Here is a 72,089-nt window from a genome sequence, read left to right on the forward strand (position 1 = left end):
GATTTCAAGATTGTGGTCCAGGATTTGTCTAGTAATTTTATTTTTTTGTTTCTCTATCATGTGATGCGCCAGTTTGTACGTGCATCGTGAGTCTTCTCGATAACCTGATCGTCGTCATACCAATATATTCGGAATTATGGTGCCCACACTCACCAACATTACATTTAAACAAATATATTAGATGGCTATGATCCATTATCGATTCTGGCTTACTAGTGCAGTTGTTTTTCATCACAAGAGATGACGTTCTTTGGTTGGAGAAGTATATTCGTAGTTTAATACTATCGTTCTCGTTGATTGCTTGGACGTCATTTTATTTTTATGATTCTTTTCATAATTTTTTCATCCTGTTCGACAGCGGTTAACACGTGGTTCTTATAATATATTACTATCTTATTTTTGTTACTATTGTTGGTTGCATGGTTGTTGCAGTTGCTACTTTTTTGTTCTCTGCGTTCTATTATTTTCTGGATCATGGAGTTTTTATATCCATTATTGGTGATTATTTTCATCCCATGTAACAAATATGTCATCAACGTATCGGCAGTATATATGAGGCTTCAACTTTTGTTCCTCTTTAAAAAACTTTTCGATATGTCCAATATAGAAGTTTGCAAAGAGTACTCTGTACCATCAAAATAACAAAGAAATAATTTACTTTAAACAAACAAACAATCAACATTGTAAAGACGCAATCATACTTGATCAATTAGCCACATACACAACGTATCAATGCGAACACGATTGTATAGGAACACCGAAAGAAGCTTTCTTGTTCCGTTATGCTTGAAATAAATAATGAAAATTTTGGTTTTGAACTCAAGAAACTTGACAATGATTGACGATCTACCTTGGTAGAAAAATTAAACAGGAGGTTAACTAAGGCGAACATGCTTTGATTTTCATCAATAATTGCACATATATAAGTATATATACATATAAATTTATATATAATATATGTATATACACTGTATATCATGCAGAAAACAATGCAGCGTATCATGCAGTTGAAGATGCTTGCACGCATCCATCGACAGATGATGTGAACACCTCAATGACTCCTGCCATATTATATAAGCACATCACTCTCACACTTCACCTCTACCAGTTTTATTTGCAACTCTTTAAATTTACCGGCTTGAGAAGAAATCGTTTCGTCACTATATTTGTATAATCGAGCAATTTATTTAAGCATCGCGAGCCTTGTTTTGCGTCCTCTACAGAGGTTAGTTCCTTCTTTCTTATTTGTGTTATTCGCGATGATGTCGTGTTTGCTCTTTATATGTCAATGTTCTTAAGCAAACAAAAGTCAATGACTTCTGAATGAATGGTGGTTTGCGAAGCAAGCAAATAACTTAGCAGGACATTATTTATTTAACGAGTTGTGTGTATGTACTCAGGCGAATTAATTAAACCGTGTTCAAATATAGTCTACATCTCGTTACTTCAAAGAACTATCTGCATAGGTTTTACGTTTTCAAAGTATGATAAGTTTAAATCTACGAACATACATCATGTAATTTCAAAGACTCAACTTGTTAAAAATTTGAAGGGTATTTTATTTTATTTTAAACATTTTCATGTCTATGTACATGAACAACTTTAACGACTTTTTATTATTTTACTTAATTGAACAAATAATAAATGCAACATTCGATTACAGAAGCAGTTTTACTATTTGATGTTTTAATGTGAACATTGATTATTTCAGATGAGACTTTATATGTTTTGAAGGTTCATCATTGTTATAATGCTCACACACAAAGCCCACAAATGATTTTACGACGATGAACAAAAGAACAGTAACATCCTAACAATACCAAACGACCGATAGACCTACTGAGTTTTTTCAAAATTATAGTAATATTATACCAATGAAATAAAAATAACATGCTCAAACAAATATTTTTTTCAGTGGCTGAAATGTTTCGACTTCAATTGATATTTATTTTAAATATTCATTCCTTTCCTTAAACAATCCACAAAGGTGCTCATTTATTAGCATCAGTTGAATCCACTCTTAATATTTCCTCGAGTTGATTTGTTTTCATTTTGTGAAATCTGTGTTTTAAAATTCAATCTGAGGTTAAATTAATGATTGAGTTATTTAGTTCGATGGTTCACCATCGCATCAACACTCGCCACACTCGCATCAACATGAAACTCATACTGAAACATGTTCATACAAATTGCTTCAATAACTATGTACTGCCATTGTAAGAAAATTAAAGTTTTTTATTATGTTGATGGTTATAAAACCATTGATTCGTAATGTAATTTTGTGAACATGTTTTTGTTGTTTATAAATTTTCACAGTTTAACGAACAACAGTAGGTACGGCATGTTTGTTTGGTTTTTTACTGCATGCCAAAATGTTGTTGCAGTTACAACATGTACATCCGCAGATATCGCAATTCTTCATTTCAAGTGCTCAGGAAAAATTATTTATTATTTCTCGGCGTGGCTCACATCCTCTGCAGCTTGAAATGTGGTAAGAGCAGATGACTTCGATGCATAAAACTCTTTTGACATTTCCTAATTTTGCTTAATATGAAAAAATTCAGGAAATTATTTAGGAGTAGTTTCAAATTTTCGAAATTGTTCAAATGATTCAGAAATGATTGAGCAGCAAGAAGAGTGAATTTGATATGAAGCATGTGCATCAATGAAAAAATATAAGAGTGGAAAAATTGAAAAATAACAGGATGAAGCGTACGAGACAAGTGCGAATATATAATGAAGCTCTGTGTGGCACCACTCGTTGAATTTTTCATGCTTCTACTGCTCAAAAAATTGTTTCAACTTTTAGTTTTTCTAAATAAATTCAACACCATGTTTCATGAGTGTGTTAGACCAAAAAATCAAACACAAGTCAAAAGGAATATTTCTCGTGTTATAAAAAATGCAAACAAATAATTTTTCACCTCTATCTTTTAATATTTCAATTTTTTATTATTTGAATTTTAATCTAATTTTTCAAAACTCTGGCTGTATGCAAATAAATTTTTATTAATTTCATTTAATAATTTAATGACGAGTACCTCCCTTCACATCATAACAATTTCATCTCAAGCATATTTGAAGACAGCGATTTAAATATAAAAATATGCAACAAATCGTGGGTTCAAAAAATATTTGCCATGAAAGAACATAGGTAGGTGGAAGTTCCGCAGTGAAAATGGATCAAGTTTGCGACGTAATGTGCGCATGCAAGCCGAGTTAGGATCTAATCCTATTTTGAATTTTTTGCATCAAATAAAAAAAAATAGGTACTGATGTAAAGACGAAAAAGCCAATTTTATTTAGGCTTTTCAATTATTTTCTTTTTTCACGCGTGTTTTGAAACTCTTTGTAAGGCATTTAATAAAAAATGTTTATATTTTGTTAAATTTCTTCATTTTTATTGTTTTACTCAAACTATATCGCATGTTTTGTGACCAGAAAAACTTGAAAAGTTTAGAAAATTTAAAAACGTTTATTTTTATTAAAATATTTTTGCAAGCTCTTCAAACTTTTACACAAAACGCAAAAATTAACGCTAAAATTTTATGAGTCGGAACTGACATAACGAGTATGAACACGTTCACAGCAAATACATTTTATACGGTAAGAACCCTTCAAGATTCAGGTCAAGATTTTAGAATTTGAAAATGGTAAATTATGATAACTTCCCAATAAAACGTGTTCATTATTAAAAGAGGATGTGTTTCATTTTGTGGACTGTGACTTATTTTTACGAAAGAACATACTGCTTCAACTTCAACGTTAAAAAGGTCAGTGTCGTTATCAGAAAACTTCTTTCTGGGCTTCAATGTTGCCGAAATATTCTCTGATCGGCCAGGACTAAAACATTTATAAAAACAAATTTATTAGTAATTTTTTGAATGTTCGTCCTAACTGAAACAAAAATATCTGCTAGTGGTGGGCGTCGCAATGCCTACACGCCCAAGCCTCTCGTTCACGTATTTGTTCTGAATAATGAGATTATAATAAGAAATTGGTGCTAATTTTGTAATCAGACTCGATCGTGAGAAATATATCATACAACTATATCTGGTTCTTATTATTTAAAAAAAATTTGAATGTGAACATGATGTAAATATTTGACTCTAACAAAAACTTGATCTGTAAAATGAGAAACCTAACGGCAAGCTTACACTAACACTGCAGAACAGCAGGGAACGGTTTCCAAAGACAGCAAATGCATGAGCTGCTAAATTTTTTTATAACAGCGCTACATGAAAGTTGTTTCTGATGAATGAGCATGCAAAGTTTATGCAAATTTAGTATAAATGAAGCAAGAGAAATTAAATTAAATTTATATAACTAGCAAAGTATTGGTTAAGTATGTAAAATTATATGGCCATCACTGAAATGTGGTCAAATGAATGCGCGAAGATGTTCCTGCACCTGTATCTTATTAGCTGATCTTTGAGAAAAGAATTTAAATTAATAATAAATCATCTTATTCGACTCAAAACATATGACAACATTTGTTTATTATTTATTGGACCTGTATAAGAAAGGGCAATAGTTTTTTCATGCTTTGTATAATTTTATTGATAATAAAATTAAGAAAACAATTAACAATAATAACGAATAACATTAGCAACTAACAAGTCATTTCTACAACGCATTATATAAAGCATCAGGAGTGCAAGAATTTAAAATTTAGATAACGTAAAAATAATGAAGCACCCAGCATTCGAACGTTACTTCGGTCCGACTGATGTCATGTTGCGAGATTATATTTCAAAGAATCCTGGCTGCGACACGCCGAGAAGAGAAAATATTTAAAATGATGAAACACTTGAAGAGAGAGAGAGAGAGAATACAAAATGATCAGCCTTCAAATGGAACTTAAGCTCTTTTCTAACAAGTTTTATGTTTTCGCCTGCCTTTAAGATTTTTTTACTTTTTGTTTTTCTCTTTTCATTTAAACGTCTTAAAGGTATTTAAATCGAAAAGTTAAATAATAAATCAAAAGATGCATCGTTGTATGTAGGCAAGCTTAACTGTCTGTCTGCTTCACATATTTTAAAATAAATAATTTTAAGTTATTATTTAAAATTGTGTCCTTTGTTCAAAGCAACTTTCAAAGTGATAAATAATTAATGGGTAAAGTTTTCGACTTTGTATGATCTGTTTTATTTTCACCATTCTTAATTTCTTTCTGAAAAACCTCCTTTGTCGGCTGGGATATGTAGCCTGTTACAAAATGACATAAAAATAGCCTGGCTGTCTGTGAAGATTGATTCTCTTACGAAGATGGACGCGTCACATTTCAGATGGACCACTTGAACGTTCTGCAAAGAATGTGTTTTGTAGACTGTTTCATTGAAAACTCTCAAGATTCTTTCTTCTTACAGATTCTTTCTTCTTCACCCGTTTCTGGGGACAGTTTCAACAATATTGAAATGTTGAAAAAATCTTTTTAGCGTTATTCTTTTCTTGTCACTATTTTGAATTCTGTAATATAAAAAATTTTATAACAAGAAAAAATACCTAAATAATAAATTTTAATAAACTAAATTTTTATATGTTATGTTACCAAAAGATCGGATAAGAAGTTCTGACAGAAAGTTTGTTTGAAGCGAGTGGTGATGCAATATTTTGTTGTTGCGGATGGTCCGGTGAACCGGCATCCACTGCATCAAATTAATGAACCCTAACATTTAACGTAAACGTAACTTGTAAGACATCTTTCTAATTAATACAAACATTTACTGTAGTTTCTATTTTTCAATAAAAAAAAATTTTTTAAATATTTTTGAAGAGAAATCAATAGAATCACTTAGGTCGAAAAAATTGAATGTGTGGTTTAAATTGGTTCGTTTCATAGGAAATAAATTTGGTTTGAAATTTTTAAGTAAATTTTTAAATATAAAAATTTGAATTTGTTTTGCTAGGGTACGTACTACTGAATGAAAACTTCAATTAGCCGCAATTTAGTTTAAGTGAATCACTACGTAACAATGTTTGAATTAAATTTAAATTTTTTTGATATTTCTGATGTGGTCTTTGAGATTTCTGTCGATACCGTACATTTTTATCTTAAATTAAATAATTTCTGAACGTTTGTTGACTGACGACATTGTCAAATAACTTTATAATTGCAATGATATCAATATCAACCATACAGGAATCAAGACTTTTACACGTAGGAATTCCGTGAATAAAATTTGTGAATCTCGCAATATTTAGAAAGTTAACAAAAAATAATATATGAACAACACACTTTTGAAGTTGAATCATTGTTAAAATTCCATGGAATATTATTTAGTTTTGTTGTTAGCACTGGATGCATGGTAATGAATTAATTCACTGTTATAATTTAAATGTTTTTTTGCATAATTCACGCAAACGTTACACGTGCGGTGCAAAGCATTTGCTCAGCGGCTTCAAAGACCTCCTTTTATGGTGCTAATTAAATTATGCTCTCATTAAAATTTAATATTGGATCATATTTAAAACAGAACACAGAAGCAAGACAAACTATGTGCGTGTCTACAAAACATAACACAACATGACAACAAAATACAAGTTCAGATAGACAGGATAAACAATTTCACATGTTTATTACTAAAGTGTTTTCATATTGTTTCAATTTTTGTTCACATATAATTTATAAATAAGCCTTAAACTATTTACAGAACCGTCAACATTCTTGTCACTAATAACTTTCAGTCTGCTTTTAATAATATTTCAAAGAAATTGGTGCAACAAATTAATGAGGTGTTTATTTTTGAAATTTACTAATAAAAGCGACTTATGCATATTTGCACAAGCAGTTCATTCATGATATGCACCATTATTAGCAGTTCCAAACCAGGCTTGAAACTTTTGTCCTAGGCTTCTATTGAAATTCAATTTAATCATTTTCATTTTTTGGGCAAATTTTTCATTATAAAATACAAAAACCAAAGTAATTTCAGGACAATTCCTATGTTTATGAAAATATATTTGAACAACAATCGTTTTTGTCGGCAATTTTACACCGCACGCAAAATTCAAAACAACCTTACAAAAGCAAAGAAAATTATACCTTGAAGTTTATGGAACAGCGCTTAGGAAGTGTGCATTTATACGCACTGAAACATGTATTGAACACTGTGGAACAACGTGTTCTTATTATGAAATAATTGATGTTATACCTGCAAATTTGCACTTGCATATTAGTCATGTCACACGATCTAAGTAGAAACTGCAGTGCTGTATCGCTCAGACTTGCAAAAAATTAGACAACATCAAAATAATGTCAGGCAAAAAGTTTTATGTATGCATGTGTGTATGTGTGTGTGTATATGTGTGTGTGTATGTGTGTATGTATATATGTACGTACGTATGTATGTATGTACGTACGTATGTATGTATGTATGTATGTATGTATGTATGTATGTATGTATGTATGTATGTATGTATGTATGTATGTATGTATGTATGTATGTATGTATGTATTTATTTATTTATTTATTTTTATTTAGGACAAATAGCGCCCATTCAATGTTCTCACAGGCGCTTTCAAAAAATCAAACTTAAATATATACGTGCAAACAAAATAAATACAAAATAAAATTCAATGCAATTTCAACGAAAATAAAAATGACTTCAAATTCTTTTTAAATGATTGAAGATGAAGTGATGCAGGGAGACTGTTCCACACAGTGGGACCGGCAATTGCAATATCACGTGATCCAATCTGTAACTTTGCCACTGGCACCCTTAAGAGATTCATATCATCTGACCGAAGGCAGAAACTAGATGCCGTTCCTTTTCTGGTAAATTTATTGGTCATGTAATCTGGTGACATTCCGTTTAAAGTCTTGAACATGATCACACCAACTTCAAAAATTATCCTTTTATCAATCGTCAACCAGTGCAAATCATTCAAAATTGGCGTAATGTGGTCAAACTTCAATTTACCAGCAACCAACTTTGCAGCTCTATTCTGAACCTACAGCAGAATAGCAATAGATTTATCAGGTATTTTATACAACAAGCTGTTGCAGTAATCTAACCGAGATGTATGTATGTATGTATGTATGTATGTATGTATGTATGTATGTATGTATGTATGTATGTATGTATGTATGTATGTATGTATGTATGTATGTATGTATGTATGTATGTATGTATGTATGTATGTATGTATGTATGTATGTATGTATGTATGTATGTATGTATGTATGTATGTATGTATGTATGTATGTATGTATGTATGTATGTATGTATATATGTATGTAAGTATTGCCTCTTTGTTGATGGAAGCTAGGAGGGAGATACTTAAAATCAATCTCAGGTTTCAGTGTTTATTTATGTTCGGGGTTCCTGCGCAAAAGGTACTTCATTTCTCCATACAAAATACAAAAAGCATAAACGTTTGTAATAATTTTGATATGTATTGTTTTATATAACGTTTGGCCTCCGGATTGCCGATAACTCGATCCTCGATAACTTTTGCTATTAACAGATTGATGAACGTTTTTGTTTGCCCGTTAGTTGGACCAAACGCTTCAATGACATTCAAAGACATTCTAAGACATACAAGACATTCTAAGGCAACCCAGCAGTTTTTGCTTTTGAACCACACTTGCAATCATATCCCGTAATCACAGACAACCCAAATCTCAATCCTAAACTAGCACGAACGCCAGTATCATCCATTCTGGTACCATAGGCGGTGTTTGGAATCTTTCTCAACCATTCGAAGCCAAACTCTAAATGGTTGAGAGCAAACTGCTATAATCCTAGTTTTATCATGTATTGAGTTGGTAAACGGGGATAATCGATCGATCAAGCGATTCAAGGATGACGTGTCACTCTTTTTCGACACGGTATTTATGTCAACGTCCCCACAAAAGCTGCCTTCCACCCCATAAATATCTTCATTCTAACGTTATCAACATATGCTTCATCAGTTGGCAACAGCATCTCTTGTATGGATACCGTGGCAGCGGCTGAAGCCAAAAATACAAAAGATGCCAGCTTAGCCACGGATCCTAAACCTAGACCGACTGCAGACAGGAGCAAAATTGTTTGTAGTATTGTATGAATACTTCCGAATTGTTGGAATTAATCAATTTAAAGTTTATCTTTTCAATTTTCCATTTTTCATTTTTTTGGAAAGTGTTCAATTTACTAAAAATAAAATTATTCTCCAAGTTTTTCAAGAAAATTTAATTGTTGTTATCCAAATTCATCAAACATATATGCCTGAATTCGATTTTTTATAAATCATCTTCAGTTCAGGTTTGGCTTACATGGTTTCTTTGAATAAAGCAAAGTTAGTTTTTTAGCATAATGAGTTACTTAGTTGTTGTCGTATTCTTTATCTTTGTTGTTGTCATTTTGTTGTCATTTCTTTGTTCATCATTGTTATTGAAGTTAGTATTAAGGCGTCGAGTTGGTAATGATGTTATCCTTCTTTGTTGGATAAATGTTTGCTTCTTTCTATTAGGACAGTTTCTGCAATTTTTAGATGTTTCTGCAATTTTTTAGAGTTTCTGCAATTTTTAAATGTATTGTGTTGGTGTTTTAATAAATTGTTTTTGTGTTGTTGTCAAGAATTTGTCGGGTTATTGGAGTTGCATGTGTTGATTGCAAGTGAGATTTGATGGCTTCTCTTAGTGTATGCATTGTAAGACGTCTTGATAGTGAAGTGGTCGTAACACCAATATGCGAATGTTGTTGACGCGCACAGTCGTCCATAGGGCATTTAAATTCATATAGTACATGATTAGTTGATCTCTAGGACCAATTGTGATGTCTCACAATAACTGTAGTACATCCTGAGTATTATTTTATTAGTATAATTGATTGGTGTAACATTTTATTTTATGATTTGTTTGAGGACGACTTCGTCTATTTTATGTGCCGTTGGCATATGATTTCTGAAATATAGAGTTATGTCGTTGTCGTTGTTGTTTTTGAATATATTAAAAAATGCAAAATATTTATTAAAATTGAAATAAAAATTAATTTAATGAAACTCTTTTAATCTATTGACTTGATGATTTGATGCGCTCATATTTTATTAATCATTGAATTAAAGTTACAAATATTTCAATCATTAAATTGCTTCTGCCTTTGCAGCAAGAAATTATACCTGGCAAATAATAAATATTCTTAAATAATGGATTGGTTTTTGATCTTTGCGGCGTTTGATGATTGATGTAGATGCTCTGAAAACTTTGAATAATTGAAAATTAAGTTTGAAAACAGAGACACTAAAAACGTTAAAACATTTATTACTTTAAAAATCCAACTGCAAATCTATTATATACTAAATCTTGCAAGATGCCGAAACGTCGGAAATAAAGAAATAATTTAATAAAAAATTTTTGTTAAAAGTGGAAAAATTAAAATAGCAAACCAATTTAACACACCCACACCCACCCACACACACACACACACATACACACAAACACACACACACACATTTATTAATAATGCTTATATATATTTATTTAGATTTAGTTAAATATTTATTTATTTAATTATTCAGATATTTGCAGATATGACTTAATTTAGTAATTAAAGATTAAATGAAAAGGTAGTCCATGCGATAAGAGTGCAATACATAACTCAGTTGTCTGAATTCGTTGGGCGTTCGTAGGGTTTGAAAGCTTTAAAAAATAGTGCAACTGCGTGAAGTTTGAACGTAAAAATGCCCTGCTTGCTTGCGTCGCATACATTTTTTAGACTCAACATGTCTTTGTTTTGTAGGAAGGAAGATAACTTCTTCTCTCGCCCCAAAAAAATCACATACAAACACCATAACTATATATATATATATATATATATATATATATATATATATATACAGTATTGTTGTATGAATTCTACCGAATTGTTTGCATTAATCAATATAAAATTTGCATTTTCATTTTCCTTACTAAAATTTTTTCTGGAAATTATTTAATTTATTGAAAATAGAATTATTACCCAAGTTCATCATGAAAATTTAATAAAACTGTTGTTATCCAAATTCATCATGCCGATAGGCCTTATTTTGATTTTTCACAAATCATCTTCAGTGCAGGTTTAGTTTAAATAGTTTCTTCAAACATATTTTCAACACTTTAGCAAAGTGACAAAAACAACAAAAATAATTTATTAAAATACCAACACAGTACATCAAAAAATTGCAGAAGCTGTCCTAATGGATATCAATAAACCTCAAATAAACATCCAACAAAGAATGATAACATCATTACCAACTCAACGCCTTAATACTAACTTCAATAACAATGAAGAACAAAGAAATGACAACAACAAAGATGAACAATACGACACCAACTAAGTAATTTATTTTGCTGAAGAACTAACTTAGCTTTGTTTAAAGAAACTATATAAACCAAACCTGCACTGAAGATGATTTTTGAATAGGTCTTATCTGCATGATGAATTTGGATAACAACAGTTTCATTAAATTTTCATGATGAACTTGGATAATAATTCTATTTTCAACAAATTGAACAATTTCCATTAAGTTCTAGTTAGGAAAATTGAAAAAACAACTTTCAACAGACACACACACACACACACACACACACACACACACACACATACACACATACACACACACGCGAGCGCATATATATTCATATATACATATATATAATATATAATTATATTATATATATATATATATATATATATATACATACATACATACTTGCTGAAAATAAATATTGAACACTTGCAGTTAAATTGTGAACGTTCCTCGGATGCAAAATGTTTTGCATATGTCAGAGCAGTCCAATGAGTTACAAAATTTGATTAGGTTGCGGAGGAAGTAATATTCATGAAGGAGTTAATGCATTGCACCACAAAACAAACCGCTGCTATCAAATGTTTTATTTCCACGAAGATTATAAGTAAGGAAGTGTGAGTTATCTGGATAGAGAGCCATCATTATTCATCACGTCAGGCCGGCACGAAAACTGTAATCAATGTTTCTCTCATTGTGTCTGCCTGCCTGGACTGTGCATTGTTGGCTGGCTGGCTGGCATGTGTGCGAAGATGGTCAAGATTATATTGATGTTGCTGTTTTTTATTGCTTGGGTGGAAAATGTAATTGATTGAATAAATAGTTCGTTAAATATATATTGAGTATTCAGATTTGAAAGTGATATATATATATATATATATATATATATATATATATATAAGTATATAAAGAGGCAAAACTATATATATATATATATATATATATATTATATATATATTAAGATTTAGATAGCGCTTTTTAAATTGTAATCTCAAAAGCGTTCTTAATAATGATTAAAGCAATATTGTAAAAGAAAAGGTTTCATTGATCGAAAAGATAAATTTTTATTAGCTTTTGAATTTTTTGATGGAGAGTCCAAATAGTCTAAAGTAGCTTGGTAGATGACTATTCCACACTTCCTAACGAGCAATAGAAAACTTTTTTAACCAATTTTTATCGTGATGCTAGATGGTCACATCGTAATTTGTATGGTTTAAAAAACTTCGCTTTAGAAACCGACCAAATAATTCGCAGCGAGTCTATTTATGACCTTGAAAATCAGGAGCGAGATTTGAAATGCAACTTTTTTATCAACCTTTAGCCAATGTAGTTCTCGAAATATTGGAGTCACATGGTCATATTTTGCAGCTCCAACGACAAGCTTTCCAGAACGATATTTATATATATTTAGACAAGATATTTTCTTATAAACATTTCTTATTTTTATCATCTGTTATTCGCGGCTCATGATTTTTTGTTGCACAAATAGATTTATTGTTGGGAGCAGAGGCTGATAAATTAAATTTTCAAACTCATTCGTTTGACTGTTGTTGATTTAATTTCTACAAAACGCATTGGTGTAAAAGGTTAGTATACTTTAAAACAAGCTTTTTACTAGCAATTAATATTAGTTAAATGACAAGCAGACCTCTAAATAGGTGTTGAAATAAGAGAGCTGAGACCAACATCATTTTATTCAGTTATAGAATAAATTATACGCGTAAAAGTTCATGTTTCAAATATTATGTTTTAAAATTAATAGTAATAAATGCACTTTTCATCTTTAAAGATCGCGATGATATTTGTATGTTTTTACTTGTTTTTAAATCTGGAAGAGCTATCAACTTGTCGTTAATTATCTAGCGTTTTTGTACATTTTAGAATAGATGTCTTTATATTAAAATAAATTTTGTTTAAATTATTATTCGAGTTAGGACTAAATATAATAGTGTAAACATTTATAAGTCATACAATCAAAAAGTTAGTTTAAATTAATTAGTTCCACTCGATCAAAATGACCAAGGTCCCGCAATAAATAAAAAAAATTATTGACATGTCATTACATTAGAAATAAATGGACAAATTAACACCCACTTGTCAGAGGCTCAATCAAGCTCCTCCCGGCACGCCACACGTTCTTCTCGTCTTTCAACAGTAAAAAAAAAACAATTTTTATCTTTGAAATCAACAAAATTAAAAATCTACTGAAACACTCGATCATAATAACAGAACTTCAAACTTACTCATCGTGTCGTAGCATAAAGTTCTGTGATTTACGTTGCAAACATGCTTGTGATGATGATGAAGATAATTAAAAAAGTTAAAAACAACTATGTGACAAGCATGACAACAATCGAACCAACTGAACAAAACAAACAAAATATTATAACCATCGGTAATGATGGTTTTGTTGCATAGGACTGTTTGAAACAGGATAGAACAAAATTAAATTGATAATTGTTATCCTTAGTTTCATTTATTCGTTAATATTTTAGAAGAATACGATGAAATACTGACATGGTCTTGGTGGTGCTGGTAGAAAGTAATTAAACGTTCTTGTAATTGCGTCACCTGCCAGTGAGTTATAATACTTTTATTAGAGCTAATAATAATAAAGAGCAATAAAGTATGAGCACCATGTTTGGAAGTTATCTGCCTGCAACATGAAATACATTTAAACCGTTACAAAACAACTTCAACCGCACAACAACAGCAGCTACTACAACAACTTCAAAACGACTAACTGAATTAATTTAATATTTTATTGTTCACACATCACTGTTGAGTTTTACTTGAAAGACAAGATACGAAAAAAGAACAGACACGCGTGTGTAACAGTTATTCAACAGAACATCCCGTGCACCAGGTTGGAGTGTGTAGTTGTAGTTTGGGACGATTCGTTATATAAAAATATAATTTGTAAACTATATCATTCAGTTACGTTGATTAAGTGGATAATTAATATTGAAAACTAATTTAAGGACAAGTTTGTTTACAGAAATTAATTATGTATATATATATATATATATATATATATAGAGAGAGAGAGAGAGAGAGAGAGAGAGAGAGAGAGAAGACGACAAACTGTTAACGGATAGGTTCGTCTGGTTCTGCGTTGCAGTGACTGAGTTCGACTGCAGATCATCCCGCCTGTGATGCAGTGGTCCATGATGCGCTGTGTGTGTTTGTGTGTGTGTGTGCTGTTGAGTTCTTTGGGTGGTGGTGCATGAGACTAAAGAAACATTTCACTGTGTATAAAAGTCAACCGAGACAACAGTATGCAAGCAAAAAGCATTTGCAACTGAACACAGCACGTGAAGTGATTTAAAATGTGAATTACTAATAAAATAGAGAAAAAATAAAGATATTAAAAAACGAATACACTATAAAAGTTATTAAAAAAGGAAAATCAAATACTCCCGCTATTCTCTATAAAAGTTCATGCGTTGACGTAAAAGAAGCATTGTGGAGCTTATATTTGTAAGAACAGAAAAATATGCAGGATCTTTTCGCCTGGGATGCTTGCTTATTATATGAACCGCTGATTCGTGATTTAGGAATTTCGAAGGAAGCTTTTCGAAAAATTTATTTGCAGCCTAATCAACCATTAACAAAAACTCGAGAAGCAGTCGTATGTTATGAAGGGACAAGTTTTCGATCGCTTCTATGAGACCAGCCGACCTCCTTAGGCAAACCCAGCCATGAATTTACGATGAAAGACTGGACTTAGCTTGAAATATCTGGCACACCAAACTTATGATAAACTTTAATTTGCAATCTTAAAAAGACGTATATGTATTAACAAATGTTAATATCTCAAATGAAAATGTTTTAATGGTTTAGAGTTACTTTAATAAAACGTGACTCAATTTAAACGCTCTGAAAAATGTAACTATAATTGAACTCCCCTTAATACACACACACACACACACACACACACACACACACACACACACACACACACACACACACACACACACACATATATATATATATATATATATATATATTTATATAAATATACTTATTATTTTTATATACATATATAAATATATAATTTCAGAAGAAAAGAATAGCAAAGAAATAGGAACAATGAATGTTTTTCATCATTTGAATCACGTATCAAAGCACAATGAACTGTCCTAATGCGAGTTTACGTTATGTGTTTACCGATCCTATCTTGCATTTTATCCTGCTAATAATCTGCAATATATCACACACACACACAACACACACACACACACACACATATATATATATATATATATATATATATATATACAACTCTATGTGATGTGTGTTTGCTCTGGTGCGTGAACACATCTCGTGATGAATGTGATACAACATTAAAATGAATCAAATCATCCCCACTCATAGATAGGCACAGGCATTAAAAAATCTTATTGAAAAAGATTATTTTACAGTACTCAAAACACATATTTCAAAATAAATGTGATAGTTTTAAAATTCAAATTACTCATTTAATACCTAGTTCATTGATGCCAACCGTTACACTTGGTCCTGTGTTTTCTGTGGGTGTTTTTTGCTTGTCGCTTTTGATTGTCTGACCATTGATATTTTTCTGTGAAATACCGTAAGCATTTTAAAAACTATAAAAAGTTTCTAAGTGGAAACATTTTCGACTACCACACAGTCCTTTTTCACCATCAACATTTTTCTGATAAACAGCTCCTTTAAACTCTGTTCTTACCATACGTTCGTTCGATGATAATTTTTATTTGTTGTTGACTTCATTGTTAGTTTTTCATGAAAGAATAAGATGTTCAATATACGTCACACTTCGTCGTTCTGTGTTCATTTGTTCAGTCTCCATTCCATGCTCTTTCAAAAGAATTAAAATAGCCCAGTAATAAGAATATTGTGTTTTTTAATGAAATTTCATTAGTAAATTTGATTGAAAATGTTCTTTAGACTGGCCAGAACTTGCAACCAGATGTTGTTTTTTTGATGCTTTTGACGGGTGAAATTATTTCATGGTGATTTTGAAGATGGATCTCTGATTTTATTTCTATAAAACTTTTAAATTGTAAAAAAAATTAAAGAATAAGATGCAAACAGAGGTACATAATAAGCAGAAGGCTGCAGAGATGGAAGTCGTGATGTACTTGGTTGTCGGACCGGCACACGAGAGCCAACTTATTTCCTCAGATGTATTGGTTTTTCATTCATTCTGCTGGACAGTCAACTGCCGTCCAATGCACGCCAGGCTCGCTGAGCTTTCGACGTTTTCTGCAATTGAGTTAAGATGGTCGCAGAGAATAAACAACACGTAAACACGAAAACGCGTGCCAACGGTGAAAAGTATGTAAATTAGTAAAAAAAAATATGTAAATAAGTAAAAAATATGTAAATAAGTAAAAAATATGTAAATTAGAAAATAGTATGTAAATAAGTAAAAATTATGTAAACTAGAAAAAAATATGTAAATAAGTAAAAAGTATGTAAATTAGTAAAAAGTATGTAAATAAGTAAAAAATATGAAAATTAGTAAAAAATATGTAAATAAGTAAAAAATATGCAATATGTACCGGTTACGTAATTTGTTTGATTGGAAAATTGTATGCATTAATATGAGATTTCAAATAATTTTAAATGGTTTTTTGTGTGACATGATAACAAGTTCAATAATTTATCAATTTTTGTTTTGAAAAAATATATAAAAATATTGAAAATGGTATGAGCAAAGTTTTAAAATTTGAAGTGCGATACATTTGAGCGCTTTGTTTACTTTCTGCTCGGAAAAGTTTCTAACATTTATTTTTTTATTTACAATTTTGATTTAAAAAAACCAATTAAAGTTAAAATTTGTAAATTGCAGGTCATAAAAGTTTGTAAATAGCAACCTGACCTACAAAATTAATAGTTCTTATTATTCATTCAGTTCTAATAAAAGAATAATTTTAGCAGAGGATCTGTTAAAAAGCTATGCAAATTTTGAATTTGTCACAAGATTACGAGTTTCTCTAAAAAAAAGTTATCAAGTGGAAAGATGGAATAACAAAATAACAATGAATTAAAAATTAACTGAATGCCTAACGACGAACTCGTTTATTTGTTACAAGTTAGTGATAGTCCAGGGGGAAGATGATTGGGCAAGAACGAAGCATAAATAAAACAAAGGTTCTTATAATTGTAATGTTATTATAAGTAATATTTGCATAAACATATTTCAACGAGCACAACAGCAGAGAAATGAAGCAAGGATAGAAATATGATGAGGTGTCCCATAAAATCACTAAATATGACGCTTGAATGGCATCATAAAATTGAAGTCCCGCATCTTTTGACCCTACTCTGCCTGCATCTGCACGCCGCACGAAAATATTATAAGAACACATCACATCACATAGGCCTTTGCTTTCAAGTCATTTTTATATGGAAACATATTCTATAGGAAAAAATTTCATAATAATCAAACGTCAACACTTGTTTTGTTTAAATATATTGCAACGAACTTCGTAGCAGTTAAAAAACATTGAATACAACGTTGTGAAATGTATAAAAGTTATCATCCAACATTTTTTAAAACTACATTGATTTTATTACATAAAAACTCATCATCGTAATTGGAAATAATTAACAATGGCTCTTTGAAATATGTAATGAGTAGAAGTCTAATAAGTGTTTGAATCGTAAAGAATATTTTTTTACGATGGATTATTTCGTTACCGATATACCGATACTTTTTATCAGTGATGACATTTTGGTTGGATCGTTTCTGGGCTCTTTTATTTTTCAATTACTAACCTATCTTCACTCTGGTTCTACACAGTTGAAACAAATTACCATGAGCAAACAAAAGTTTAATGAGCGAAGTTTCATTGCAACAATCACTTTTTAAAAGCTTTTCAAAGTGTTTTGCTTTTCTGGCCACCGTCATATCACATGGGTTGGGTTAACCCATGGCTTGGGTTGGGTCCCAATTTTTTGAATTTGCTTGGGTTGAGTTGATTAACATTTTCATTTTTTTATTATTATAATTAAATTATTTTTGCATTTTTTTTTTATTTTTAAACAAACATTTTACCTAGTTTATATTTGGTGTATTTTGTATCGCAGTTATATTTTTGTGTCATTGGTTCCTCTTTCTTTTCGGGCTGGGTAAAAGTTAACTTCTTTCCGATCGAAAAAATTATTTTTTTACAAGTATGGCAGATTCAGAAAAAATAATATATAATATAATATATAATATAACAAAGTTTAAAGTGGTTCAGTTGACTAGCATCTGTGTAAAAACCACTACAAAATAAATGTTCTAGTATCCTAATATATCGTAATATAAGCTTCTATTTTTAAGTTCTTCGTTTTAAATATTATTTGTAAAAGTTTGACTGCTGGTTAAAATTACGACTCATGGAGATGGTGGGTTGTGAGTTGGGTCGGATTAAGATTTTGCGTTTTCAGGCGGGTTGGGATAGGATGGGTTGGGTTTTTAGAAATGCTGACAAACGAACTATGTAAGAAAGAGTCAATGATATATTTATGCCTCAAATTGCTTCAGTCAACATTTATGAATCAATCATTAATTGGAAATATTTTGCGAGGTTTTTTTTATATCCAAACTTTGAAGCAGACAACGTTTAAAAGGGTGAAATGGTTAATAAGAAAGAAGTAAATAAATAAGAAGTATGCCTAACCAATCAACAACAAATAAAAATTATACCTAATCAATCAACAACAAATAAAAATATGCCTAGCCAATCAACTTTAGATAACAACGGAAAAATCACTTGTTCAATGAAAATAATAAATTTGAGACCACCGCATCATCTAAGTTGCGTCTCAAAACAATTCGGCGAAATAAAATTTTATCACGCACGGCGACACAGTTGAATGTGGAAAAATTCATTGAACAAAAACCACGTCGTACAAACATATCTAATACAAACGTTTTAATGTTCCAACATACAAATTTTTTTAAATAAAGACAATTTCTGAATAAAATAAGCAGCCAATTTAAATTCTTCGTCTCCATCAATCCATAGCCATAATTTTGTAGCATAAAAATTTGTTGTGAACTTTTTAAATCACTCTAAATATTTTTATTTCAATGTTTCTGGTGATTTGGTGGGCTTCTCAGCATTTATTGTTCTACATTTGATTCCTCAAAATTATACTGCTACGTCAGATTAATTTATTTTCTTCAATTATTTTCATCAGCTGTTAAACATTTGTATCACAGATATCTCAATATTAAAGTTAATGTATGTTATTTGCAACCTACGTGAATATTATATATGAATACAAATCAGGTCTCATAATGTTAATGATTTGTTTTTTATATTTGTTTCTATGAAATTGACTGCATATTTTATTAATCAAATCCACATTATTTCAATTTAAATGTTAATAAAAACATTTGACGTTTGAGGTTCACCAACAAGGTTAAATGATATTTCATTTAATATAAAGCAATTAAAAAAATCATATTGGAAAATGAATCGCTCAACAGAGTTTAGTTTGTATACATTTTATAGTTCTTTTTATACAACTTGTCAAATCTGACAACTACTACATGGAATGGGCATTCCCAAAGTAGGAAAATTTTGAAACATTTATTGAAGTCAACTTTGTTCAGTCATTCGGTATCTTGATATGATAAGGTGTCAAATTAGCACTTAAACAACCATTGTAACATCGCAAAGTTCACGCCAAATGTACCAGAAAATCAAAGTTACCAAATTTATTTGTCAACCCAATCAAAAAAGCAACATTTTTAAAGAAACTTTTCAAAGTTGTTGGCTATTATTAAAACGTGAAAAGCGTGAAAACGACATTTGCTCAAAAGCCTGAAAAGTTTGAACCACACTGCGGTCAGTGAGAACTGTACTTGTACATTTTTACGTCCAAGTAAAATTACATGATTTCAAACTTTTATTGCATTTTAATTTTGATTCAAACATGGGATTGAAAAGCAAAATTTTTTTTAACTTTAACGGCATTTCAGCTCCCACAATGGTGCTATGATGTGCCTTGTTGACATTGACCTTTATTTAATAATTTATTTCAGTAAATGTTTTTTATTTTTATTTTATTGGTAAATTTTGTTTTAAATTTTGTTTATATAACTCAAAACCGCTACCACCAGTCAGAAAAATCCCAGACCAGGCACCCCGACGCACCAGCCTAGTTCATCCATTTCACAGCATTAAGTATAAGTAATGTATAACATTTTCATTTGTAGATCAACTTTATCCCGGTCGACGTATCCAAAAAGTAAAAACTTGCACCCTGTCAGCCATATCTAACCTGTCAGCCACTCGACGTCACATCCCGCACATGCACCCGACAACGCAATTACTGCTTATGTTACCCTACTTATTTCACCTCAGAAAATTGAGCCCCAGCCCCAGGGATCAACCACGGCATCCGCTCGGCATGCTTCTGAGGATTCTGTTACTTATTCCTATTTCGGCAAGTGAGCTCCCACCATGGGGTTCGTTATAAGAAAATGCAAGTTTTTTAAACTTTTAGTTAAATTGTATTAAACCAGATATATTAAATATAAAACTTTTTTAATTGTAAGATGAAATTCTACTATGGAAGTTGTTCTCTAACGCCGGCAACATCAAAAGAAACAAAGTTACACAACAAACTTCGACTATTTTTAACAGATTTTGTTGCTTTACGCTGAACCAATTTTGGATCGGTATTCCCTTATAAACCTACCGTTCAAAAAGTTGTAATTCAATTGAAGATTTTCTTTTTGAGTAATTTATTTTTCCTATAAATATCTCTGTATGAAAAATCAAATCACTAAATCTAAAATTTTACTATTTTACAAATTACATACTTCACAATTAACCAATGAAATTTTACATTTAAAAATATATTTATACTAGGATATTAATATTTTTTAAGAGTATTCACAAACTTGTTAATTTGTGTAGCCTTGATTGAACATTCTAAGTAAGATAACAATGTGTATCAAAACGCGTCCTGGCTTCTACATGTTCACAATTTAAATTCACACAGAAAGATATTTCGATATATAATTGGCAAACGTACTGAAAATCATGGAGTGATAGTAGAGTAAGTAAGATAGTAAGTAAGATAACAATGTGTATCAAAACGCGTCCTGGCTTCTACATGTTCACAATTTAAATTCACACAGAAAGATATTTCGATATATAATTGGCAAACGTACTGAAAATCATGGAGTGATAGTAGAGAGATATGACACATGCAATTGTCGTAAGGTGTGTGCATAAAAGTCGCTGGCGCGTAAAATTAAGGCTGCATGAATTATGTCAGTTAAGTTATGCTGCATTGTTTCCACTAGATTTTTATATCTGCCAGTGCGGCTGTATGTAAACAAACTTTGAATATGTGTTTAACAAATACGGCATATATATATTTCAGTACCTCTTTCTATGTAACAGTTTACCAGTTAACTAGAAATTTTTCACAAATATTTTTGGTCGGAAAAAAGTGTGACATCAACACTTTGTTCGTTCGTTTGTTCGTTCGTTCGTCCAGTCGTTCGTTCGTTCGTAACTGGTGTAAAAAAAATTTAATTTTGTTGTCAGTGCATTGCAGTTTCTTATCATAATTCTGCTGTCTACCGGCCAATAATCCTTACATTTTAATGATTATATTAGTTTTTGATCTTCTACGTAACTATGTCTTGTTATGTAACTATGTCTTATTATTTTTGTTACATGCTTTCTAATGCTTCAATCCTAATCTTTAGATATAATTAATGTTACAAAATTTGGTTAAACTGGTAGAATATTCTATTTTTATTGAAGTAATAAAGACATTTTTTTATAATATGTGTGTGTTTTTTATATTTATGTATTAATATGTATGTATTTATTTGTGCGTATGCAAAGTTAGAGACAGGAAAAAATGAAGACATTTCCAGAGCCATGATGCTAATGTTTTCATCTACGTTCAGTTTTGTGTGATTATTTTATTATTAACTTTTATTAAAAAAATAAACAGAAATAAATATTTTTTCATTTCAAGTTTTACCTAATGTCAAAAGTGGGTCTAAATTATGTTTGTTCAAAATTATTTAAAAATTATTTTTCAAAATTATTTTTTCTTACTCTCATTTATATTTTTGCATATCTTGAACTAATAATTTGTTTACATTGACAAACCATGTTGAATAGCATTTTTTTCTCTTCCTCGAAGCATTCGGACAATACAAGACAATATCGTTTGTTTCACGAGTGCCAATTATGAAGCAAACGTTTTTGGTCCCTCATTAAGTTTAGAAAAAGACAATATATGTATGAGAATGGTTAGGACACATTGAAAATTTTTAGATTTCAAAAAATTGTAATTTAAGTATTTATTTATTTGTTTATATATTTAAAAAACAGTCTGAGTAAGCTGAGTAAGCTGTCTCAGTTTATATATTTAAAAAACAGTCTGAGTAAGCTAACTCTGATTATGCCAACAAGAGTAAGCTGGTAAATGACATTAACGTTTTGACAAACGGGAGAAAACTTTGATAAGTTGAAAATAGTTTGTTAATATTTCAAAACTTCTTACACCCACATGACAATGAAGGATTTTTACTATTATTCTTTTTAAAAAATTTATCGATCCATGATAAAACCTATCCACGGTCACACATCCATCCTAAATTGAAATTGATTGAAACAATGCCAACAAACTTCAACATCTCATCGATTTTGATTCTGAAGCCATATTTACTTTTTTTCGTTTGTGAAAATTATAAAACACGAGAATAAATCAATTCATATTTTATATGTTTTCTTGTTTCAAGTTTCATTTCGAATCTGGTTTTTTGATGTCTCAAAAATTAAGCTGATTAAATTTACAAATTTGCAAAGTGAAAATATTGAAATTTTTTCAATGCAAATTTCAGAAAAAAATATGTCGTCTCATCAACAATGACATAATATGATAATATTTCAAAATCCAGTCTAATATTAAATCACTGTTTTTTTATTTATACTATAACAAATAGCTTGCAAATAATTGTTTAAAATTTTTTATATAAGTATGCTTCGCAGGGCAGATAGATTAATAAAAAGGAAAATAAAGCGCCATGGTGATTCAATTGTTAAGACTGATTCAAAAAATTCTTCAAAATTGAAAGCGTTCAAACATAAAAATAAAATTGACTCATTGTTGAAAACAATTTATATTCAAATGGATAGAAAGAATAGTGGATGAATATGAAAATAATTAATTGTATAAATAATTTAATAAATTAATGATGTTTAATAAACCAACGACGGTGGCTAATTTTTCAACATGTTTATAAAGACATTTTAATTGGCACAAATGTATAAATTTTAAGGGATCGGATATCAATAGTTTCTGGAAAATGTAATAAAAAAAGAGAAAAATAAAAATATCTATAGATAATAAAGTAACGTTTTATTGAAATTAAATTTAATTGTTAAAAACTTCGGCATTCATCAATAAATATCGGCGATAATATGCATTAACATTACACTGCTTGTAACAAACATTATATTGCTTGTAACAAACAATACATTGCTCGTAACAAGCGAAGGTTGTAACAAACATTACATTAGTTGTAACAAACATTACATTGCTCGTAACAAACATTACAATGTTTGTAACAAACTTTACATTGCTCGTAAAAAACATTACATTGCTTGTAACAAAAGTTACATTGCTCGTAACAAATATTACATTGCTCGTAACAAACATTACACTGCTCGTAACAAACATTACATTGCTAGTAACAAACATTACATTGCTCGTAACGAACATTACATTGCTCGTAACAAACGTTACATTGCTTGTAACAAACAAAGGTTGTAACAAACATTACATTAGTTGTAACAAACATTACATTGCTCGTAACAAACATTACATTGCTCGTAACAAACCTTACAATGTTTGTAACAAACATTACATTGCTCGTAAAAAACCTTACAATGTTTGTAACAAACGTTACATTGCTCATAACAAACATTACATTGCTTGTAACAAACGTTACATTGCTTTTAACAAACATTACATTGCTTGTAACAAACATTACATTGCTCGTAACAAACATTACATTGCTCGTAACAAACATTATTACATTGCTCGTAACAAAAATTACATTGCTCGTAACAAACATTACATTGCTCGTAACAAATATTATTACATTGCTCGTAACAAAAATTACATTGCTCGTAACAAACATTACATTGCTCGTAACAAACATTACATAGCTCGTAACAAACATTACATTGCTTGTAACAAACATTATATTAGTTGTAACAAACATTACATTGCTCGTAACAAACATTACATAGCTCGTAACAAACATTACATTAGTTCTAACAAACATTACCTTGCTCGTAACAAACATTACATTGCTCGTAACAAACCTTACAATGTTTGTAACAAACATTACATGGCTCGTAACAAACCTTACAATGTTACATTGCTTGTAACAAACATTACATTGCTCGTAACAAACATTATTACATTGCTCTTAACAAAAATTACATTGCTCGTAACAAACATTACATAGCTCGTAACAAACATTACATTGCTTGTAACAAACATTACATTGCTTGTAACGAACATTACATCGCTTGTAACAAACCTTTACACATCGTGGATAAGCGTCTTTTTTTGCATCAATAAAAATGAAAATTTAATTGTCAAAAACTTTTTGAAAAATTATCTGTAAAACCATTTAAAAATTAAGAAAAAATGATTTATAACCAAAAACAATCAATTTCAAAATATTTTAAATTTTCAACAAACATCTAATTTAAAAAAATATTATAAATATTTACTAAATAAATTCATAAGCATTTAGACTAATTTGATTTTTTGTATAACTTTGCTGCTTATAATTGAAAACGTTAAAAAATTATTCCTACATAATAAAATTAAATCTCTGTCAACAATCGAAAATTATTTTGAAAGACTGTAAATGAAAATTTTCTGCATGAAAAGTTTACTAATTATAAACGTTTGCGATTCTTTGCAAGGCTTACCGCGAAAATTAAACTTAGCATTAATTTACTTTTTGAAAATACACTCAACGAAATGGAATTGTAAATTGTATTTATTGAGAACTAGTGACGTAATTTGGCTAACAACGTTGTTTAGGTGTAAACACCATCTTCAGAGCCTTGTGTGAGATACAAATATTGCCAATATTGTTAATTTTTACATTCATCATTCATCAAAGTTCATCTTGACAAAGTCAAAATTTCCCTATATATACAGCAAGGAGCACTGATGATGATTCATTCGGAATCGAAATATGGCCTTATTTGCAGCATGAATTCGGAAAATAAGTTTATTTTGAATTTTAATAAACTAAACGTTAACCAAAAAACTTTAGTGAGAAAAATCGAAAAAACGAACTACAAACATATTAACGCCAAACATTCGGTAGAATTTATAGAATATTGTTAAAATTATGGTCTATTACCAACAATATATATATATATATATATATATATATATATATATATATATATATATATATATATGAATAAATGAAATAAATGAATAAAATAATTTATTATATTAAAAAATTATTTTTATTTATCATAATATATACTTAGTCTGAAAAAATGTCCGTTCACTCTGATGAAGCATCTATCTACACTCCTTGTCATTCATGCCATCAACTTAGGAACATTTTTGCTAAGACTACGTTGTACATGTACAGAGCAATTCACAATATGATTTAGTTTTAATTTTTACAAATACAGCTCTAAACACTTGTTTCCTTGTACTGTAGAATAAGAATTTTGTTGTTGTGTGAAGATGTAACGATGTTCACTTTATTGTAAGCAAACATGTAAGATTGTTCTTGCTGCTGTTATATACAAACATGTAGGGATGTCCATTTTTGTTTCATGCAAACATATTATGTTGTATGTAGCGTCTTGATGTATGCTAAGATGTAGCAATGTTCACTGTTGTTGTATGCAAACATGTAACGTTGTTCGTGCAGCTGTAGACCAGCCAGCAACTTCGCCATCGTGTTTATCGGCGCACGGTTATTTGATTAGGGCGTTTCCAAATTGAATTGTATGAATGAATGGAGTGTAGATGCGTCATCAGAGTGAATGGAAAAAAAATAGATGAACGATCGAATGATTGGTTGAATGAATAGAGGAATGCAGGAAAATAAATGAATGAGCGACACGATATTGTGATTGAATCTAAAATGCAATAAAATAACAAATCTGAAATTGAATAAAAAAAAATTAATTGACAATTTTTTTCAAAACTCATGTTATCAACGGATTCTAAGTCGCTATCATGAACCGCCATTTTATTTTCTGGCATAGTTATTTTTTTTCACTCTAATTTAATTCAAAAAGTCAACTTTTAATATGTTTAGTTTTATAATTTAATGTTGAACTTTTATGAAAGTGTCGAGAAAATTTTAATTTGATGAAATAACAAATAAAATTATTCACCATAAAATTTCATGTCACAAAATTTCTGCAGAGATCAAAATTTTTTGCAAAAACTACGGAACTAATTTCATGACTTTATTGTGCAGAAATAGGAACTTGAACGTTGAAAAACATGTGAAGCTGGCTTCTGTAGCAACATGCCAGCACCGTCTCGCAACACGAACCATCCCTGCTGTAAATCATGATGATTGAAAAAAATAGTTTCAGCTCCTAGCTTTGCAAATTATGAATTATGACGCCAAGCAAACGCTGAAAAGATGTATTGTAATCTATATTAACTTTTAAACCGGCCGAGTTTAATTGTTCCCGCATGGGCATCTTATAAAAGCAGCCACTGCTGTTGTTCAAGTTATTTGTTATAATCGCATGTTATTTTTTTCTTCTACACCTTTTTTATTGAAGCGCATGAAGTGCTTATTATAATAATCCAAGCTAGCAGCTGCAATCATTAGAAGATCTATCGTGTGGTGGTCAGCTTGTCATCGCCACAGTAGCACAGGCATAAATAAGGTTTGAGATTGTGAACGCTTGAAGGTGGTACGTTATTTTGAGGCGGCTGACGTTGCACACCTCAATATAAATTTGCAATTATTCGACGCGTCAAAATATCGTTTTCCTGGCAACTTATTTGCATATGATTAGCATACATCAACATGTCATTAACTTAAATTTGCATTTTGAATACGTAAATAAAAAAGGTTGCGGCTTAATTTGGTTACTTTTTAACAGGTTTTTGCATTATTTTTCTTCGTCATCTTATCTTCAACTATTAAAACTCTACGCATATTTTTTAATGGTTAAAAATCATTATCAAAAATGTTTCTGAAGGTTTTGTCATAAATTAAATTTTTGCAAATGTTGTCCAATAGACAAAATTACACTTAAATACTTAAACCTATTTTTTTCATCTCAACTCCTTTTTGAAGCCAAAACTGGTTATGAAAAAGATGCTAGTAACAGATCAGTTTGATAACAGTAGGCCTAACTTCGGAAGCATATTCAAGAACAATTTTGTTTTCCAGATCTGTCTCATCTGAAGCATTGGCAGCGTAATAATTTGAAATATGCACAAAAGTATGCATTCGATATTTTCTTCACCGAACTATTTTTCTGCATGTAATTTAAAAAGCAGTGATAGATCATTATGCATATTCTAACAGTTCTTGCAATCGTACGAGCAGTGCATGTTACGATTAATATAAAAATGTTTCATAAATAATTCAGCCTCGACACAAAAGAAATGAAACGTGTTGCCGTGGTAACGCTTCAATTTGCTCAGTGTTAATCTGTTACGATTGTTTGAAGAATTTGCAGGCAGCCCTTGTCAGCCTGTGTATGCTCGTGCTTCAGTGTGCAACTCTGCCTGCCTGTGCTTCAGCGCATGGACGTTTGTAGTTTCTGTTTAATACTATCAACATTTTCACCAATGATAAACCTGAATATCACGATGTAACAAAAATATTTATTTCTCTGATAGCCGGGTCCTATAATTATGTTCAAAGTTTTGATACAGCGTTTAAAACCTTGAAACAAATAGACAGATATGCACCATTTACGAAAATTGATGACACCACTCGTGACATCAATTCAACAACATTATCAACAACAACAAAAACATCAACAATATCAACAACAGCATTATCAACAACAAGAACCTCAACGACATCAACAAGAACTTCAACGACATCAACAACAACATTAACAACGACAACATCACTCTAAAAAACAAAAACAAAAACAGCGCTACCAAAAACTTCTCATCCGTCCTTTTGTATTTGAAGACCGGGGTCTCTACAATTTATGCTTCTGCTCACAGTTATTTTCTGCTTTTTAAATACACTTAAGGATCAAGTTTTTTTCAAATGTAACTTTAATTTATACCTTGAATAAACTTAAGTAGATATTTTATTACGCATGAAGATATGTCCTTTGAAGATTTAGTTCTTTGCATGTATGTTTAAATTATCGTTTCATATTTTTATTTTAATTGTTCAATTGCAAAGAGTATAAACTTTACAAGGTTAATTTAATAGCGCAAGTTTATTTAATTAATAAAAATTGTAAATAATTTGTTCAAAAAATGAGAATATTAATTAATGCTTATTAATCATATTCATCTTAAATGGCAACGAACTTATTCTGTGCTGTGACATAAATCATTATTATATGATAAAACGACGAGTATGTACTAATGGATACAATTATGGATTGGATACATGATATAATTATAGATAAATAATATAATTATGGATACATGATGTAATTATAGATACATGTTATAATTATGGATTGCACCTCTGAGGTTTTTCATAATTTTGGATATATGACATAATTGTGGATGCACGATAAAGTTATGAATATGGGATATAATTATAAATAATTATCGTGATATAATTATAGGTAGGGGCCTATATGATAGCAACAAAATCGAATTAATTTTTGTGTATGGGAAATATTTTGTAACGTCTGGCTCATAAATTTTACTCTTCTTAATATAAAACATCGTTGACGACAATAGCGTTTTTAGTGTTTTTTAATTCTTTCTAATAAATTAAGCTAATGACGTATGACATTCTGCTAGATAGCATTTGTATTAAATTTAATTTATGAAATTTCATGCAACAAAAAGGCTGAAAACATATCAAATGTTGATTAAGACGGATGGATGTATTTTATTAATTGCTACGTTCTCAAAATGAAGCCCTAGCAATCAATCATTTAAAACTCATTCATTTATTAATTCTCTTTTCTTTTCTAACATTCTTCATTCGCTCTTTTATTGTTCGTTTGATTTTTCTTCAACGCGCCATGTTACATCAGACAAAAGAACTTTGAATTTGTTTGTTTTCAATTTAAAAAGTTACATTCCATTGTTTATGAATATTTATGATAAAGTAAAATCATTATTTATAAAGAAATAACCTAAACTTTAAACTTTTGTATCATAATTTTTGTCTAATAAGTTAAGAAGGCAAGATCAATTTGATTATATCGTACAACAGAGTGAAAAATAGAGGGAAACAAATCAAATATTTGTGGCTGGCGTGCAGCACTCCTTGCAGGATGTTGATGAATTCATACGTGAAATAATTAATCGAGCAGTCAAGTTTTATTCATGCATCTTACATCATTCTCTTTAATTTTCGTTGACTTGAATTTTAGCGGTATAGACATTTAATTGTTACATGTTTTTATTATTAATAATTGTTTATTAAACATTTTATATTTTAAAAACATTTCGTTAAATATTTACTCCAACAAAAAAATTTCCTAATGTTGTCGAAACAAAATTTTAAAAGAACTTTTTAAAATAAGGGTAAACAAATTATAACGAAGGTCATATATGCCCACAAACCACTGAACCAGCAAACGTTTTGCTCTTTTCATAAATCTACTTTATTCATATATTATAGATATATATATACATTATACATATATTTATAAATGTCATAATTCATTCATTCATTCATTCAATGATCCTCTGTAATCCCTTAAGGGACCGTTGAGGCCGATGATATTCTTCTATCTCTCCAAAATCCTTTTCTTTCCCTCGCCATCTTCATTGAGCCCAATGTTCCAACCCCGTCCATTCCGTGATATCATCCATCCACTTCCTCAAAGGTCTTCCAACTTTTTTCTTCCAGTCCCTCTTTCTCATCAGTACTTTTTTGATCAGTCTGTCGTCTGTCATTCTGCAGATGTGCCCAAAGATACCCAGCTTTCTTTCCTTGACACTTTCATACACAGTTTTTTGTCTTCCAAGTTGTTTTCTTATGGCATCGTTTCTTATCTTTTGTCTCCAACTGATTCCCAGCAACTTTCTATAACAATGCATCTCGAATGCTTCCAGTTTGTCTTTGTCTCTTTTCTTCAATGTCCAAGCCTCACATGCATACATCAATGTAGAAAACACACACGCTTCTACGATCTTTACCTTTGTTTTTGTATATTACAATTTATTACCGTTTTTCAATATTACTTTCAAAGATGCAAAAATGTCATAAATATATATTTATGATATATAAATATAAAAATATATATTTCAAAAATGTCATAAATATATATATAATTTACTGATATATATAATATATACTTTATCATTAATCCCATTCATCTTATTCTATTTAAAGTTGTGCTCTACACAACAAATTTTTAATTGTTCCTGCATATTTTGCGCTCATTTTTGCTTTGTGCTTTTTAGTTATTCAACGTAACAACGAATGAGTTGGTAAGCTACCAACAATTCAGGTGATTGGACGTCGAATTTTGTTGTTTTGATCAATAAAATGTTGTAGCGTTTTATATATCGGGATTTTGTGACTTTTTTAATGGTTTTTAAACTTTGGCACAATTTATTTTAACATTAAATTTATTTGTTTTTTAATTTTGAAAAAAATGATAATGAACATTTTTAGTTTCTTGAAAAATAAAATTATTGATATATTTAAATAGTTGATAAAAAATAATTTTCATTTCAGAAGCCAAGATGTTTGAAAAGTTAAACTGTCTGTTCTATGTTTTTTTTGTGCATTTATCTAAACCGAGTCGTCCTTATTTAATGCAAAGTGGTCAGCACATCAGTTACAAACACTGGGATGATCATGAAATTAGCAAAGGCAATAATGTGTATAGTCTCTATTCAAATAACCAATTCGACTTCATCAGACAAAAAAACAATGAACAAATGAACGATGAAGAAAAGGAATTGGTATATAACGTTGAAGAAGAAACAGCAACTGGGACGTACATTGGCAACATCACTAAAGATTTGTCTTTAAACCAATTCTACTCTCCCGAAGTTATCACAAGATTATCTTTCACTTTTTTAGACAAACCCGTCTGTGAAAATAAAACATGTTTTAATTTGAACAACGAAACAGGAGAAATCAGCACAGCATGCCGATTAGATAGAGATAAAATTTGTCCTAAAGCTAAAGAATGCTTTATTGAGTTTAATGTGGCAATTCAGCCACTGAACCAAACTCAAAATATGAAAATTAAAATAGTAAAAATTAAAATTCACATCAATGACATTAATGACAATGAACCTGTTTTTTCTCCCAAAACGATACAATGTTCTATAGCAGAAAACGCAGATGTCAACACAGGAACGGCCATACCAACCGCCACAGACCACGACAGCCCCGAAAATGGAATTCGAGAATACGTTTTGTCCAAAACCTGTCATTCTTGCTCCACTGACATTGCCAATTATAGAGATTTCTTCAAAATCAATGAAGCTGCCCCGAAAAAAGGATACAATTATAGACATTTTTATTCAGAAACCAGTTTGCACGATCAAAAAAACGAGTGTGACAGTCAAACCAAATTCAAACTGCAGTGCAAGACAACAGTTGACGGTGGGAGCGATTTGAGGTTAATTTTAACAGACAAGCTCGATAGAGAAACTAAGGATTGCTACTTGTTAACTGTGTTAGCCGTTGACGGTGGCACACCATCCAAGACTGGTTCCATCTTAATAAATATAACCGTATTAGACGCTAACGATAACAGCCCTGTGTTTGAAAACTCTTCGTATGCAGTGCGTGTGCCAGAAAACACCCCAGTCGGAGCTCCCATTTTAACAGTGAAAGCCAATGATATTGATACCGGTCTTAACGGACAAGTTACTTACGAGTTTGAAAAGTTTACAGAAACCAAATATGGATCATTTTTTTCAATAAAACCTGAGAAAGGACAAATTTATTTGAAAAATAACCTGGACTACGAAGAGACGAAAACGTTTCAACTATACGTTTCGGCAAGAGATAAAGGTCCCGACGCCATTGCCGTGATAGTTTCCGTCGAAGTCATCGTGCAGGACGTTAACGACCACAGCCCACAAATCGAAGTGAAGACATTCTCGAATGAAAAATCAGCGAGCGTGAGAGAGGACGCAGAAATCGGAACCTTCGTAGCGCTGCTCTCCGTCATCGACAACGACAGTGGCCCGAACGGAAAATTCTCATGCGAAGTTTGCAAATAGTTTTTTATTATTGCCAAACCAAATAAGACTTTAGGCTGGTTTTATTTAACACGCTTCACGCCGTTAAATAACAATTTGAAATAAAAACTTATGACTGATATTAACATAGGAAAATAATAAGAAAGTAACAAAATGGTTTTATTAACAAATAAAAGTGAAAAATTATCTACTGACCTCTATCGATAGACAATAAAATAAAATAAATAAAATAACTACAAGTGCATTTAAATGATATTTTCACGTGTAAACACCAACAACGCGTTATAAGTCGATGGCTGCTTGCTTGCTTGGTAGGTTGGAACCTGGCGAGAAATTATTTCTCAATTTGTTACGCACCATGTCGATATACTCACGCTTAATAGTAAAATAATACATTGTTGAAGATGTTGAAATTTTAGTTGATGCTTTTTGGAATACAGAATAATTGTGAGGATCGTGGTGATCAAATTTAAAATTAACGATAAACAAGGGGTGTTCTCTGAATAAACTTAAACATGGAGGATGTGTTTACTTTTTTTAAACAGGTGAACGACATGACATTCAAGTTGAATGAAGTTTACGTCACCGAATTAAAAGTCCTTACGGCCAGAACGCTAGATCGAGAGAACCAAGAAAGTTACGACTTGACATTTTCATGCGTCGATCATGGCGTGGAGCCTTTAACATCAACCGTTCCTCTCAAAGTTAAAGTATGCTACTGCATTATTAATGCATATTCTCTTGCATTATTAACGTACATTTTCACGTATTTTTATTTATATTTTCATGCGATAATTGTTATTTCAATGTTTTTGGAATAGATAAGATGCTACTATAAACGCTTCTAGGAATTAATTCAATCAATCAGCTACTGTAATTTATACAGTCCTAACTTTTTAAATATCAACAGTTTAAAAATGCAATGCAGAAAATAATACATCCCACAGATCGCTGGTACACTATACACTAAATATACACTATACGCTCTCTCAAACCTAACTGTTGAGTCATCAAAATTCCACCTCAAATTCTTATTTTGCCAAAAGTTCCAATTGTGCGAAATATTTTTTTAAATTATTTCTGTTTTCAAATTTTCAGAAGCGCAAAATACTTTTGAACTAACCATTGTTAATCTTAAACCCATATTTACAATGATTATTAGGTTTAATTTTGGTTAATTTCATTTCTTTAAACTATATAATATAAATGAAAAAATAACATGAAAAATCAGTACACAAGTACACAAACTTTAAACTATCTTTTAAGAAATTTCCAGAAATTTCTTCAATTTTGAATATTTGCATAACATTATATATGTTATAATTATTTACAATAATAACGTTATAAAATATTAATACATTATTACTAGGTTGAAAGATTTTTGTCGGATGTGTACTTCTCTGATGCGTCCATTAAACATAACTTTGTAAATTCAACTGTAATTCTATCCAAATAAAATTAATTATTTTCATTGCAACATAGCAAGATAGTTTAGTTACGTTAATAACGGTTTTATATTTCTTTTGGATGTTTGCATTGTTTCAAATTAATTGAATAGTTAAAGAATTTATTTTCTAGACAGTTTGAGTTTATCAGCTAATGAAAATCGATCAATTCAGTTGTACGTCGTAACCTTCAACTAAAAAACTTCCAGTTTACTTCAGCAAGCAGATTGGAGTAAATTAAGGTTAAAGTAGGGAGTGTTTAATAATGCAGTCAGTGTACGCTTGTTTATTTCTGACTGGGACAAGTTATTATTCATAATTGTATATTTACGAGTTTAATTATAATAACTGTTATATAATAACGTTCCGGTTTGAGAAGTCTAATAAATGTTGATAGGCAAGTTCTGTAATATTAAAAAAAATTGCGTATCAAGATGACAATACTTCTGAACAAAATTTTCTTTACTTCTTCTGTAAGTACCAAATCAAACAGTGAACAGTGCGATTAACAATTTTGTTCTTATTCATACGAAACATAATTTTAAAATTGTTTAATCGGCCTTTTTATAGTGAAAATTAGATGGCTAGTTATAAAAAAAATATTTTTCGTTGAATTGAACGAAAGTAAAAACTTCTGGAACATTCTGTGCCGCACAAACTAGGTTGAAGATGTGAACGACAACGATCCGAAGTTTGGAGTGAATTCGTACGTTGCATCGATCCGTGAGAACTCTCCCGTGGGAGCGCTGCTCTTCAGCGTGCATGCATCTGATCCGGACGAAGGTTTCTTCTTCCTTTCGACGTTTGCATCACTATCATGATTCAACCGTCTGATTTTTCATTCTTTAAAAATAATAACTCATTATTATGTTCAATGTTATTATCTAATAGTAATTTAGTAATAATAATAATTATTATTATTATTAATAGTAGTAGTAGTAGTAGTAGTAGTAGTAGTAGTAGTAGTAGCAGCAGTAAGGTTGTCATTAATATTATTTTATTATTAGTTTTCAAAATGTGTTCAAAATAATTTTAAAGAGTTTTTTATCTTAAGAAAAAATTGAATTTGTTTAATTTTCCTATGATGAACAACAATCTGTAAAAAAGTTGTTGTTAGCGGAATCTTTTTTGCATAATAATTTGCATCATGTACTGATAGTCTCATGGTTTTAAAGAAGCAAAATAAGAACAACTTCATTAACTTTTTGGTCATGCGCCTTAACAAATTTGCTTCACTTAACTTTAAAATTGGGATATTAAGAAACTCTACTTTCAAGATGAAGACATTCCTAGTAGCCAGTTTCATTTTCTCTTTTGACAGAAAACAAAACAAAAAAGAAAATAATTATCTTTCTACATTTCAGTGAAACATTCTATTTTCATTTTTGCACTCTAGTTTATTCACCAAACCATAAAGAAATATTTTATGAAGGTGACAACGGCCGAGTGACTTATCACGTAGACGAGGACGTGAGGGGACTCATCAGCGTGGACGAGAGAACGGGCAGTATTAGAAGTTTGGTCAGTTTCGATTACGAACAGTTCCATGAACTCAACTTCAACTTGACCGCAAAAGACAACGGCAGTCCAGAAAGATTTTCACTGGCAGAAATGAAATTGATTATCCAAGATGAAGAAGATTCAAAGCCAATGTTCGAAAAAGAAACTTATGAATTCACTGTTGACGAAAATTTGGGACCAGGTTACTTACATTCATCATACGTTGTTCTATTTTGTTCAGATGGGTAAATGAAATTATACTGGCTATAGTTGCAATTTTTTAATATTTTAACACAAATCTGCAGCAGTATCACAAATAATATCAAATTTATTGAAGAACTAACATTGCATTGTCAAAAAATTGTTGGCTTGAAAGTTTTTATGTAGCAGATGCATTTATTACTCAGATAGAACATTTTCGTTAGCAATATTAGAACGACTTGTTAACAACGTCGCAATGCATGCTACCTTTCAGCGCGTGGTGGCTGAAGACCTCTTTGCCCCTGAATTCGATCATTGCATGTTGCAAACGCATTTGATAAATATTTGAATAACATTAGATACTGCATTGAATCTTTCTATAGTTATTCCAAATATTTACGTCAACACGCTATATGACCCTTAGGGCACCTGGTTCTACTTTGCTGTGATTCTGTTCAAATGCAAAAAGATCCTTCCCTATCGTATGCAATGCGTGTGAAGTGTTGATTCACGTGTATTCACAAACTCTGAGCGTGTGTTTCTTCTTCAAAAGTTAATTTGCTAAATGATCTCTTGCAAGTTGCAATGGATATGTTCATATTTGACAAAATTCTAAGTTTTGAACGATTTACTGCAGCGAATTCTCAAATAGCCTTCATTTTATTAGCATTAATAATAATCTGTTTACAATAAAAAGGGTTTTGAACATATTTGATTTCAAACAAAAACTTTTATCCATTTTTCCGCCATTGAAAAAAAATCACTATTTTTTTCTTTAGTGTCATACATAGGTTTTCAAACACATTTTAAAGGAATTTTGATTTATTATGACCACACCTATGGAGTAGATTGTGAGAAAGAACAAAAATTGTTTATTTATATTTTATTGCCGTTCAAAAGTTTTAGTTAAAGTTTTTAATTCAGTGTTTTTTAACCAACGGAGTCCTAGAAGTGTCAGCGGGCGCCTGCCTTTCAGATGTTAAATTTCTTGTCACGTAGATCGTTTAATTAATTGATATAATATTGAAAGACATTAAAAGAAGAGAAATAAACTAAGCAACGTTCTCGACTTGTTTATTATCCACCGGATCAACAGAAAAGGAAAAAGTGAAGTTACATATAAAGCAAAGAACATTGGTCCAAAGAAAAATAAATGTATATTATAAATCATAATGTTTTAATATAAAACATAAAACTTAACACCTTCTCATTTTATTTAAAACATTAGATGACCTTAACCTAAATGTTCTGAAGACCCATCGCACACATCAGATTTTTTAGTCTTGGTCCTACCATTGGTTTTGTCAGAGCATCAGCAACTTGAAGTTCTGTCGCAACTCGATCAACTGAAACTTCTTCTTCTGCAACTTTTTCTCTGACAAAGAAATGTCTAATGTGGATGTGCTTTGTTCTTCTGTGAAGTTCTGGATTGTGTGCTAAACGAATTGCTGCTTCATTGTCGACAAAAATTTCTGGCTTTTTCTTTAGATCTACAATGTCGTTTAACAATCGTTTGAGCCATATCACTTCACGAGCTGCTTCACTTGCGGTAACGATTTCTGCTTCAGTAGTTGAAATCGCAACTGAGGGTTGACGTTGGCTAAACCAACTGATCACGCTTCCTCCAAACATACAGATTACACCTGATGTCGATCTTCTTCTAGATTTATCTCCACCATGGTCTGCATCACTGTAGGCTATAAGTGTATTGTTTTGACCAGACTTGTAAACAATACCGACATCAGCTGTGCCTTGCAAATATCTGAAAATTTGCTTGACTTGTGCTACATTGGACTTGCTGGGTTTCTCCAAACTTCTGGATGCTACTCCAACTGCATATGCAATATCTGGTCTTGTTCCCGTCATCAAGTACATCAATGCACCAACTGCTGATCTGTAAGGAAATTTCACTTCCTCGTGTTTATTTTTGTTTTCATCGAACTTCTCAGATTTTGAAATCGGAGTTGTACAGGATTCACACTGGCTCATCTCAAACTTTTTAAGAATCATTCTTGTATAGGATGACTGACTGACATTAATATTTCCTTTCTCATCTTGATTAATCTCTAATCCAAGGAAATATGTTGCAGGTTTAGATGTTATCTTGAACTCTGACTTTAATTCTTTTTCAAATATTTTTAGTTCTTCTTTATCAGTTCCTGCAACTAGTCCATCATCAACATACAGTGCAAGTATGAATTTCTTTCCTCCCTGTATTCTAATGAACAAACAAGTATCTGCATCGCTTTGTTTGAAATGTCTCTTTTTCAAGAATTCAGCAAAGCGTTTGTTCCAACATTTTGGAGCTTGTTTAAGTCCATAGAGACTTCGCTTGAGTTTACAGACTCTTCCTGAATTATCTTTAAAACCTTCAGGTTGCTCCATGTAAATATCTTCATCTAGTTTGCTGTATAGAAATGCTGTTGACACATCAAACTGCATAAGTGACATCTTTTCATTTGCAGCAACACTTAATAGTGTTCTTATAGTTGAACTTCTGACCACAGGACTATAGGTTTCTTCATAGTCAATTCCCTTTTTCTGAAAAAAACCTTTTACCACTAACCTAGTTTTAAAGCGTTCAACAGAACCATCTGGATTGTGTTTTACCTTGTAGACCCATTTGCATGGTATTGCCTTATGACCTTTTGGAAGACTTACCAAATCCCACGTTTGATTTTCCTTTAATGACTGCATTTCACTGTTCATGGCTTTAAACCATTCATCTTTTTCATTACTTTGAATGGCATCTTTGTAGCTCTCTGGTTCAAGTACTTCACATAATGCAGACATAACGAAAGGATCATAACGAGATGGCTTTTTGATATTATTCCTGTCACGTAAAACCATACCTTTGGTCTTTTGATTACAACAGTCAGATTGATTTTCTTCATCAGATAAAACTGAACTACGGTTGTGAACATCTTCATCAGTTGAAATATTTTCTTTAATCAAAGTTTCTTTATTTTCATTTTTAATTTTAACATCAATCGAAACTGTATCATCTGAACAACTTTCTTTTTGCAAAATCACTAAATTTGGTTCGACAACCTTCTCATCAAAAATAACATCTCTTGATCGATGCATTTTAACACGTTTCTTATTCTGATGTCCCATTCGTTCATGGTATAACTGCAATGCATCTTGATCATTGACAAAGTTAACTTCGACTTCAGAATTCAACGGTCTAACAGTTTTTGCAACAAGTTTGAACAAATCTCCATTGTTGTTTCTTATTCCAACAACATTTATCACATTGTCAATAAGTAGATGACAACTTCTTGAGGTTGAAACAAAAGAGCTATTTCTGTTCTTATCTTAAGTTGCAAGTACTGAGAACAAATTTCTTTTTACTTTTGGCACATACAAGACATCTGTAAGTTTAACAGTTTGCCATTTATTATTCACTTTCACTTGAAGATGAATAATTCCTTTTCCAAAAGCTTCTACAGTATCACCATTTGCAACATATAATTTACTCGGTTGAGAAAATTTTTCAAAACTTTGAAATATGTCTCTTCGAAAAGTTAGATGACTCGTTGCACCATTGTCAAAAAACCATCAGTGTACGCTGACTCATCAATTGCAAAAACACTTGATTCCATAACAACTAGTGACTTATTGTCATCGCGTAAATTGTTATTTCTTGGTTTTGCTGGTCTACCATCAGAATGCCATTTTTCACAATTTCTTACAATGTGGCCTGGCAATTTGCAATAATGACATATCAGTCGCTTTGGTTTGCTGACAAATTTATCTTGTTTTTGACCATTCATGTTTAGTGATGATGACCTTTTAGTTGTTGCTTTGACAAATAATACTTTATTACATTCTGTTTTGCCTTCCAAAGATCTCTCATAGCTACACAGTTGATCTGTAAGTGTTTCGACTGTTCTTTCAGTCTTGTTCAACAATCTCCAACTTGCAGCAAATGAAAAATATTTTTCTGGCAAAGTTTCAATTATTTGGCACATCAGCAACAAGTCACTGTTTTCATCTTTTCCTAACTCAACCTTTAAATCTTTCCAAAGATTCTTGAGTTTTGTGACATGAGTGACAACATCATCGCTTTCATCCATTTTATAACTAAAGAACTTCATGCACAAGTTGTATGCTTTATCTTCATTAACTTCATCATACAATCTGTGAATTTCTAACCAAACATCTCTGGCATTACTGAATGAACGAACTTTTTCATACGTTTCATCGGTCATGTTGGTTGACAGAACAATCATAGCACTACAATCTGCTCTGTTGAATCCGTTCAAAGCAGTTTGATATTTTGCTATCTCATCTTTATTTGAGTCATCGTTCGATTCATCTGGAACTTTTAATTTGCCATTTACTACATCCATTGCATCAGGAATGCCGCGTAGAATTATACAAACCCTCGATTTCCAGTTCAACCAATTACTTTTGCCTTCTAGGTGTTTGATTTGCACTTTTGTTAAATCCATTTCTTCCTTGTCTTTTCAATTTGACCTTTTAATTAGAAGCAAAATATCGATTTTCAGAGAATGAAGAAGCACGTGCTTTCTCTTCACTTCAGTCTTCACAAAGGAATCTTCCGATATTTCTTTATTCTAAATTTTCTTCGTCAAATCAATTAATTAAGAAAAACGTTATCTGGGTACCAGAACCTGTTAAATTTCTTGTCACGTAGATCGTTTAATTAATTGATATAATATTGAAAGACATTAAAAGAAGAGAAATAAACTAAGCAACGTTCTCGACTTGTTTATTATCCACCGGATCAACAGAAAAGGAAAAAGTGAAGTTACATACAAAGCAAAGAACATTTGGTCCAAAGAAAAATAAATGTTTATTATAAATCATAATGTTTTAATATAAAACATAAAACTTAACATCCGATTCCCCGCCTTCGCTATGTCACTGAAGCATTTGAACGCTTTTCACCAAATGTACACTTATAGTTTAGACTTATTGCTTGAACGATATCAGCTGATTCAGATTATAAATAAATATATTTAACTTTGCAGCAGTAACATGGTTGTATTTCAGGATTTACCTTAATTTTATTGTAAATGTCAAATTTTCCATCATTCTAAAACGTCATTTTGATTGATTGTTTTTTTTTAATTTTTTCCTTTTTTCATACGTTTAAATTTTTATTGTTTTATAATTTTTAACAGAAACTTTTGTAGGCGAAGTTAAGGCCTATGATGAGGAGTTTGAAAATAACAAAGATTACAAATTTATTGATGAAAAACATCGCAAATCAAATTCAGTACAGTTTATTTACTCAATCGAACCAATAATGGATAATTCAAAAACTTCTTTTTATCAAAATTATGACGAAAAGTCAAAAGCCATCCAACCAACTAATAAATATTTTCCAAACCATCCGACAAAACATTACAATAATGTAACCCTTCTAATGAATTCTCATCACGTGAAAAAACGGCTAATTAGATATCACAATAAAAATATAGCTGACCTAAGTCATATTTTTTTAATTTCAAATGTTGAAAATAATAAGTTCAGAAGTGCTCGTGACCGTCATTCAACTTTTCCACCTTTACTTCAAACTTCATCTAATGTTGTAGATTTGTTTGAAATCGGTCCACACGACGGCAAAATACGAACTAAGCAAATTCTCGACAGAGAGTACAAAGACGTCTACAAATTTCATGTTATTTCATTCGTTTCATCATCCAATAATTTTTTTTATTCTTCCAACGGTGAAAAATTGAAAACAAGAGCCAAACATAAAAACAAAGGATCGTTAAAGTCAAGCGACTTTACAAATTCAAATTTACATCAAAATTTCAATAGAAAAACTAAAACAAAACTACCGGCTAAACATCGTCACTTGAACGACATTGACAATGTATACGAATCAGATGAAACAACAACAAATCACCTGGTCGAGTTCCACCAGCAACAAACTGCAACCACACTAGTCACTATTCGAATAGCAGATGTTAACGATAACAGACCTTATTTTGTCTATCCTGCCTCTGAAAATCAAACTTTGATTATTCCAAGCAAAACTCCGTCTGGTTACGTGATTACTACAATCCAAGCGGAGGATGCCGACCTTGGAGCAAACGGGGACATAGTTTATCAAATTTCGCACATAGAAAATGAAGGGCTGTCTGATCTTCTCAAAAACGGCGAATCAAGCAGAATGGCTGCCAAGGGCCAATCAAACTTTCGTATCATTCCGACAACGGGAGAATTATGTGTGGCTGGGGATATGTCTTATGCCGGTCGTCAGGGAACGTATGTCATTCATTTTATAGCCAAAGATTTAGGTGCTCCGGCTCTGTTTGGTAAAACCAAATTGAAAATTATTTTTAATAATGAAATGCCTTTCACAGAAATTTCGAAATTTTCATATGACATAGCATATGGAATTTTAGCCAGTGAAGATACAGTTGTAGTATTAGCTTTCACCCTAGCTCTTGTTTTGTTAGCCATAATAATTATAATTGGGATAATATGTACGCTGCGAAGGCGATCAAGTGAAAATGCAGTGATAGCGACTGATGAGTGGAGCAGAGTAGATGCTCATAATTTTTCACTGAGGAAAAGCAATCAAAACGTAGATCGTTTTAGTAATTTGTTCGTGAAACATGCTACGCCAGCTCCGATGCCAGAGTGTGCAAACGATTATTTAGTGGAAAGTTATTCATCACTAGCAACGGGCTGCAAAGCACTGGTACACCCCAAAGAATGCAAACGACCTGACGCTGATAACATCACGAAGGACGTCGGCAAGTCAAACGAGGAAGCGAAAGTTTTTAGCAGCTGCTGTTGTTTGAAATTGCATGAGAAAAATAAATTTTCTTTTCAAAGTAACACCAACACCAAATACATTCCGTACGGCGAGGGGTACTGGACTGCTCTGAAATGCGAAAAATCAGACGTCATGGGAAATAAAATTAATGACAATGAAAAAATAAAATCCGAGAAGGTTGTCGAAAAAGCCAATTTTTCAAATGTGAGTTTTTTTAAATATATTTTTTGTTTGAAATGCTTCTTGGTAATTTTTTATTAATTCTTATTGCAACAATAGTTACAGTATTACTGATATCAATATAATGTAATGTTTCTTCAAATAACAAAAACAAAATCTTGAAAATTTTTACAAGTTAGGAAAATGTTTAAAAATGGGATCAAACAAAAGCAATGAATATAATAATTTATAGTTGAAGTATTTTTGTTTGATGAAAATTTTGAAGTTGGGCAAGATTTTAAAACGGCAGAATTATAATAGTTTTTAATATTCATAAGTAGTACAAATTATCTCAAGAACGAACAAAAATATTATATTTATTATAATATAAAGTTTATTCTCATAGAAAATATGTTTTGATCACAAAACTTAGCTTGGTTTAAACATTTATTATATTGGATACAATTTGAGTTTGCGTGTGTGATATGTATGTGTGTGTGTGTGATATATGTGTGTGTATGTGTGGTGTGTGTGTATGTGTGTTGTCATACAAGTATATCCAGAGTCGTAACCAAAGGCCAGTTCATACATAATTAAAATTTCCCAAAAGTCGACGGTCAGTCGCACACGTAAAAATCCAAAAATCTACGACGTTTCATCGGTCAAAAACTAAAGAAAATTACCGGTTATACTTTTACATAACGCGTTACATTTAATTTAATTCAGTCATTTAATTGGTTCTGTTTCATACATCCGTCCTCTGACTGGCTCTTGAATGACAGAACAAATAAACTTTTCGTTATTTTTAGCGCTCACAAACATTTATTACTTCAATATTATCTCTCTAAAGTATTTCATTTCGCAACTTCTATTAGAACGAAATCTCATATTTCTAAACTGTCTCATTCTTTCTTAATGTTAAGCAATAGATACTGTACTCAATTTGTTATTAATCGGAGAAAGTTTAATTTTAGGGTGCCGAGCCAGACCACAAAATGTTATACATGAGCACCACCCTGCCAAAATATTCGGCTTCACCAAATGGAACATCTCAAAAGTTCAGTTGTGAAAACAATTGGAAGAACAACAAAGCAACTGCAATTGTGGACGCTTACAAAACAAGTGATAAAAAGTTTTCAGAAGAATCTTACCACGAAAAGCATAAAACTTTTACAGAGAATAGCATCTGGAATAATAAATACTCTGACGAGGTTAGTTTCATTCCTCTCTCATAGTTAATGCCAACAATTTCTCAGTAACTTTTCACAATTGTTAACGATAAATCAATTGAAACTAAACGATATTAAAACCAAATTAAAACAAAAAAGATATAAAATGTCTTTAACTTTTTCAGTTCTCTGTAATCTGCACTTGTTTAATCTATGTCCGTCACTTTGTCCTTTAGCCTCTACTGAAACTGAAACTATTTTTTAAGTAGCGTCATTTGTATACTTTCTTTCTATTCTCTTTTTGGTATTTTTTAGAGCTCTCAAAAACAAACAGACAACGCACTTGAAGACGTGTAAAACAAGGCACCACACGAGCATCTTGTTGCATTCGAAATCACTCATTGCAACTGCAGTGCCAAACATTGCAACCATTAAACCATCACCATATATCAGTCTAACATATCAGTCATGTAAAAAGATGTATAAATTTTCAACATAATTTTTAAGATAAAACTGTTTGGAATTTATATTAAGTTATTTATATTTAATAAATAAAAATTGAAATTTTGATATCTTATTAGTAATAATTAACAAAAAGAAAGCAATTAACCAGTAAAAAGTTATACAAATGATGACTTTTTCAACTGTTGCATGGTTATCTTTACGAATAAATAGCTCTTGTTGAAACATCTTTTGGTTTGTCACCATAATACCTGATTTGTTAGTTATATAAATTTTATACTATTATTTTCATTATTATGGGTGTTTTAAAAGTTGTATGCAAATTCTTCTAAGAAAATTTAATTTTGTATTTCTTAGCAAGCTTTGCGTAGAATTTCTAAACCGTACTTGATAACCGTCTGTAATATTGTTCTCCTATATAAACTTGAAATTAAATAAATATTAACATTATGAATTTTTCAACAGCCGTCCACGTATTCAGCATTTCATGTTATGTTTGAAGAAAACAAAGAAACCAACCAGGAACATCGCGTTGAAAATAAAATTTTTGAAAATTTAATTTGTGGCAAATCAGCTCTTAGGTCTGTTTTAAATTAAACAAATTATTGAAATAATCTGAATTATCTACATTTTTGCATTTAAATTGAAAACCTTAATTGGAAAAACAATAACAAAACTAACACTTTCCATTATTTGTAACTTGTATACCAAAATTAACTGCTATTTGTTGTCAAATACAATGTCTCCAAATCTGTCTGCATTAGCGTATTCATGAAAGTCCAATTAACCGTGCTTGCTGCATTCAACTTTTGGAAAATGCTGCACGTGCAAAGATGAATTCACTATTAGTGCTGTTAACAGCGCGGCTTGCTGAAGTTTGGGGCTCAAGCCAAACCAATCAAACTCCAAGCCGAGCTGAGCCAAATCGGCTTGAAAATCCAAGCTGAGCCGATTCAAGCCGATCCTATAATGCCGAGTGATGATTATCGAAAACGGTGATCTTTATCATTAACAACTTTGATCGAAACAAGTTCAATAGACTAAATTTTGATTGCACTGTAAGTACTACCAAATGCTAATTTTTTTTCAAAATTAAAACTCAACTTGTTCAATATTAAATCGTAATAATAGTGATGCTTAGAAAAAGTAATAATCGCAAAAGAAAGTGAAAGGGAAGAATTCACAAATTAATTCTAATTTCGCAAATTAGAAATAATAAAACAAATATTTGTTTCAATAAAAATTAGCAAACATGCTAACACTAATTCAAACACTCGCCTTTGGGTGCATGTATAAATAAATAAACATCATCAAGGACGCGCTAATCCAACATATTACTGAAAGCATTTTTATTTCATTTAAGAATTTTTTTGAGTTGCTCTAAATGAATGAACGTTTTGAAATTTTACATGAGAAACTAATTTTTTTAATATACTCATTTGTTATTTTCAGATAGAAAATTTTTTCATCACCTGCCTCCTCCCAGTTATCATGTGGTCTCGAGACCATGCTGGCATCCACAACCGTTCAGATAATTGTTGTTGTAAACTATTGTTTTGTTAAAATTAACTTTGGATACATTTTTCAACTAATGTGAATGAGAGGAACTGAAACGTTAAATGAACAAATACGTTATATATTTTAATAGTCTGCTGCTGCAAAACAAAACGCATAAATTATAACTATTTAATAACTTCTGCTGGCATGAAATATTCATTTGTAGTAAAACAAACATATTTGTTCTTTAAAACTAACCACGTAATCAAAGATTAACCGGGTTTATAAATATTTTGATTTTTAAATGTTGAAAAAAATTATTATGCAAACTGAACTACAAAATTGAAATTTCATTTATTAAAAGTTCTTTAATTATAGTAGTGTTTATTCAGTTTCTGATGAAAATATTTCAGTATTCCTTCAGCTGCGTCTAACTGAAACGTGAACTACTGCGAGTGCCTGTGAATGGAAACTGTGGCTATCCTATTTAAGCTTATAATAAACTAGATGAACTGGCGTTGATATAACAAGTTTTGTGATAATTTATTAAAAGAAACGAAATTAAATAATTGGCATAACGTTTTATTTACTATACAGCTGTACTCGGCGTTTGCTACGCAGCTTAATATCGAACCAAATATTCAATTGTCCCAATGTGCATGCTTTCTCAACCGACGAACGAAAAAAATCTCAAGCTCCCAATGGGCATCATTATTACCAATCTGGACATCGGAAATCAATTTTTTAGTACCTTACAGCGCTGATTGTGTGAAAGTTTGTATATACTGGTAGTCGATGTATCGTTAACTCTAAAAAATGTCGGGATGTTTCAGATATCATTAAACGAGAACGTGAAGAAGATCGTAAAACTGAGGCGTTTCGTTTAGGTTTAATTAGTATATCTGATAAGTGCTTAGAAAATAATTTAGATTAGGACTTGTTCATTAATGTGCAAATTATAAAAATTACTCTATATTTTATAGGTAGCCAATGTAAGATAACAAAATATGGAGTTGTATGAGAAAAGATAGTAGAACAGCAAAGTTAAAAGCTTTTCTTAAAAGATAGTGGAACCAGGAAGACCATGTTGAAGCGAGTTACAATAATCAATTCTAGATAATGCTAATAATGTAATAAAACAACAAGTGGGAGAAGAGTAAGGTCGTCAATGAAAAGCAAAAGTTTTTTATTCTATGTAGATGAAAGTAAGAACTTTTAGCAACACTGAGAAATCTGACAAATCTGAGAAAAAAAAGACATGCTAAAATCATATGATAAGTGTTAAGTATGCCAGGTCATCTTTTCTTCTTTGTTTTATCTCAAGTTTTTAGTTTTTTATTTTAAAGTGTAAATAAAATTATTTTTAATAATATTTTTTAATTCTAATAAATAACAAAAAGTTAGGTATTAAACATTTTTAAATAACAAAATTTCAATTATAACGTTTTGAGACCAATAGAAATGAAATGGGTGTTCAATAAGTTAAATTTACATATCCTATGACTTAAATTTCGTTGGTCGAATAATTTAGCGCCTACTAAAAGTTTCAAAATTGTGTTAATGTTGAAACTTTTAAAATTAAAGTTAATTAAAATTAAAGTTTCCAATTTTTGATCGCCTAAATGTTATCGGAGACAAAGACGATGAAAATAAATCAAGAATCACAAAAACCATTTCAACAGTTTTTGAGTTTATCACGGTGTAACGAACACGTCTATTACATATCAATAGGCTCTGGAGCAACGGCTTTCTCGCGATGGAGCCGATCGAAGCAACGAGAAACAAAACAAGTTATGAGAACGCTGATGAATCTTTGATAAATTTAAATTAAATTTAACGCTTCTGCCATGATGTATAATTTATAGCTTATATTTCGTTCATCTGGTGAAGATAACAACAATTATAGCATATGTAAGACACTCGAACATTTGACGGACAACAAATTTGTTAGATAAGGTGAGAAATGGAAACTACTACAGAAAGATTTTGGAAAATTCAAAAAACGAGACGATCAAAATCTCATTTTGAAAAATATTATAACGCTTATGTCGCAAGATAAAAAATAAATTGGTGTGCTCGGTAGTGGTGGATATAGTTTGCTGAAATTTTATAGATAATTTTGTGTCGCGGGCATAGGGACATTTTGTCTTCGCCCATGTTTTTTTCATAATAATAATAATTCTTTTTTATAGTAAGCCAATGAAGACTTTCCAAAATTGGAGTTACATGATTATATCTGAGACCACCTACAATCAACTTGGCCGCTCTATCCTGAATGGACTGAAGAGTAGAAATATGTTTATCAAGCAACCCATAAAAGAGGCCAGTGCAATAATCTAATCTCGAAAGAACTAGTGAATGTACCAACGTCTGAATGGCAGACTTATTCAAAGAATTACGAACCTTATATAACTCTTTGATCTGAAAGGAACATGCTTTTGTTATCGTTTTTATATGATCATGCATTGATAATCTGGAATCCAGTGAACAACCCAAGTCAGTTGCTTTATCGCAAAAACTAATTTTGACATCATCAATTTCTACTGAATCAATATTAAGTTTTGTTACTGGCTGCCGTGTCCCGATGGGAAGAAATTTTGACTTTTGTTGGTTTAATTTAAGACCATTGTTAGACATCCACGATTCAATATTTTTTAGACACTTGACAAGTCCATTTATTTTACATTGTAGTAATTCTGGCTTATTACTAACTATTATCTGGATATCATCAGCATAAGCATGATACCTGAAGCCGAACTTTTCGATTCCCTTCAAAACCCCGAGAGTATACATAACAAAAAGAATAGGTCCTAGCACAGAACCTTGTGGTACTCCTGATGTCAAAACCATTTCTTCAGATAATACATTTCTGAAAACCACCTGCTGCTTCCTACCTTCCTACCTACCTGCTAATCTGAACCATTCAATAACTGCACCAGATATGCCATATTCATAAGCCAATTTTTCCAAAAGTATTTGATGATAGACACAATCGAAATCTGCACTCAAATCTAAAAATGTTATTAAGGCCACATGTTGTTTGTCAGGCGCAGCAAACAATTCAGATATATATATATATATAGAGAGAGAGAGAGAGAGAGGGAGAGAGAGAGAATGAAAGAAAGTAATAAACAGAAAAATTCAAATTTCACCATTATTATTTGAGCCTAACGTCATTAAAAATCAAAATCGAAACGAATCTATGGTCGTCAGATAATTTCTTTGCTGCATGCTATTGCAATATACTGCTTGAAATGCTATGATTACAATAGAAATAGTAGTTAAAACAAACAAAATTAAAAGACAAATTTTCAAAACCACAAACTTTAAACTAAGTTTGTTTTGTTTTTGCAAATATCTCTATTTCTGTATAATTGTATATATTTCTGCATTACATGTAAGAAATTTTATATAGAAGCGTCTGATTATAACGTGTAGTAAATCGACTGACCGCCAATATGTTTGATTGCTTCGGATGTGACTTGCATTCTTGTTTCAACAATTCTGTGCTACTACTCGATACTTATACATATATATGTAGGGCCAAAAAATGTCTGTAGGTTCGTTCGACAGCTCATATATTCAGATACGTTTTTACATTTTCAACCGATTGATCAAACCAAAATATCACAAAATAAGGCACATTGATCAACAAATATTCTGCAATAAAAATAACGTTATGTTCAAAGTGTCAGTTGCTAGTTTGCTTTTCAAAATAAATATCCAAAATAATTGGCTATTCGTATCGTCAAACTACTGATAAAGATATACATAACTTACTCAGTACAAAAATATTTACGTCGTTGATGATTTGTTGCAAGTTTTAAACAATATAACAATATTTGTTTGCTAAATTTGAAAAATTAAAATAAAACGGTTGTTGACTGGTGATAATGAGGAGTCATCCCTCCGGCTTCCCTAAATCCGCCACTGAGAGCGTTTGACTGTTTTGATCAAACCATTCTTTTCACAAAAACTTGAACATAATGAAATAAATGGTCCATAATTAAAATGACTCCAAATTTATTTCTTTGAGAGAATTTGATTTGCATCGTGGCAAAACAAAATTTTGTCAGCCATGTGCGTCAATACTGATATAGAATACTGAGGGTCTCGTGGCCGAGTGGTTAGCGTGTCCGTCAATTACTCTCACAACCCGGGTTCGAATCCTGCAGTTTCTACGTAAGCGAGATGGTTTAGTGGTTCAAATGCTCGCTGAGTCAAATCTCTCAATGGCTATCATATACTCAGCGTATTGACATCATAAATAACGATTAAGATGGTCTTAACAAACGAAAATTCGCTGGCATGAGCGGCCTGAACAGTTAAAGGAATTCGAAAATAAGAAGAAAAATCTGGAAAGTCGTTACATGTGAAAGTTCAAGAACAGACCCGCAAACGAAAAAGTCGCGGTAATCAAAAAGCAAGACTTGACGAACTTTGTAAACAGGGGGGTCGGGGGGTAAAATTTTGTGACATGCTTAATGGTTCTGAATGGTTGTTAATGTCGGGGGTGGTGATGGGGATAAGCTCCCATCATCTATAAAATGCTCCCATATGGCAAGCGTCTCAAAGAGCCTCTGACAACCAAGCCCAACTCCTGGCCTTCACGCGGCAGAACTGTTTAAACTAACAGGAGAAGGGGCGAAGGCGAATAACTGGCGCCATAACCAGTTGCTTCGGGCAGGTGAAGCTCGTTAGCCTTGGTCGGCTATTTACCTAGGAGAAGGAAAACTCTGACTTCAAACCTCCGCTGCCTTGCGGCATACCTGTTCATGGGAAAGGCTATGGGAGCAAATCCAGACAGAAAACCACACTCCACCACCTGAGTTGCGGTCCAGTAATATCAGGTGCCGGTCCAAAGTCCGGATAGAAAGGAATGGTTGACAGGAGCTTGCTACACTGTCGTAAAAACGCTAATAACACGATGGTAGTCCAAAAAAGTATGCACATACCGGCTCGGACGTCGCCCGGGTGAACAAGGTCCGCGCTGCAGCTTTGGAGACTAGAGGCTGCAGTGTAAAGTATGCTACTGAGTCCCAGAAAGATAGACTGAAGATGGGGTTGACAGTTGGAGTTTGGAATGTCAGGTCATTGTGGCAGACAGGGGCTTACGCGTTGATGAAGAAAGAACTTGAACGATTCAGATATGATGTGGTTGGTCTGTGCGAGGTCCGATGGAAGATATTATGGTCTGGAACAGAGGGAGCACGTCTATGGAGTTGGAATGGTTATTGGCGAAAAAGCAAGAAAAGCACTGTTGGAGTACAATCCAGTGAATGAAAGAATGATGTATGCGAGGTGTTTAAGGGATACCCGAGAGACATTGATGTGGTAGTGTCATATGCTCCAACAATGGATCACTCGGATGCAGAAATCGAGGCATTCTACGATCAACTGGAGCAAACATTGAATGTACTGCCAAAGAAAGATGTTAAGATAATCACCGGAGATTGGAACGCAAAGATCGGAAGAGACAATATTGGTTTTGAAGAAGTCATGGGAAAATACGGTATGGGAAACAGAAATAATAGAGGAGAAAGACTGCTGGAATTTGCAAAGGACCAAAAAATGTATATAACAAATACAAAAACACAAAATAGAAAAAAATGGACATGGGAATCACCAGATGGAAAAACAACGAACATGATAGATTTTGATTTTGATAGAACAGAAATGGATGAAATTTGTTACTCAGTGCCGTGCTTTTCCAAGTGCAGAGATTGGATCAGATCATCGTCTAGTGTTATGCAACGTCAAGATGAAAATAACGCAAAGACCAAAGTCAGGCGAAAATATCAAAAGAGTGTAATATAGCACAGAAATGATAAAAGAGAAGTTGAAAGACATCAGAAATGTAATAGAAAACAAATTGGATACAAAAACAAAGTACGATATGAAAACAAGAGTCAGTAACTTGGAGAAAGTGCTTAAGACTGCAGCCGAAAAATGCGAAGTAGGGAAAAACATAATAAAACCCTGGATAAGTGATGAAACTTGGAAACTCGTAGAGGAAAGAAGACAGTTGAAAGCAACAAAAAAACAAAACAACGAAAATGAGATGAAATATAAACAACTGTGTTGCAAAATAAAGAAAAGTGCCAGAGCAGATAAAAGAAGATGGATAAACGATAGATGCGAAAAGGTAGAAGCACTAGTTGGACAAAACAAGAGGCGTATCAGCTAGCCAGACAGTTAAAAGGAAAACTGAAGAATACGTCAAGGATTATTAAAGACAAGGATGGAAATGTTCTAACTGAAGGCCAACAAATCAAAGATAGATGGTCGGAATATATCAAAGACCTGTTCACAGATAAAAACACGTATACAAAGGAGGTGTTACAGGTTTTAAAAAAAAGAAAAGTAGTCAATGAGGAAGAAACGGAAATAACATTGGAGGAAGTAATGAAAGCAATGAAGAAAATGAGGAACAACAAGAGCACAGGGAGAGACGGAATTCCCATAGAGCTGATCAAAGCGGGAGGACCAATTGTATGTAATGAGATTCACAAAATCTGCCAAGAAATCTGGGACAGTGGAAAATGGCCAGAAGATTGGTGTAAATCAATCTTGATCATGTTGCCAAAAAAAGAAGACCTGAAAGACTGCAACAACTACAGATCAATAGCACTGATCCCTCACATGTGCAAGATCATGCTGACGATCTTGAAAGAACGATTGGAGAAAGACATAGAGCAGCATTTAGGAGAGAAGCAGGCAGGTTTCAGAAAGGACAGAAGTACAGTCCAGCAAATCCTGATGTTGAGACTATTGTAGGAAGATGCAGGAAGCAGAGGTCAAACAACTTTTCATTGTTTTGTGGATTTTAAGAAGGCGTTTGATTCAGTCTGGCACGAAGGTTTGTGGGCAACTTTGGAAAGTATGGGAGTGTCAATAAAAATGGTAAGGGTGCTGAAAGGGCTTTATGAGGAGTCAACAATGGCGGTAAAGGTAAGTACAGAACTGGGAGACTGGATCAAAGCAAACATAGGAAGTAGACAAGAAGATCCAATATCACCATTATTGTTCTTAGCACTGTTGGAAAGAGCCTTGGAAAAAATGGAAAATGCAGATATTGAGGAAATCGACATTGGAGGCAGAGTGATAAGGGACCTCAGGTTTGCAGATGATATAGATCTGCTAGCACCTAGTGCAGAGGGTCTACAGAAACTGGCTAATCGAGTTGACGTACGATGGTGGAAGAAACCATGGACTACACATCAACAGCAGTAAGACAAAGATAATGATTTCGGGAGCATTGAAATGAATGAATTAATGGACAGCCCCTTACAAATATATAATTATACATAAATATATATATATTTTCTATTTGAAGTTTAAAAAATTGATAAATTGATATATACAGCATATATTTATTTTTTATATATTGTATGCAACAAATATGTGCCGTATGTCATTTCTTTATTTGCCTAAAATTTCAGCCGGCACCGTTAGCTGACATCCCTGATAGAGCTGACATTTTTGGGAAGTTAGATCAAACCATATTTGTTTATTTACTTGTTTTGGGCGAAAGATTTTTCACGGCTTTAGGTGGATGGTTTTTTCAATAAAATTTTTTATGTGGAATTACAAATGTTGTGATTTTTAATTTTATTTATTGCATCGGATATGTTGTGCCCAATTAACTTCATTGTTAACAAATACACACCACAGCGAATAGGAATATCAATATGGGAATGAATGCGGAACTTGGGAACTGTTTTAAATTTTAATTTATATGTTAATTGTTAAATATGTTATATGTATGTCTATTCCATGTATAAATCAATATGTGCGCTAACTAAGTTAAAAAAAGGTAAGCAAAACAAAGAGTTGAATAAAATCATACCTGAGTTTCTTACACTGACTTTTATAAATAAAATATAAAATAGGTAATAATAAAAAAATAGGTAAGATGCAGAAAAGATCGGATAGAGTGAGGGATGAGTATGATGGCATTGAAGCTCAGTCATCCTCATCTCATCCATCATCATTTTATTTCTTGTATTCAATGTAATCTGTATTTTGTGTCATTGTAATGTAATCAATGTAATTAAAGAATATTTTAATTTAGGAAGTGAATCAAAAATTAAAATGCTAAATAACTCTTTCTTTATCTATTCTGTATTTTGGTTCATCATACTAACAACTAACCTAGTTAAGCTTAACTTGAGTTTTTAAATTGGACGTTTAAAGTTTAATTTTGGCATGATGACATCCATGAGTTACAGGATAACGAACATGTTATATATATATATATATATATATACATATATATATACACATATACATATATATATATATGGTATAAAAAACTATCTCATCCTAATTTCATGTTCAGTTTAAACTAGATTGCTATGATATTCATGTAATAAATTTCATCTGATAGTAAGTTTAACAAAATTTGTAATTTATTTTTTAGGAAATTCATGTAATTTGAAAATTTTATTAGAAAATTTTGATGTTATTTCATGAGACTTACAGGTCTTCCAAGATAAGTGGCCACCTTTGATGTAAAAATATATAATATATGTGCTTCAAGGTATTACTGAAAAACCTCTTTTTGTCTACATTCTGCATTGATATTAGAACCAAATCAGCCCAGTTAAGGACAATGCATTTTTGTACTGATTAGACATAATATGCTTATTTTACTAACTGATTTGTGTTTTGAATAAAGTCTAATAATTTTTCAGTAAAATGTGGCAATTTTGGGTCAAATAGGAATATGTCACCCATTTTTTCAAAACGAGTTTCAAAAATTAGTTTTGAAGGTAAATGTAAGTGGATAGTCACACTTGAACATTAATAAGGGACAGTGCTCATTAGAACCATTTGATTTTACTGACTTGATACAGACAATAGTATGCATTAAAAAATCAAATATTTTTTTTTAATTTTTCCAAGTTATAAGTCTATGACCTGATTTTCAAAGTGCTCTCATTCAAAAAAATATTTTGTACTATTAAAAGTGGAAATCTTAATTTGGCATAGCTGCTTGCTTTCTTAAAATACAATTTTCTTGATACACTGTTTTTATAAAGTTTCAATAGATTCCAGTGACAAGTTTGTAATTCAAAATGATTTGTTATTAAACATTTTCAGAATGTCTCAAGTTGACCAGCTTTTAGATTCGGCTCTCGACCTGATGCGCAGACTACCTCCTCAAAAAATAGATAAAAATTTATCTGATCTGATTGATTTGGTATGTTTCATTACAAAATAATTTTCCAATGGCAATAGAATCTTATTTTTTGTCACCACATATATTTCTTTTAAATTATTGCAATAGTTGCAGTAAGGATTGTTTCATTAGTATGGTCAGATAGCAGCAGAAAATTCCAATCAGAATCATCTTTGCGTTTTATACAAGCAACATTATATCTGAATAAATTGCATTATATATGTGAGTATGGCATGTCTTTGAGTTTTAGGCAGACAGTATTCGAACCAAATCATCACGTAAGAACAGGACAAAACATAGCATTTCTTCTCAACCGACTGAGCCGACTTGCCAATCTTTCCTTTACCAGCCTGATGTTAATAAAGGATATTTGACTTATTTGATTTTAATCATCAATTTTAATATGAAGGTGCCCAATCTTTGTGAGGATTTATTGTCAGCAGTTGATCAACCTCTGCAAATTATGAGAGACAAAGAAGTGGGCAAAGATTTTTTACTGTGTGACTACAACAGAGATGGTGATTCATATCGGTAAGTTTTTATATTTAATAAATCGTTGTTTTTTTAATAGCACATCCAGTTTTAGAGCTATTAATCTTAAATTTATTAAACTTAGCTCAGATCCGATTTCACTTTATTTTCTATTCTGCTTTTAGATCTTTCATCATTCTTTTTCAGTTCTCCACATGAATTACCAATAACAATAACATTAAATTTCTTGTCAAACTTTTTCATCGCTATGCTTCTCTTAGTCCTACTTCATAAAATTTAATTCACGGGGTTCCAGCAAATATTTGCTGCATTCAAAAAGTTTTTTGTGAAACTGCTGACAATTTGCTACTAGTAGATATTTCATTAAATAAATTAGTTAGAAATGACGTTTTCAGAATTATCAATTATTTTTACGATAAATCGCTCTGTGTCGATGAGACTTTCTGTTTATAAATAGATTTCAAAATTGGACAATCTAATTAGTAATTTTTGTAGATCATTAATTTGGGATTTGTGGTAACAACAATATTAAGATATGTTTTAGTAATGATTCAAAGAAAGTTGTTCAACAAGATAATTAATTTTGAGGATAAGTTGGTGCTACGGAGAGCATCAAATATGTCTTTAGTTTAACAATCAGTAAAATAGTTACATTGAAGTCAGTTTGGCAACTAATACTTGTGCTTCTGCACACATTAGCTGCAGTTCTTTTTGCTTTGTAGTTGGCTCAATTTTTCAGTCTGAACTGGTGTTTTCATTAATTTTTTCACCAATAAAATTCTCCTAAGAGAATATTAATTATAAATTATTATTGTGAAGCACACCGCACTGTTTTGTTACCTTATAAAATATTATTAATGTTGAAATTTGTGTAAACTAAATGCAGTGTGCCATTGTTTATTCTTCAGCAAATATTTTGACAGATCTCCATGGACCAACCAGTATCAGCCACCTATTGATGACGGGGCCGTCCCATCTGAGAGACTCAGAAAGTTGGAGATTGAAGCCAATTCTGCTTTTGATCAGTACAGAGACATGTTGGTTGAACAATTTGTCATAGTGCAACTTTCATTTTTCTTTAAATTCTCTGTAAAAATATATTCATGTCTACCATTTTTATAGTTCTCGTTGTCTGGTTGGTGTTTTAAGCCTTTTATGAAAGTTTTTCTTGAACTAAATTTTGATTTATTTGATAATAAATGATTTAAAATTTTTGTTTCCAATAGATTTCTTGGGTTAACCTATTAAAAATGAGAAAAGTATTTAAAATTTGAATAATTGAATGTATTTCAAAATAGAACAAGGTATTCTAAAAATGCAGCCAATAACAGTTAATAACCAACTTTTTACCACTTATTAAATATGATTAAGTCCATTGTTTTTTGATGGTAAAGGCAATTTTTCTGGTTATTTAAAACTAAGTCAAACCCTTCTTTTTTTCTGTTGAAATTTTGTTACCTAAAAATATACTACCATTAAGTTAATGATTATTTTTTTCCTTATGGCCAGTCATGAACGTCGCTCTTTTTTCTGTAAAAACTGCACACTTTAATGACTCCTACTACATATTTTCTTCCACAGACAATCTAAAAGCTCAATATATTTCTTCATTGGTTTCAATGCAGCATTTGACGGTCAGTCTTGATTACTTACTGATGAAGTTTAATTCACGTTTAACCAAGTTCGGGCTTCGTTTGTATTGTCAAACTCAGCAAATTAATTTTAAAATGCCTATCTCACATGAATTGACTTATAGTGTAACTGAAAAGTCCGGCACTTGATCGTTATTGGGTATGTTTTTATTTTCTGTGTGTCTTTGAGATTTCTTCAAAAACAAAATGAAGTGACATGTGCATCACTACTGTAGTGTTGTTCATCAGTTTGTCCCAAAGCTGGCCTAAAAAACTTATTTGCTTACTTTTAACTTGAAACTTGGTCATTGCAAAACCGTTTGAATTATTATTATTCTTTCTTAGATACTTTTCAGAGGTTATTAATTTCATTGGTTATAAGGGCAAATTTTTTCAAATAATTGTATTTTTTTATAAAGGGTAATACCCAAAAACTGGTTCATGTGAAGATGGGATGAGAGGTTTTGCAGTCTTTTATATATCTATATATATTTTTTTGGAATTAATGAGACGTGGACAATTTTAAGAAAATTAATGTGTTGTTTTATTTTTCTTAATTCTGGTGATATTTTGAACGCAGGTACTATGAAGGTGGTGTGTCGTCTGTGTACTTGTGGGATCTAGATCATGGATTTGCTGGAGTAATCCTGATAAAGAAAGCTGGAGATGGATCTAACAAGATTAAGGGATGCTGGGATTCCATTCATGTTGTTGAAGTGCAGGTTTGTCGGTTATTATATAATAATCACTAGCCAACTAATTTTGAAATTTTTCTTTGTCTGGTTGTAAGATTTGATTTTGAGAGGCTAAATTCAATGGTGAAATCCGTTTTTTTCTATTATAGTTACAAGTTCATACATAGGTGCATGTTAATCATTTATATTAATTTAATCATTGATATTAATAATTAAACATTTACTGCCATTGTATATAAATGTTCCGTAAATTTTGTTAACTATTGAAAGATAGATTAAGTAGAATATATTTTAATAACTCTTTGCAGAGTGTATATTTAGCTTTATCCGTTAAAATATGTTGATGTAGATTCTTTCCAATGAGAGATTCATTCATTTATATCATCAAAAATCTATGACGGTTCACAGCTTTTGAAAACATTAACTATTACAAAAGTGCAATCATGCGCATATTGCATTTGTTTGTATGAAAAGGGGCTTGTAGTTCGTACATGATGTGGCCAGTGGCCTGACAATTTATATGTAACTAAGCAGGTAAAACACATTTGTAAGCGGTTGTATGTGTTGCGTAGTTGCTTAGTTGCATTTAGTTGCTTATATTAATGACAGAAAAATTTGTTTTATGATCTAAAGTGTCATCATTTCAACTTTTCTTACCCTGGCTTGAATTCGAATATTTATAACGTCGACGTTTGATAGAATATCATTGAGATTTGTTTTTCATGTTTTGTGAAAATATATTAGGGTATGCAAAAAAACAATTTCAAATTCGTTGTCAAATGCATCTGAAAAATCTGCCATTTGAAGTATGGTAGTTCTCAAGTTATATAAATTTTCTTGTCCTAACTCTGTAGTAGTTTGCCTTTTTTAATTTTAGTTTTTAGTATCATAATTATTTTCTATCTGCACTTTTAGATAATTCTTGAACTTAAAACAATCGCCAGGAGAAATCTAGTGGAAGGGCTGCTCATTATAAGTTGACGTCTACAGCAATGTTGTGGCTACAGACAAGTAAGTCTGGATCTGGCACAATGAATCTAGGAGGATCTCTCACTAGACAAGTTAGTTTTATTTTTATTGTTTGATGGAAAAATTCTGCTCGTTGATCTGCCGTTGTTATGAAGCCATATAAACTTTCATCTCACAGCCTCTCATTGCAAAAATTTTTTAATTCATTTGTAATTTTTTTTCCCATATTAACTCCGATATGAAAATGCTGACATACATGTCCATACTTTCAACCTTGCACTTTCTTTTCTTCAACAACTTTCTAAATAATCACCAGAGATAACTGCACAAAACATGGGTTATCTACTCTACAAGCGAACTTGAAATGGAAATTTAGCTTTGAAAATTCTCGCATTCTGTTTTTGGGTGGACACTGGCGACTGATTATAATGATTCATAAATAAACTTCATATACAAGCGAATACAATACCTCAAGATTTAGTTTAAAAGCCTAGTTTTTATTTGCTGTTTTTTGTGTTGGCACCTTCAAACTAACTTTTGATTCAATTCATCCAAAGCACATTTACATAGATTATCATTTTATTTTGGAAAATGTTCTGTGTTAATCTGTTTAATTGTTCGATAGAGTGATTAACCTATTGCTTGAATTTGAAAAATATTCATAGGCAGAAAGTGATTTCAACGTTGGTGAAGCGAGTCCTCACATAGCCAACATAGGCAGGATGGTTGAGGTTTGTTTACGTTTAAGATAACCTGTTTATGACGTTACAATATTCTTAAATATATAACCTGAGTATTAACTCCATTCAGACCTTTTAGACCTTTATGAACTAATTTATGAAGAATATTTTCTGAAAAATATTTAAACGTGCGACATTTATTAGGCAGAAAATTAATCAATTACGTCAGTCAAAATCAATTAGCACAAGTTCTTTTGTGGTGGGCTCCTACTGCACGTACATGTTTCCAATGACGGGTCTAGACAAATTTGACGGGGGTCCAGATTCTGAAAAATATTTGATGACCGGAAGGGGGAAATTTTCCAAAAAAACCGAAGAATTTTCAACAGAAATTTGATGACCGGGAGATTTTCAAAAAATCGACGATTTTCGCAAATTTTTGTTTTTGCCCATCTTTTCGGCTGATGGGCTTATAATGTCAATTTTCCCTTCAAAAACACTACTTTTCACCTTAAAACAACGACTTTTACCATCTTTCACCACACAAACAACGCTTATAACGGGGGAGGGTCAGTGCCCCCCAACCTAGATTCGCTGCTGCTTGTTTCGTAGATTTTAGAGGAAGTAGTTAATTTTCTGCAACATTTTTACAAAATTTAACGTAATTTCTTCCCACACCAACAGGAAATGGAGAATAAAATCCGAAACACGTTGAACGATATATATTTTGGAAAAACTAAAGATATAGTAAATGGATTGAGGTCTACTCAGTCAGCTGAGGAACAGAGCAAAAAAAAGATGTTGCAGTCCGAATTGGCTGGTGCTTTAAACAAGAGAGCACAAACTTCCAACTGATACATTCTTTCTCATTCTACACAACTTAATATATTTTTTATTATAGTTACGATTTATGAAACATATTTTATGATGACACATTTCCGAAAATTTATTTAAAGTTCCCATTTTTAATTTTAAGTGTGGTTATGTTAAATGGTTTCGTTTAAAATAATTCCCTCTTTTCTAAGTTTGGGAATTTTCAAAAATATTTTTTGCTCTATACTTACCAGAATTGTAAATTGTTCTGCCTGAAAGATTTATTTGATGGCGTGTTGAAGAGTACAAAATTGTAATTTATTCCACATTCTGTTTATTACATTCAACAACATCTGCGTCTTATTTATTGCAAAAGTAATTAATATTTCATTTATAAACATTGCCGATAATATGGAGGAATAAATAGGAATGGGGGTCACATTTTTTCACATCCTTATGTGAGTTTTTGGGCATATCCATTTAGCAATAAATACTTTTTCGATAGTTTTGTATCGTTAATTTATCGGACACAAGTCCACAAAATCGTCTAAAAAAATTCGTGTCCATCACGAAATGAGTTGCTCAGCAAGATTATTATTATTATTCAATATGTTGTTCCTCGGAAAATGTATTATTATCCGCTGGAGATTTTCAGTTTATTTTAATTATTTTCAAAAAATGGGATTTTCAAAAATTTATCGCCGAAATCGAAAAGAAATCTAGTGATGCTAATGTTCTACGCCGTTCAAAAATGGGCTTGTGTGTGTGTTGATTAAATTCTTACAAGTTACATTGTGAGAAGACATTGTTTACTAAATAAATGGTCAGCCAGACTATTTCACATTATTCAAATCAATAATTGTTAAACGTTTGGGAGTAATGTGGAATGAAACCGAAACGGTTGTAACAATGTTTAAACACGGTATAATAAGCTCGTTTTGATTTTGGATGGCTTATGCTTATCTAACTGACTGATTGGAATATCGATCATTCGGAGCGCTTTCTGAGTGAAGGCTAACCGAAAATACACAGGAATCATAATAAAAATTTTCAAATAGTCATCAAACCTAGATTAAAGAGGCAAAAAATATTTGAATATCAAATAATAATTTTAACATGAAAAAAAGGTTAGTTACTTCGGTTGATTTTAAATGTTTCAGTTATGTGGCAATTCTGCCTTATAGTGCTTAAGTTTTAAAAAAGTTTTTAATCGGATTCGGAAAATTTTCAATAAAGGAGTCAAGTCCCACAAACTTATTCAACCCAAGACGAGACCCTGATTTTAACATAAAAATAAAAGTTAAGTATATGGAAATAAAAGATTTAAAAATAAAACAATTGAAAAATATACCGTAATTTTTACGGAAAGTAGTTATTTGTGTCGTAAACAAACTGCTACGAAATAATAAACACAGTTTTTCAATAGCATTTTTAGATAAGAAACCAGGTAGATGGGAAACGTCGACATTTTCAAGGTAGCTCCTATTTACACATTACGTGTGTCTTGTTCTGTTGATTTACCTATTAAAATTTATTTGTGAGACTACCTAACTATCGAAACGAGTTCATAAATACGTTTATTTTTAAGCAAAATTACATAAAGTGTCATCCGCATTTTCCATAAAATTTATTAAAAGGGTGCCAAAACATACTGTCGTATTTTTTGTGTAGATGTAATATATATATATTTACATATTATATATAGACATACACATATATACATATATTTCTTTCATTTTCTGAAACGTTCATTAGCGAAGGAATAAAGCGGCAGAAAAGAACACACATTGCAGCTGTTACGTTCCCACATACATTATAAAATGTAAGTGGGGTGTTTTGGCGAGTAGAATATGAACATGCTTTTTTTATGAATCATTCCCGTAATGACTAACCGAATATGAGCATGCTTTTTTTTATAAATCTCGTTAAAAAATTTAAATATAAACTTGGAAATTACAAATAATTTTTTTTACAAAAACTTTCATTTCAAATAAATTTAATTGTGATTTTTATGTTATATAGCTTTTAACGATTACTTTTTCATCTGTTACTGCGGGTTTGTTTTACTCGTGATATATGTACACATATATATGTGTATATTAAATCCCCCCATACATAAACCAATGACCTCAGATGACTGCGTTCATTTGCACTTGACATCGACACCAGTTGTTTGCTAAAATAAAATGTTGCTTCACTATCCGGACAACAAAGCAATTTTGAATTTCAACCTTACCGGAAACAGTAGCCAATGCAGTTTATCACTCATGTAATCTAAAAAGGAATGAAATTTTTAGACTCCATCTACCATATCTTGCTGCCGCTCTCAACACTGATAGAAAACAGTCTGTTAAAATAAATAAGCTCTATTCATTGCTGAGTTTGAAAAATCGCTTTTACTACACAAAAAAAAACTATGGACGAATGTTTTGTTGACTTCATATTGGGGAAACGACTCATGTATAGATCTAATTCTAAAACTTGATATTTTTTAGATATTTTTGACTTATCTTTGAAAAGCAAGAGATTAGTACAACACCGAGATCATTCACTGGTGACATGGATTCGTTCAGCTAGTCCAATTTTTGCGGAGTATCAAGCCAGATGTATTTTGTTTTTTACAACATTAAGCTCTAACTGGTTAGCTGATATCTACTGGCCCACGACGTGTTTTGAGTTTGACATTTTTTGTGAAAATTATATGATGATTTTGTAGAGCAGAAACCATATAGTTGATCATTGAAAATCAGTTCCTCGGCAACTTTTATGCTGTCAACTGCGTACAACGTATATAACGGCGTGTTTGACGTTTAAACCATTTTTACCTGCAGTCGGCGTTCTTTTTTGATGAAAAGTACGATGAAAACCTGTTAAAGTTAATTTGTTTTTTTATATATTTATATAATATATATATATATATATGCAGTGAAAATATCAGAGCTTTTTATCCATTTTTTGCCTTTTCGTTTAAATTCATACAGTGCTGGTAAAAATGTTAGGACACTCCTATTTTTTCAGTGTAACTTATGATCTACAAAAGATATATTTATGAAACTTTCAAATATAATAGAAAACATTTCATTAGAAATTATTTATTTAAAAATATTTAGAAAAAAGTTATTTTTAGAGTGTAAAAAGATTAAGAGGCTCCGGTAGAAATAAAATAAAAAGTTATTTTTTATTAAAATTTAGGGAAAAACTTTGTTAACAGTACAATATAGTTGTTAATATGTTGTCATGGAACCATTTCTTTTTATTCTTTAAATTTTTTTTTGATAAGAAAGGTTTTTTCATCAAGTTTCCATCCAAATTTTTCCAAACCTTCTCAATTAGGCCTAAATGTGTGGAGCATGTTGGCCAGCTTATAAGACGATGTGGAGCAAGCTTATAAGCTTATAAGACGTTTGACTCCTAGAAAAATCTCTTGTTAATTTTGAAACTTATGATGTTGAAATTCATGATTTTTTTTCCCTGAAAGACAACAGATGATTTTGTAAAATTTATACATATTTCGCGAAGTGCTGTTTGCCATTTTAAAAAACTATTTCAGTTTTTCAATATGATGAAACTCCCGCCTAAACCATCACAGAACCACCACCAAATTTTCTACTAAAAAACGTTTGCTTTTTTTTCTTATGTCATGCCAATGGAGTTTATAACCATCAGGACCATAAAGAACAAATTTTTTTCATCTGAAAAAATTACATAGTTCCACCTACGTATCTCCATTACTAACTTTTTCTTCAGCCCATAAAAGTCGCTGTAACCTGTAATTGTAATGTTTTTTCAAGAGTAGTCTTATTCTTCGCCTGATACTTCAGTTGACCACTGGAATTAAAATAGTTTGAAATAGATTTTAAACTGATATCTATGTTCAGCTTCTCTTTCCGTTGTTTGCAGGAATAGTTTTTTTTGTCTGCCATGTACACAATTCATTTCATGTGATTCTCAATCATTAATGAATTTTCTGACAACATTCCTTGATCGTTTCAATTGCATAGAAATCTTCTTCATAAAAAAATTTGGAATTTTGATGGCCAAAATTTGTCCTTTCTCAATCTCGGTAAATTTGGCTTTTTTCTATGCTTATTTCACTCAAAACTAATTCTATTTTGCTTTCATGACTTTTATATACTAAATTTTACAAACAATTCTACAATTGTTAAATTTTACAATACATTTTTAAACAAGAAATTTTTTCACAACAGTTTTTTAACTTTTTATTCTTCTAGAACGAAATAAAAACCATAGATGTCCTAACTTTTTTACAACGCTAAAAATCACTTTTTTCTAAATATTTTTTGATAAATAATTTCTAATAAAATGATATTTTGATAAAATATTTAAAATGCTATTTTCTATTATATTTGAACTTTTCATGATTATATCTTCTGTAAATCATAAGTTACACCGAAAAAAACAAGGGTTTCCTAACCTTTTTTTACCTGTACTGTATGTACATTCTAACATAAAAAGCTTTATTTCGACAATCATTTTTCATCATCAGTGTTGGCCACGGATTTTGTTTTGTATCTGTTTATATATGTTTTGAATGTCTTCACTAAATGAATTTGTTCGAATTATGACTTCGTTATTGAGTGTCTTGACTGCTTGGCTTATGACCTTGCTAGTCGTTAAGACTCGAGTAGCATGTTGTTGAATTTTCATTGCTGGACGTCTTTGTTCGATGAGCAAAGATACTGCAATCCTTAGATTGTGTGGATTGTTGTTGTAGTGAATTATTTTTATGTTATTGTCAAGTATCTCTCTGGTGATTTTTGTTTTGAGTGTACTCATATAAATGCGAAATTGGTGAGTGTGGGCACCAAAACTCTGAATACATCGGGATGGCAACAACAAAATTATCAAGCATGTTTAGTTAGGAGTAATAAAGAATCGCCTGAAAAAGAAAACCAACACAAAAATCACCAGAATCAGATGGAAACAGAAAGAAAGAAGCAAAGACATGAAAAACCAGCTAAAAATGCTTATACCTAAAGGTAAAAATAAGAAAATTCAGACTTTATTACGAATGCTAGATAACATACTTTCAAAAACTATATAACGAAAAAGAAAAACTAGAAGAGAAAAGTTTGAAAACCTGCCTAAAAGATAGATGGCTGAAGTTATAGAATAAATTGGGGTAAAAAATTTGAATTTTATAAAATAGGCCAAAAATAGAAAAATGTAATTAGAAATCGTCCAAAAAGTGGATATCATCGGTTTCAACAGTAGTTCATTGAATTAAAAAGGGTTATTGATTGATTGTTTGATTTGTGAACATAATTTGTATAAGTGGGAAATGTTTTATGATACTGTAACGTGTTGTTACATGTTATATATAACATATAGTGATAAGACCAAAAGGATGTATACCTGATTTAAAATTAGGTTTAGTTGAAGCTGAAAACTGAACACAAAATTCAAAGCAAATATAAAAGTAATTCGATATGTCAATTAACATATTTGTTTATTTAATATTTACTACAAAATCAATATTTATTTATATAGCTTTCTATCAGCAAAACACAATAAACTGGCGTTAGGAGCATTGCGTAGTTAGCGATTATGATCTCAAGGGGTACTCTTCGGCCACTTCTGCAGTTTACTGCCAAAATCTATGCATGGTGCAGAGTTCAGGATGCTAAAAATAATTTTCATACTTACAGACTGCATCAATCTTCAACTCAAGCATATGTTTTCATATTTAATTTTTGAATTGAAAAAAATGTTACAGAAATATAAAATAAATTATATTTTGTACAAAATTATAAACTAATTTTAGGATTGTATGTTATTGTTTACAGAGTTATCATTTTTGTAATTGTAATTTTTTGGGTCATCTGGTATCCACGTTTTAGTGCATCGGACATTTTTAGGTGCAATTGTCGATGACGTTGGTGTCGAACTCAATAGTGGCGGTAAATTGGCAGAAGAGAGAAGAGATAAGTTATGTCTTTTGCTGGAGCATGATAAAGAATGTCCAGCTAACGGAAAATTGACATCCAAACCTAATTGAATTAAAACAAACATTGATAAAATTTTATTTAATTCATTTTATACTTTTCTATGCTCACCATGATAATGAATTATAATTTTGTTTTTTTCAATTTTGCTATCGTACACACTTGGCACGTGTTTATTAGTTTGGCTGTTATTTGTTGGATTATTGTCGAGAGTATCTTCCGCTTGCACCAATTCAGCCAAAAAATCTATATTTTAAAATATAAAGTTTATAAATTGAACTGATTTTTAATGAAAAAAGCTGAAACTGAATAAATAGAATGTTAGCTTACCAATGTAGCCAATGGCTAATCGCAATGTGTCAACTTTGGACAGTCTTTTTTCGTAAGGTAATGTAGGTATGTGAGCTCTCAAGCCTTCAAATGCTTCATTAATTGATTGCATTCGCTTTCTTTCTCTTAAGTTGGCTGCTTGACGCTGCTGGATCTGCTTGGTGAAAGATTTTTTGTGCGCTGTCGAATGGTGCTTATATTTTGTGATTGAGTTTTCGTTGTTCTTGTTATTTTTGTCGTATGTTTCATTGAAATTTGTTGGCAGTGAAGAATCAATGTAGCTCGTTTTCACTGACGATGCGTGGCTGTGTTGTTCATTCACGTTACGGAGATGAGACTCAAAATAATATAAAGTGTTCTTGTCAGAACTGCTTTTGTGTAAATATTCTGTGATTAATGTTTTTGCAAAAGTTTACATTTAAAAAAACATGTCAACATACTTGTTCTGATTGTCCGAGCGAATGAAAAACTCGTCCTTCTTGTTATTCCAGTTAACATCAATGATTTCATCAATAAATTGGTCGTCGTCCTCTTCTTCTGATTCGGAAACTTCCGAATTTGTTTTATAATAAGGAAACAGCTTATTCGTCATACCGTGTTCCTGTAGAAATTAATCGATAATGCTGAAAAAATAACACAGTTTTTCAAAAAATAAAAATGCTAAACCTAGCTTTTTCTAAATGGTTTATATTTTGACATGAAATAATAACACATAACGTAAACAGCATCATGTCATGTGAAGGCTTCATGCTGGTCGACTTAGAACACATGTCGAAATAATTTCATCAAATATTTTTTAAAACGTTCAAAAATATTTTCATTTTCATTACAATGGTTTTCCGTTTTCCAAATTTCCATAAGGCTCACTTTTCAAATAGTATTTATTTATGCTGATGTTTGAGCTGCTGATGCTTAATTGGACATAAAAACACATCTAGTACTGCGAGGAAATGAACAAAGTGAAATGGTAAAATACTGTCCGTCCGATACCAAATACCATCATAGTCGTATGATGCGATACTTGCGCGTGCATACATAATGTATATGTGCGTCGTGTGGTGTGGATTGTAACAGCCTCTGTTGCACGAAAATTTAATTACAAAGAATTTAAAAAAATATTTACCTTAATTGAGACCTAGTTCTCATATTTTACCTAAATAGGTACTTTTACATCCCATGTTTATTTATTTTACTATATCAAAATGTTTACTGTTATAATTTGTGCTCTTTGTGACGTTCATCGTTGTCATATTTTGTTTAGGAAAAAAAATATTGTTACCACTCAACAACAAACAATCAACACAGATACTTACGGTATTGTAATCAAAAATTTTCTGCTGAGGGCATGGGTTTTTAGAAACCATAAAAATCATCTGACGCATTTTTAAGGACTGGAAAATATTTGGTAAAATCACTAGCAAGTTTACGATACACAAAAATTTGATAAAAAAAAGTTTGCAGTGGTCAACTTCAAAGAAAAAAAAACAAAGATAAAACAACAAATCGATATTTTAAATTTCATAAATTTTATCAAATAAAGTGAAATGTTTTGAACTCTTGAGCAAAATAAATGCAATTTAATGAAATGATTCAAATAATGAAATAACCAACAACAACTTTTATAACTACAAGATCAAAATCAAATATAATACGATGCTGAAATAATTTTTAATTAAAATAGCAAAAAATTTTTTTATTAGCATGCTAATATTGAGAAGGTTTTCTATTATCCTTTTTTAAATTACGATATACAACATTCTCACGCCACGCTTCTCAACCAACCCTGTGGTTCGATTGACTGAACATAGCACCATAGCAACATAACACCAGCTGCCTTCATGCTTTTACATTTTTATTTTAGACTTTAGCAAATCGATTTTCAGTTCCTACATCTTTAACCCTAACAATAATGGCATCGAATTGCAAACGTTTAACAAATTTCTTCCGAAATTTTATTTTTGCATAGGAATTCGTTATACATGTAATGTACAGGTACATTTTGCCCACATACAGACACCACACACACAATCTATTATATCATTATGTTTATTAATTAATTTACACATCGGTTTATTGACATTCAACCGTTCTTTTTTCGATAATTTCATCTTTTACCATTTTGTTTGTACATGCCTCATATAATTATTAACTTTCCAATCAATTAAGTTATCTAATTTTGCTTATTTTATTGATAGATTTATTTATTCGTCAATTTATCTGTTTGTTCGTTTTTTTTCATTTAATTTCTATTTACTCATCCCAACCGTTCATGTTTAAGAACGTTCATAGAGAGAGAGATGAAAAATAGTAAGCGCCAGAAATCTACTTAATGGATGCATTAGAGATAAATCAGCCGTAAACCATTGATGTACTTCATGCTTCATTATTTACAAACACTTTCAAGTAAATTTTCTTTCAATTAACACAAAAATGCTGAGCGTGTTTGATTTTCAAAACTTGCTGAATTATACAACCGCAAATGCTCGTATGTGTGTGCTTTTTAATTCTATTTTGTACATAAAAAGTAAGAAATAAATGCAAGCTTAACATCACCTTATATGATTGAAATAAGGATAAAATGAGTATTTTATATATCAAAAAATTGACATCAATAAATGTTATAAAATTTAAATTATCTGTAATGACAATAATGACAACATTGATAAAAATAATTAAAGCTTATTAACAATTTTTTTGCTGACTTGGGCACACAAACATTACTCACATTGAGAATGCCTATGGCTGGCAAGAGGAGGTGCTCCGCATAAATTATAATAAATTTGTGACGTCAATAATGTTCTTGCTTCCTGGAAAGTGTACATTAGAAAGAACGGGAAAGGCAATTCTAGTACTAAGAATCCATTTAAGCATCGAATAAAGCAAATCAAACATACACCTTTCGATAAATTTTCTAAGGTCCACAATTTCTAATTATAAACCTTACTAAATCCACTAAGTTAGCTTAATCGGTAGACATGCCTGATATCGTGCTGCTCTTAGCGATGGTATGGTTCGAATACTGTCAGTTCGATACCAAAGACCGTCATAGTCGTATGATGTGGTACTTGCGCGTGCATACATAATGTATATGTGCGTCGTGTGGTGTGGATTGTAACAGCCTCTGTTGCACGAAAGTTTAATTATAAAGAATTAAAAAAAAATTACATTAATTGGCACCGAGTTCTCACATTTCACCTAAATAGGTTAACTTTTCATCCCATGTTTATTTATTTTACTATATCAAAATGTTTACTGTTACAATTTGTGCTCTTTGTGACGTTTATCGTTGTCGTATCTTGTTTATGAAAAAAGATATTGTTGTCACCCAACAACAAACAATCAACACAGCTACTTACGGTGCCGTAGCCAAAAATTTTTTGTTGAGGGCAAGGACTTTTATAAAAAAGTTGTCGACTTTTTTGTTTATTCTGCATTTTTTTCATAATTCCTATGTATATCGAAACTAGTATGTTCCGTTTTAATTGGCCAAACATTGCTTTGGTTGAAGTTAAAAAGACTGCAACAAATTTTAAACAGAATTCAAAAAATTAATATTGAGATTTTTCTACATTTTAGCACAAACCCTTAGAAAATGTTTATTGTAAAAGCTTCGGCGCTAAAGCTGCCTCTGGTTACGCGTCTCATTACGTATCACTACAATCACGTATATGTCGTCAGTAATATTTGCTTGCACTTCTTTATAACCAGCAGTGTTATTTTATTATTTTGATTATTCTTTAATGGGGCTTGCTTTGGTGTTAAGATAAAAGTGCCTCAGACATTAAAAACTTGTTTGCTGTTGTTCCGATGTAATATACCAAACAAAGCCATGTGGATCAACATTTATGTTTGAATATACCTGCCTAAACATCTGTGTATCTATAAAAATCTGATCTTTCCACATTGAAATGTTCCACCTAAATCAACTGTCAAACGTTTAAAATTATGTACTGGTTAAAAATTCAGTTACCGCACATTCGCTCCTCCTACAAAACGAGTCCATCTTTCAAAAGTTTATATTAACAGTCTGGCAAAAAAAACGTTTACAAATGTTTGTAATGTGTTTTGCTGAGTTTTTATAAAATAATAATATTCAAAACAAGCCTTCCCCTAAATCCGCCACTGGCGATAAGCAATTAGTATACACTTGAAACGTAGACAATATTTTATTGCCTCATCTAATCAGCCTACTATTAAAGGTATATCAAATGTGGAATTTTAGAGCTCGTCTGAGTGCTTCTGATAAATCGTTTATGTTCGAAGCTGTGCGTGCGTGCATGTGAACACATGAATACATGAGATGTACATTTTAACGGTATAACAAACTAATTTCTTTGCACCACTTAGATGTTCACAACAAATCAATCTATTCTCAATTATATTCATTCGTCAATATTCGTCGTCCTACACAGCAACGAACAAACCATTCATAAAATTTTGCACAGATTTTTTGTTATAATTTTAACACATTAGTGATATTATGAACGTCATTTTCTAAAATTTTATTGTTGTTATTTTGTCTGTTAATCATATATATATATATATATATATATATATATATACGCATATAAATATATAATATAGTATATGCAATAAGCATAAGATGTTCATATGTAATATTATCAGTCGTGTTGTGATCTTACGGGAATACGGTGGATAATGCAAATATTAGCAAGGAGACACAAGGTGCGTATAAATCAATGAGGATACCATTTCATGCTGCCTCGATGATACCTTCTATAAATGTATATAAACACACAAATCAAATGTTAGAGATCCACATAATGTTAGCTTGATTGTTTTTGTTTTTTATTAACGTACTAAAAAGTGAGTACATAAATAAGATATACACAATATATATATATATATACTATATATATCTATACCCAATGGCTTAACTAGGGGGCATTGGGGACAATTGCCTCCCCCTAAAATATAAAAAAATTATTAAAAGATTTGGTCAAGGGTCAAGAATTAGTTTAAAATATATTTAATATGAATTTATTAAAAACAACGGTTTTTTGCAACTATCACAAACGTACGTTAGTTGTAATCATAAAGATAAATATTCTTGTTTGATTATCTTTCATAATTCTCAAGACGCAAGTAACGTTGAAAAACATACAAAATTAAAAAATATTTACACCGAAGCTTTAGAAAACCTATCCAAGATCACAAACGTAAATATCAGTCGTACAAACTCTTGAAATATTTTTATTCTTTTTCTTAAATCAGATTCTTCCAGTTTCAATTTAAACATTTACTTCATTTGAACATTATTTACTTTACTTTAGAAAGTTAGTGATGTTTATATTAGTAGTATTTTTTTTGGTTTATTTAAATTTAAGATATGCATGTTTTTTGGGGAATAATTTAATATTCTCATGTCTACTCTGATTAACTTTTTTAAAAAAAACGAAGATTGGATGATGACGTAGTTAATAAAATTGAAGAGTCAGCACACAGTTTTCAAC

The 72,089-nt window shown here is 31.2% G+C and overlaps 6 protein-coding genes across 6 annotated transcripts; 3 read left to right on the forward strand and 3 right to left on the reverse strand.

Annotated features, from left to right (window-relative positions):
• Positions 1 to 8,553: 8,553 nt before the first annotated feature.
• Positions 8,554 to 11,914, reverse strand: HELRODRAFT_179063 (hypothetical protein; the record flags this gene model as incomplete). The annotated part of the gene is made up of 4 exons (XM_009027940.1): positions 8,554 to 8,739; positions 8,896 to 9,014; positions 11,363 to 11,395; positions 11,842 to 11,914. The coding sequence occupies 4 exons, from the start codon at positions 11,912 to 11,914 to the stop codon at positions 8,554 to 8,556; spliced, it is 411 nt and encodes a 136-aa protein (XP_009026188.1).
• Positions 11,915 to 23,813: 11,899 nt separating this feature from the next.
• HELRODRAFT_86436 (hypothetical protein) lies at positions 23,814 to 24,492 on the reverse strand (the record flags this gene model as incomplete). The annotated part of the gene is given in 3 exon segments (XM_009027918.1): positions 23,814 to 23,960; positions 24,097 to 24,252; positions 24,265 to 24,492. Coding segments are annotated over 3 exon segments (531 nt in total), but the record flags the coding sequence as incomplete, so codon positions are not given.
• A 6,901-nt stretch (positions 24,493 to 31,393) lies between these two features.
• HELRODRAFT_139423 (hypothetical protein) lies at positions 31,394 to 41,899 on the forward strand (the record flags this gene model as incomplete). Its single annotated transcript, XM_009027941.1, has 6 exons — positions 31,394 to 31,861; positions 32,006 to 32,668; positions 33,205 to 33,369; positions 34,767 to 34,887; positions 35,537 to 35,689; positions 41,670 to 41,899. Coding segments are annotated over 6 exons (1,800 nt in total), but the record flags the coding sequence as incomplete, so codon positions are not given.
• Positions 41,900 to 43,722: 1,823 nt separating this feature from the next.
• On the forward strand, positions 43,723 to 45,357 carry HELRODRAFT_179066 (hypothetical protein; the record flags this gene model as incomplete). Its single annotated transcript, XM_009027942.1, has 2 exons — positions 43,723 to 43,938; positions 45,220 to 45,357. 2 exons carry the CDS (start codon positions 43,723 to 43,725, stop codon positions 45,355 to 45,357), a joined length of 354 nt encoding a protein of 117 aa, XP_009026190.1.
• Positions 45,358 to 54,961: 9,604 nt separating this feature from the next.
• HELRODRAFT_86506 (hypothetical protein) lies at positions 54,962 to 60,361 on the forward strand (the record flags this gene model as incomplete). Its single annotated transcript, XM_009027929.1, has 7 exons — positions 54,962 to 55,060; positions 55,449 to 55,570; positions 56,455 to 56,568; positions 57,743 to 57,884; positions 58,802 to 58,918; positions 59,492 to 59,557; positions 60,191 to 60,361. 7 exons carry the CDS (start codon positions 54,962 to 54,964, stop codon positions 60,359 to 60,361), a joined length of 831 nt encoding a protein of 276 aa, XP_009026177.1.
• A 6,210-nt stretch (positions 60,362 to 66,571) lies between these two features.
• HELRODRAFT_86431 (hypothetical protein) lies at positions 66,572 to 66,769 on the reverse strand (the record flags this gene model as incomplete). The annotated part of the gene is made up of 1 exon (XM_009027916.1): positions 66,572 to 66,769. A coding segment is annotated over one exon (198 nt), but the record flags the coding sequence as incomplete, so codon positions are not given.
• Positions 66,770 to 72,089: the final 5,320 nt, after the last annotated feature.

Source organism: Helobdella robusta, assembly GCF_000326865.2.
Source record: "Helobdella robusta unplaced genomic scaffold HELROscaffold_52, whole genome shotgun sequence".
NCBI lineage: Eukaryota > Metazoa > Annelida > Clitellata > Rhynchobdellida > Glossiphoniidae > Helobdella > Helobdella robusta.